Here is a 69492-nt window from a genome sequence, read left to right as displayed (position 1 = left end):
CAACGAACGAGTGCAAAAAAAAGACGGGAAGAAGGGAACGAGAAAAAGTGTGCAACGAACGAGTGCAAAAAAAGCAGTAAGAAGGGAACGAGAAAAAGAATGCAACGAACGAGTGCAGGGAAAAAGCGGGAAGAAGGGAACGAGAAAAAGAGTGCAACGAACGAGTGCAGGGAAAAAGCGGGAAGAAGGGAACGAGAAAAAGAGTGAAACGAACGAGTGCAAAAAAAGCGGGAAGAAGGGAACGAGAAAAAGAGTGCAACGAACGAGTGCAGGGAAAAAGCGGGAAGAAGGGAACGAGAAAAAGAATGCAACGAACGAGTGCAAAAAAAGCGGGAAGAAGGGAATGAGAAAAAGAGTGCAACGAACGAGTGCAGGGAAAAGGCGGGAAGAAGGGAACGAGAAAAAGTTTGCAATGAACGAGTGTAAAAAAGCGGGAAGAAGGGAACGAGAAAAAGTGCAACGAACGAGCGCAAAAAAAGCGGGAAGAAGGGAACGAGAAAAACAGTGCAACGAACGAGTGCAAAAAAAAGACGGGAAGAAGGGAACGAGAAAAAGAATGCAACGAACGAGTGCATGGAAAAAGCGGGAAGAAGGGAACGATAAAAGGAATGCAACGAACGAGTGCAAAAAAAAGACGGGAAGAAGGGAACGAGAAAAAGTGTGCAACGAACGAGTGCAAAAAAAGCGGGAAGAAGGGAACGAGAAAAAGAGTGCAACGAACGAGTGCATGGAAAAAGCGGGAAGAAGGGAACGAGAAAAAGCGTGCAACGAACGAGTGCAAAAAAAAGATGGGAAGAAGGGAACGAGAAAATGAATGCAACGAACGAGTGCAAAAAAAAGCGGGAAGAAGGGAACAAGAAAAAGATTGCAACGAACGAGTGCAAAAAAAAGTGGGAAGAAGGGAACGAGAAAAAGAGTGCAACGAACGAGTGCAGGGAAAAAGCGGGAAGAAGGGAACGAGAAAAAGAATGCAACGAACGAGTGCAAAAAAAAGCGGGAAGAAGGGAACGAGAAAAAGATTGCAACGAACGAGTGCAGGGAAAAAGCGGGAAGAAGGGAACGAGAAAAAGAATGCAACGAACGAGTGCAAAAAAAAGACGGGAAGAAGGGAACGAGAAAAAGTTTGCAACGAACGAGTGCAAAAAAAGGCGGGAGAAGGGAACGAGGAAAAGTGTGCAACGAACGAGTGCATGGAAAAAGCGGGAAGAAGGGAACGAGAAAAACAGTGCAACGAACGAGTGCAGGGAAAAAGCGGGAAGAAGGGAACGAGAAAAAGTGTGCAACGAACGAGTGCAGGGAAAAAGCGGGAAGAAGGGAACGAGAAAAAGTTTGCAATGAACGAGTGCAAAAAAGCGGGAAGAAGGGAACGAGAAAAAGTGTGCAACGAACGAGTGCAAAAAAAGCGGGAAGAAGGGAACGAGAAAAACAGTGCAACGAACGAGTGCAGGGAAAAAGCGGGAAGAAGGGAACGAGAAAAAGTTTGCAATGAACGAGTGCAAAAATGCGGGAAGAAGGGAACGAGAAAAAGTGTGCAATGAACGAGTGCAGGGAAAAAACGGGAGGAAGGGAACGAGAAAAAGTGTGCAACGAACGAGTGCAAAAAAAAGACGGGAAGAAGGGAACGAGAAAAAGAATGCAACGAACGAGTGCAAAAAAAAGCGGGAAGAAGGGAACAAGAAAAAGATTGCAACGAACGAGTGCAAAAAAAAGCGGGAAGAAGGGAACGAGAAAAAGAATGCAACGAACGAGTGCAAAAAAAAGACGGGAAGAAGGGAACGAGAAAAAGATTGCAACAAACGAGTGCAAAAAAAGGCGGGAAGAAGGGAACGAGGAAAAGTGCGCAACGAACGAGTGCAAAAAAAGGCGGGAAGAAGGGAATGAGGAAAAGTGTGCAACGAACGAGTGCAGGGAAAAAGGCGGGAAGAAGGGAACGAGAAAAAGTGTGCAACGAACGAGTGCAGGGAAAAAGCGGGAAGAAGGGAACGAGAAAAAGAGTGCAATGAACGAGTGCAGGGAAAAAGCGGGAAGAAGGGAACGAGAAAAAGTTTGCAATGAACGAGTGCAGGGAAAAAGCGGGAAGAAGGGAACGAGAAAAAGAATGCAACGAACGAGTGCAGGGAAAAAGCGGGAAGAAGGGAACGAGAAAAAGAATGCAACGAACGAGTGCAAAAAAAAGACGGGAAGAAGGGAACGAGAAAAAGAGTGCAATGAACGAGTGCAGGGAAAAAGCGGGAAGAAGGGAACGAGAAAAAGTTTGCAATGAACGAGTGCAGGGAAAAAGCGGGAAGAAGGGAACGAGAAAAAGTTTGCAACGAACGAGTGCAAAAAAATGCGGGAGAAGGGAACGAGGAAAAGTGTGCAACGAACGAGTGCAGGGAAAAAGCGGGAGGAAGGGAACGAGAAAAAGAATGCAACGAACGAGTGCAGGGAAAAAGCGGGAAGAAGGGAACGAGAAAAAGAGTGCAACGAACGAGTGCAAAAAAAGCGGGAAGAAGGGAACGAGAAAAAGAATGCAACGAACGAGTGCAGGGAAAAAGCGGGAAGAAGGGAACGAGAAAAAGTGTGCAACGAACGAGTGCAAAAAAAGCGGGAAGAAGGGAACGAGGAAAAGTGTGCAACGAACGAGTGCAGGGAAAAAGCGGGAAGAAGGGAACGAGAAAAAGTGTGCAACGAACGAGTGCAAAAAAAGCGGGAAGAAGGGAACGAGAAAAAGAGTGCAACGAACGAGTGCATGGAAAAAGCGGGAAGAAGGGAACGAGAAAAAGCGTGCAACGAACGAGTGCAAAAAAAAGATGGGAAGAAGGGAACGAGAAAAAGTGTGCAACGAACGAGTGCAAAAAAAAGACGGGAAGAAGGGAACGAGAAAAAGAATGCAACGAACGAGTGCATGGAAAAAGCGGGAAGAAGGGAACGAGAAAAAGTGTGCAACAAATGAGTGCAAAAAAAAGACGGGAAGAAGGGAACGAGAAAAAGTTTGCAACGAACGAGTGCAAAAAAAGCTGGAAGAAGGGAACGAGAAAAAGAGTGCAACGAACGAGTGCAGGGAAAAAGCGGGAAGAAGGGAACGAGAAAAAGAGTGCAACGAACGAGTGCAGGGAAAAAGCGGGAAGAAGGGAACGAAAAATGTGTGCAACGAACGAGTGCAAAAAATGCGGGAAGAAGGGAACGAGAAAAAGTGTGCAACGAACGAGTGCAAAAAAAAGATGGGAAGAAGGGAACGAGAAAAAGAATGCAACGAACGAGTGCAAAAAAAAGCGGGAAGAAGGGAACAAGAAAAAGATTGCAACGAACGAGTGCAAAAAAAAGCTAGAAGAAGGGAACGAGAAAAAGAATGCAACGAACGAGTGCAAAAAAAAGACGGGAAGAAGGGAACGAGAAAAAGTTTGCAACGAACGAGTGCAAAAAAAGGCGGGAAGAAGGGAACGAGGAAAAGTGCGCAACGAACGAGTGCAAAAAAAGCGGGAAGAAGGGAACGAGAAAAAGAGTGCAACGAACGAGTGCAGGGAAAAAGCGGGAAGAAGGGAACGAGAAAAACAATGCAACGAACGAGTGCAAAAAAAGCGGGAAGAAGGGAACGAGAAAAAGAGTGCAACGAACGAGTGCAGGGAAAAGGCGGGAAGAAGGGAACGAGAAAAAGTTTGCAATGAACGAGTGCAAAAAAGCGGGAAAAAGGGAACGAGAAAAAGTGCAACGAACGAGTGCAAAAAAAACGGGAAGAAGGGAACGAGAAAAAGTGTGCAACGAACGAGTGCAGGGGAAAAGACGGGAAGAAGGGAACGAGAAAAAGAATGCAACGAACGAGTGCATGGAAAAAGCGGGAAGAAGGGAACGATAAAAAGAATGCAACGAACGAGTGCAAAAAAAAGACGGATAGAAGGGAACGAGAAAAAGTGTGCAACGAACGAGTGCAAAAAAAGCGGGAAGAAGGGAACGAGAAAAAGAGTGCAACGAACGAGTGCATGGAAAAAGCGGGAAGAAGGGAACGAGAAAAAGCGTGCAACGAACGAGTGCAAAAAAAAGATGGGAAGAAGGGAACGAGAAAAAGTGTGCAACGAACGAGTGCAAAAAAAAGACGGGAAGAAGGGAACGAGAAAAAGAATGCAACGAACGAGTGCATGGAAAAAGCGGGAAGAAGGGAACGAGAAAAAGTGTGCAACAAATGAGTGCAAAAAAAAGACGGGAAGAAGGGAACGAGAAAAAGTTTGCAACGAACGAGTGCAAAAAAAGCTGGAAGAAGGGAACGAGAAAAAGAGTGCAACGAACGAGTGCAGGGAAAAAGCGGGAAGAAGGGAACGAGAAAAAGAGTGCAACGAACGAGTGCAGGGAAAAAGCGGGAAGAAGGGAACGAAAAATGTGTGCAACGAACGAGTGCAAAAAATGCGGGAAGAAGGGAACGAGAAAAAGTGTGCAACCAACGAGTGCAAAAAAAAGATGGGAAGAAGGGAACGAGAAAAAGAATGCAACGAACGAGTGCAAAAAAAAGCGGGAAGAAGGGAACAAGAAAAAGATTGCAACGAACGAGTGCAAAAAAAAGCTAGAAGAAGGGAACGAGAAAAAGAATGCAACGAACGAGTGCAAAAAAAAGACGGGAAGAAGGGAACGAGAAAAAGTTTGCAACGAACGAGTGCAAAAAAAGGCGGGAAGAAGGGAACGAGGAAAAGTGCGCAACGAACGAGTGCAAAAAAAGCGGGAAGAAGGGAACGAGAAAAAGAGTGCAACGAACGAGTGCAGGGAAAAAGCGGGAAGAAGGGAACGAGAAAAACAATGCAACGAACGAGTGCAAAAAAAGCGGGAAGAAGGGAACGAGAAAAAGAGTGCAACGAACGAGTGCAGGGAAAAGACGGGAAGAAGGGAACGAGAAAAAGTTTGCAATGAACGAGTGCAAAAAAGCGGGAAAAAGGGAACGAGAAAAAGTGCAACGAACGAGTGCAAAAAAAACGGGAAGAAGGGAACGAGAAAAACAGTGCAACGAACGAGTGCAAAAAAAAGACGGGAAGAAGGGAACGAGAAAAAGAATGCAACGAACGAGTGCATGGAAAAAGCGGGAAGAAGGGAACGATAAAAAGAATGCAACGAACGAGTGCAAAAAAAAGACGGGAAGAAGGGAACGAGAAAAAGAGTGCAACGAACGAGTGCAGGGAAAAAGCGGGAAGAAGGGAACGAGAAAAAGCGTGCAACGAACGAGTGCAAAAACAAGATGGGAAGAAGGGAACGAGAAAAAGAATGCAACGAACGAGTGCAAAAAAAAAGCGGGAAGAAGGGAACAAGAAAAAGATTGCAACGAACGAGTGCAAAAAAAGACGGGAAGAAGGGAACGAGAAAAAGAGTGCAACGAACGAGTGCAGGGAAAAAGCGGGAAGAAGGGAACGAGAAAAAGAATGCAACGAACGAGTGCAAAAAAAAGCGGGAAGAAGGGAACGAGAAAAAGAATGCAACGAACGAGTGCATGGAAAAAGCGGGAAGAAGGGAACGAGAAAAAGTGTGCAACAAATGAGTGCAAAAAAAAGACGGGAAGAAGGGAACGAGAAAAAGTGTGCAACGAACGAGTGCAAAAAAAAGATGGGAAGAAGGGAACGAGAAAAAGTGTGCAACGAACGAGTGCATGGAAAAAGCGGGAAGAAGGGAACGAGAAAAAGTGTGCAACGAACGAGTGCAAAAAAAGCGGGAAGAAGGGAACGAGAAAAAGAATGCAACGAACGAGTGCAGGGAAAAAGCGGGAAGAAGGGAACGAGAAAAAGTGTGCAACGAACGAGTGCAAAAAAAAGACGGGAAGAAGGGAACGAGAAAAAGTGTGCAACGAACGAGTGCAAAAAAAGCAGTAAGAAGGGAACGAGAAAAAGAATGCAACGAACGAGTGCAGGGAAAAAGCGGGAAGAAGGGAACGAGAAAAAGAGTGCAACGAACGAGTGCAGGGAAAAAGCGGGAAGAAGGGAACGAGAAAAAGAGTGAAACGAACGAGTGCAAAAAAAGCGGGAAGAAGGGAACGAGAAAAAGAGTGCAACGAACGAGTGCAGGGAAAAAGCGGGAAGAAGGGAACGAGAAAAAGAATGCAACGAACGAGTGCAAAAAAAGCGGGAAGAAGGGAATGAGAAAAAGAGTGCAACGAACGAGTGCAGGGAAAAGGCGGGAAGAAGGGAACGAGAAAAAGTTTGCAATGAACGAGTGTAAAAAAGCGGGAAGAAGGGAACGAGAAAAAGTGCAACGAACGAGCGCAAAAAAAGCGGGAAGAAGGGAACGAGAAAAACAGTGCAACGAACGAGTGCAAAAAAAAGACGGGAAGAAGGGAACGAGAAAAAGAATGCAACGAACGAGTGCATGGAAAAAGCGGGAAGAAGGGAACGATAAAAGGAATGCAACGAACGAGTGCAAAAAAAAGACGGGAAGAAGGGAACGAGAAAAAGTGTGCAACGAACGAGTGCAAAAAAAGCGGGAAGAAGGGAACGAGAAAAAGAGTGCAACGAACGAGTGCATGGAAAAAGCGGGAAGAAGGGAACGAGAAAAAGCGTGCAACGAACGAGTGCAAAAAAAAGATGGGAAGAAGGGAACGAGAAAATGAATGCAACGAACGAGTGCAAAAAAAAGCGGGAAGAAGGGAACAAGAAAAAGATTGCAACGAACGAGTGCAAAAAAAAGTGGGAAGAAGGGAACGAGAAAAAGAGTGCAACGAACGAGTGCAGGGAAAAAGCGGGAAGAAGGGAACGAGAAAAAGAATGCAACGAACGAGTGCAAAAAAAAGCGGGAAGAAGGGAACGAGAAAAAGATTGCAACGAACGAGTGCAGGGAAAAAGCGGGAAGAAGGGAACGAGAAAAAGAATGCAACGAACGAGTGCAAAAAAAAGACGGGAAGAAGGGAACGAGAAAAAGTTTGCAACGAACGAGTGCAAAAAAAGGCGGGAGAAGGGAACGAGGAAAAGTGTGAAACGAACGAGTGCAGGGAAAAAGCGGGAAGAAGGGAACGAGAAAAAGTTTGCAATGAACGAGTGCAAAAAAGCGGGAAGAAGGGAACGAGAAAAAGTGTGCAACGAACGAGTGCAAAAAAAGCGGGAAGAAGGGAACGAGAAAAACAGTGCAACGAACGAGTGCAGGGAAAAAGCGGGAAGAAGGGAACGAGAAAAAGTGTGCAACGAACGAGTGCAGGGAAAAAGCGGGAAGAAGGGAACGAGAAAAAGTTTGCAATGAACGAGTGCAAAAAAGCGGGAAGAAGGGAACGAGAAAAAGTGTGCAACGAACGAGTGCAAAAAAAGCGGGAAGAAGGGAACGAGAAAAACAGTGCAACGAACGAGTGCAGGGAAAAAGCGGGAAGAAGGGAACGAGAAAAAGTTTGCAATGAACGAGTGCAAAAATGCGGGAAGAAGGGAACGAGAAAAAGTGTGCAATGAACGAGTGCAGGGAAAAAACGGGAGGAAGGGAACGAGAAAAAGTGTGCAACGAACGAGTGCAAAAAAAAGACGGGAAGAAGGGAACGAGAAAAAGAATGCAACGAACGAGTGCAAAAAAAAGCGGGAAGAAGGGAACAAGAAAAAGATTGCAACGAACGAGTGCAAAAAAAAGCGGGAAGAAGGGAACGAGAAAAAGAATGCAACGAACGAGTGCAAAAAAAAGACGGGAAGAAGGGAACGAGAAAAAGATTGCAACAAACGAGTGCAAAAAAAGGCGGGAAGAAGGGAACGAGGAAAAGTGCGCAACGAACGAGTGCAAAAAAAGGCGGGAAGAAGGGAATGAGGAAAAGTGTGCAACGAACGAGTGCAGGGAAAAAGGCGGGAAGAAGGGAACGAGAAAAAGTGTGCAACGAACGAGTGCAGGGAAAAAGCGGGAAGAAGGGAACGAGAAAAAGAGTGCAATGAACGAGTGCAGGGAAAAAGCGGGAAGAAGGGAACGAGAAAAAGTTTGCAATGAACGAGTGCAGGGAAAAAGCGGGAAGAAGGGAACGAGAAAAAGAATGCAACGAACGAGTGCAGGGAAAAAGCGGGAAGAAGGGAACGATAAAAAGAATGCAACGAACGAGTGCAAAAAAAAGACGGGAAGAAGGGAACGAGAAAAAGAGTGCAATGAACGAGTGCAGGGAAAAAGCGGGAAGAAGGGAACGAGAAAAAGTTTGCAATGAACGAGTGCAGGGAAAAAGCGGGAAGAAGGGAACGAGAAAAAGTTTGCAACGAACGAGTGCAAAAAAATGCGGGAGAAGGGAACGAGGAAAAGTGTGCAACGAACGAGTGCAGGGAAAAAGCGGGAAGAAGGGAACGAGAAAAAGAGTGCAACGAACGAGTGCAGGGAAAAAGCGGGAAGAAGGGAACGAGAAAAACAATGCAACGAACGAGTGCAAAAAAAGCGGGAAGAAGGGAACGAGAAAAAGAGTGCAACGAACGAGTGCAGGGAAAAGACGGGAAGAAGGGAACGAGAAAAAGTTTGCAATGAACGAGTGCAAAAAAGCGGGAAAAAGGGAACGAGAAAAAGTGCAACGAACGAGTGCAAAAAAAACGGGAAGAAGGGAACGAGAAAAACAGTGCAACGAACGAGTGCAAAAAAAAGACGGGAAGAAGGGAACGAGAAAAAGAATGCAACGAACGAGTGCATGGAAAAAGCGGGAAGAAGGGAACGATAAAAAGAATGCAACGAACGAGTGCAAAAAAAAGACGGGAAGAAGGGAACGAGAAAAAGAGTGCAACGAACGAGTGCAGGGAAAAAGCGGGAAGAAGGGAACGAGAAAAAGCGTGCAACGAACGAGTGCAAAAACAAGATGGGAAGAAGGGAACGAGAAAAAGAATGCAACGAACGAGTGCAAAAAAAAAGCGGGAAGAAGGGAACAAGAAAAAGATTGCAACGAACGAGTGCAAAAAAAGACGGGAAGAAGGGAACGAGAAAAAGAGTGCAACGAACGAGTGCAGGGAAAAAGCGGGAAGAAGGGAACGAGAAAAAGAATGCAACGAACGAGTGCAAAAAAAAGCGGGAAGAAGGGAACGAGAAAAAGAATGCAACGAACGAGTGCATGGAAAAAGCGGGAAGAAGGGAACGAGAAAAAGTGTGCAACAAATGAGTGCAAAAAAAAGACGGGAAGAAGGGAACGAGAAAAAGTGTGCAACGAACGAGTGCAAAAAAAAGATGGGAAGAAGGGAACGAGAAAAAGTGTGCAACGAACGAGTGCATGGAAAAAGCGGGAAGAAGGGAACGAGAAAAAGTGTGCAACGAACGAGTGCAAAAAAAGCGGGAAGAAGGGAACGAGAAAAAGAATGCAACGAACGAGTGCAGGGAAAAAGCGGGAAGAAGGGAACGAGAAAAAGTGTGCAACGAACGAGTGCAAAAAAAAGACGGGAAGAAGGGAACGAGAAAAAGTGTGCAACGAACGAGTGCAAAAAAAGCAGTAAGAAGGGAACGAGAAAAAGAATGCAACGAACGAGTGCATGGAAAAAGGGGGAAGAAGGGAACGATAAAAAGAATGCAACGAACGAGTGCAAAAAAAAGACGGGAAGAAGGGAACGAGAAAAAGAGTGCAACGAACGAGTGCAGGGAAAAAGCGGGAAGAAGGGAACGAGAAAAAGCGTGCAACGAACGAGTGCAAAAAAAAGATGGGAAGAAGGGAACGAGAAAAAGAATGCAACGAACGAGTGCAAAAAAAAGCGGGAAGAAGGGAACAAGAAAAAGATTGCAACGAACAAGTGCAAAAAAAAGTGGGAAGAAGGGAACGAGAAAAAGAGTGCAACGAACGAGTGCAGGGAAAAAGCGGGAAGAAGGGAACGAGAAAAAGAATGCAACGAACGAGTGCAAAAAAAAGCGGGAAGAAGGGAACGAGAAAAAGATTGCAACGAACGAGTGCAGGGAAAAAGCGGGAAGAAGGGAACGAGAAAAAGAATGCAACGAACGAGTGCAAAAAAAAGACGGGAAGAAGGGAACGAGAAAAAGTTTGCAACGAACGAGTGCAAAAAAAGGCGGGAGAAGGGAACGAGGAAAAGTGTGCAACGAACGAGTGCAGGGAAAAAGCGGGAAGAAGGGAACGAGAAAAAGTGTGCAACGAAGGAGTGCAGGGAAAAAGCGGGAAGAAGGGAACGAGAAAAAGTGTGCAACGAACGAGTGCAGGGAAAAAGCGGTAAGAAGGGAACGAGAAAAAGTTTGCAATGAACGAGTGCAAAAAAGCGGGAAGAAGGGAACGAGAAAAAGTGTGCAACGAACGAGTGCAAAAAAAGCGGGAAGAAGGGAACGAGAAAAACAGTGCAACGAACGAGTGCAGGGAAAAAGCGGGAAGAAGGGAACGAGAAAAAGTTTGCAATGAACGAGTGCAAAAAAGCGGGAAGAAGGGAACGAGAAAAAGTGTGCAACGAACGAGTGCAAAAAAAAGACGGGAAGAAGGGAACGAGAAAAAGAATGCAACGAACGAGTGCATGGAAAAAGCGGGAAGAAGGGAACGAGAAAAAGTGTGCAACAAATGAGTGCAAAAAAAAGACGGGAAGAAGGGAACGAGAAAAAGTTTGCAACGAACGAGTGCAAAAAAAGCTGGAAGAAGGGAACGAGAAAAAGTGTGCAACGAACGAGTGCAGGGAAAAAGCGGGAAGAAGGGAACGAGAAAAAGAGTGCAACGAACGAGTGCAGGGAAAAAGCGGGAAGAAGGGAACGAAAAATGTGTGCAACGAACGAGTGCAAAAAATGCGGGAAGAAGGGAACGAGAAAAAGTGTGCAACCAACGAGTGCAAAAAAAAGATGGGAAGAAGGGAACGAGAAAAAGAATGCAACGAACGAGTGCAAAAAAAAGCGGGAAGAAGGGAACAAGAAAAAGATTGCAACGAACGAGTGCAAAAAAAAGCTAGAAGAAGGGAACGAGAAAAAGAATGCAACGAACGAGTGCAAAAAAAAGACGGGAAGAAGGGAACGAGAAAAAGTTTGCAACGAACGAGTGCAAAAAAAGGCGGGAAGAAGGGAACGAGGAAAAGTGCGCAACGAACGAGTGCAAAAAAAGCGGGAAGAAGGGAACGAGAAAAACAGTGCAACGAACGAGTGCAGGGAAAAAGCGGGAAGAAGGGAACGAGAAAAACAATGCAACGAACGAGTGCAAAAAAAGCGGGAAGAAGGGAACGAGAAAAAGAGTGCAACGAACGAGTGCAGGGAAAAGGCGGGAAGAAGGGAACGAGAAAAAGTTTGCAATGAACGAGTGCAAAAAAGCGGGAAAAAGGGAACGAGAAAAAGTGAAACGAACGAGTGCAAAAAAAACGGGAAGAAGGGAACGAGAAAAACAGTGCAACGAACGAGTGCAAAAAAAAGACGGGAAGAAGGGAACGAGAAAAAGAATGCAACGAACGAGTGCATGGAAAAAGCGGGAAGAAGGGAACGATAAAAAGAATGCAACGAACGAGTGCAAAAAAAAGACGGGAAGAAGGGAACGAGAAAAAGAGTGCAACGAACGAGTGCAGGGAAAAAGCGGGAAGAAGGGAACGAGAAAAAGCGTGCAACGAACGAGTGCAAAAACAAGATGGGAAGAAGGGAACGAGAAAAAGAATGCAACGAACGAGTGCAAAAAAAAGCGGGAAGAAGGGAACAAGAAAAAGATTGCAACGAACGAGTGCAAAAAAAGGCGGGAAGAAGGGAACGAGAAAAAGAGTGCAACGAACGAGTGCAGGGAAAAAGCGGGAAGAAGGGAACGAGAAAAAGAATGCAACGAACGAGTGCAAAAAAAAGCGGGAAGAAGGGAACGAGAAAAAGATTGCAACGAACGAGTGCAGGGAAAAAGCGGGAGGAAGGGAACGAGAAAAAGTGTGCAATGAACGAGTGCAAAAAAAAGACGGGAAGAAGGGAACGAGAAAAAGAATGCAACGAACGAGTGCATGGAAAAAGCGGGAAGAAGGGAACGAGAAAAAGTGTGCAACAAATGAGTGCAAAAAAAAGACGGGAAGAAGGGAACGAGAAAAAGTGTGCAACGAACGAGTGCAAAAAAAAGATGGGAAGAAGGGAACGAGAAAAAGTGTGCAACGAACGAGTGCATGGAAAAAGCGGGAAGAAGGGAACGAGAAAAAGTGTGCAACGAACGAGTGCAAAAAAAGCGGGAAGAAGGGAACGAGAAAAAGAATGCAACGAACGAGTGCAAAAAAAAGACGGGAAGAAGGGAACGAGAAAAAGTGTGCAACGAACGAGTGCAAAAAAAGCAGTAAGAAGGGAACGAGAAAAAGAATGCAACGAACGAGTGCAGGGAAAAAGCGGGAAGAAGGGAACGAGAAAAAGAGTGCAACGAACGAGTGCAGGGAAAAAGCGGGAAGAAGGGAACGAGAAAAAGAGTGAAACGAACGAGTGCAAAAAAAGCGGGAAGAAGGGAACGAGAAAAAGAGTGCAACGAACGAGTGCAGGGAAAAAGCGGGAAGAAGGGAACGAGAAAAAGAATGCAACGAACGAGTGCAAAAAAAGCGGGAAGAAGGGAATGAGAAAAAGAGTGCAACGAACGAGTGCAGGGAAAAGGCGGGAAGAAGGGAACGAGAAAAAGTTTGCAATGAACGAGTGTAAAAAAGCGGGAAGAAGGGAACGAGAAAAAGTGCAACGAACGAGCGCAAAAAAAGCGGGAAGAAGGGAACGAGAAAAACAGTGCAACGAACGAGTGCAAAAAAAAGACGGGAAGAAGGGAACGAGAAAAAGAATGCAACGAACGAGTGCATGGAAAAAGCGGGAAGAAGGGAACGATAAAAAGAATGCAACGAACGAGTGCAAAAAAAAGACGGATAGAAGGGAACGAGAAAAAGTGTGCAACGAACGAGTGCAAAAAAAGCGGGAAGAAGGGAACGAGAAAAAGAGTGCAACGAACGAGTGCATGGAAAAAGCGGGAAGAAGGGAACGAGAAAAAGCGTGCAACGAACGAGTGCAAAAAAAAGATGGGAAGAAGGGAACGAGAAAAAGTGTGCAACGAACGAGTGCAAAAAAAAGACGGGAAGAAGGGAACGAGAAAAAGAATGCAACGAACGAGTGCATGGAAAAAGCGGGAAGAAGGGAACGAGAAAAAGTGTGCAACAAATGAGTGCAAAAAAAAGACGGGAAGAAGGGAACGAGAAAAAGTTTGCAACGAACGAGTGCAAAAAAAGCTGGAAGAAGGGAACGAGAAAAAGAGTGCAACGAACGAGTGCAGGGAAAAAGCGGGAAGAAGGGAACGAGAAAAAGAGTGCAACGAACGAGTGCAGGGAAAAAGCGGGAAGAAGGGAACGAAAAATGTGTGCAACGAACGAGTGCAAAAAATGCGGGAAGAAGGGAACGAGAAAAAGTGTGCAACCAACGAGTGCAAAAAAAAGATGGGAAGAAGGGAACGAGAAAAAGAATGCAACGAACGAGTGCAAAAAAAAGCGGGAAGAAGGGAACAAGAAAAAGATTGCAACGAACGAGTGCAAAAAAAAGCTAGAAGAAGGGAACGAGAAAAAGAATGCAACGAACGAGTGCAAAAAAAAGACGGGAAGAAGGGAACGAGAAAAAGTTTGCAACGAACGAGTGCAAAAAAAGGCGGGAAGAAGGGAACGAGGAAAAGTGCGCAACGAACGAGTGCAAAAAAAGCGGGAAGAAGGGAACGAGAAAAAGAGTGCAACGAACGAGTGCAGGGAAAAAGCGGGAAGAAGGGAACGAGAAAAACAATGCAACGAACGAGTGCAAAAAAAGCGGGAAGAAGGGAACGAGAAAAAGAGTGCAACGAACGAGTGCAGGGAAAAGACGGGAAGAAGGGAACGAGAAAAAGTTTGCAATGAACGAGTGCAAAAAAGCGGGAAAAAGGGAACGAGAAAAAGTGCAACGAACGAGTGCAAAAAAAACGGGAAGAAGGGAACGAGAAAAACAGTGCAACGAACGAGTGCAAAAAAAAGACGGGAAGAAGGGAACGAGAAAAAGAATGCAACGAACGAGTGCATGGAAAAAGCGGGAAGAAGGGAACGATAAAAAGAATGCAACGAACGAGTGCAAAAAAAAGACGGGAAGAAGGGAACGAGAAAAAGAGTGCAACGAACGAGTGCAGGGAAAAAGCGGGAAGAAGGGAACGAGAAAAAGCGTGCAACGAACGAGTGCAAAAACAAGATGGGAAGAAGGGAACGAGAAAAAGAATGCAACGAACGAGTGCAAAAAAAAAGCGGGAAGAAGGGAACAAGAAAAAGATTGCAACGAACGAGTGCAAAAAAAGACGGGAAGAAGGGAACGAGAAAAAGAGTGCAACGAACGAGTGCAGGGAAAAAGCGGGAAGAAGGGAACGAGAAAAAGAATGCAACGAACGAGTGCAAAAAAAAGCGGGAAGAAGGGAACGAGAAAAAGAATGCAACGAACGAGTGCATGGAAAAAGCGGGAAGAAGGGAACGAGAAAAAGTGTGCAACAAATGAGTGCAAAAAAAAGACGGGAAGAAGGGAACGAGAAAAAGTGTGCAACGAACGAGTGCAAAAAAAAGATGGGAAGAAGGGAACGAGAAAAAGTGTGCAACGAACGAGTGCATGGAAAAAGCGGGAAGAAGGGAACGAGAAAAAGTGTGCAACGAACGAGTGCAAAAAAAGCGGGAAGAAGGGAACGAGAAAAAGAATGCAACGAACGAGTGCAGGGAAAAAGCGGGAAGAAGGGAACGAGAAAAAGTGTGCAACGAACGAGTGCAAAAAAAAGACGGGAAGAAGGGAACGAGAAAAAGTGTGCAACGAACGAGTGCAAAAAAAGCAGTAAGAAGGGAACGAGAAAAAGAATGCAACGAACGAGTGCAGGGAAAAAGCGGGAAGAAGGGAACGAGAAAAAGAGTGCAACGAACGAGTGCAGGGAAAAAGCGGGAAGAAGGGAACGAGAAAAAGAGTGAAACGAACGAGTGCAAAAAAAGCGGGAAGAAGGGAACGAGAAAAAGAGTGCAACGAACGAGTGCAGGGAAAAAGCGGGAAGAAGGGAACGAGAAAAAGAATGCAACGAACGAGTGCAAAAAAAGCGGGAAGAAGGGAATGAGAAAAAGAGTGCAACGAACGAGTGCAGGGAAAAGGCGGGAAGAAGGGAACGAGAAAAAGTTTGCAATGAACGAGTGTAAAAAAGCGGGAAGAAGGGAACGAGAAAAAGTGCAACGAACGAGCGCAAAAAAAGCGGGAAGAAGGGAACGAGAAAAACAGTGCAACGAACGAGTGCAAAAAAAAGACGGGAAGAAGGGAACGAGAAAAAGAATGCAACGAACGAGTGCATGGAAAAAGCGGGAAGAAGGGAACGATAAAAGGAATGCAACGAACGAGTGCAAAAAAAAGACGGGAAGAAGGGAACGAGAAAAAGTGTGCAACGAACGAGTGCAAAAAAAGCGGGAAGAAGGGAACGAGAAAAAGAGTGCAACGAACGAGTGCATGGAAAAAGCGGGAAGAAGGGAACGAGAAAAAGCGTGCAACGAACGAGTGCAAAAAAAAGATGGGAAGAAGGGAACGAGAAAATGAATGCAACGAACGAGTGCAAAAAAAAGCGGGAAGAAGGGAACAAGAAAAAGATTGCAACGAACGAGTGCAAAAAAAAGTGGGAAGAAGGGAACGAGAAAAAGAGTGCAACGAACGAGTGCAGGGAAAAAGCGGGAAGAAGGGAACGAGAAAAAGAATGCAACGAACGAGTGCAAAAAAAAGCGGGAAGAAGGGAACGAGAAAAAGATTGCAACGAACGAGTGCAGGGAAAAAGCGGGAAGAAGGGAACGAGAAAAAGAATGCAACGAACGAGTGCAAAAAAAAGACGGGAAGAAGGGAACGAGAAAAAGTTTGCAACGAACGAGTGCAAAAAAAGGCGGGAGAAGGGAACGAGGAAAAGTGTGCAACGAACGAGTGCATGGAAAAAGCGGGAAGAAGGGAACGAGAAAAACAGTGCAACGAACGAGTGCAGGGAAAAAGCGGGAAGAAGGGAACGAGAAAAAGTGTGCAACGAACGAGTGCAGGGAAAAAGCGGGAAGAAGGGAACGAGAAAAAGTTTGCAATGAACGAGTGCAAAAAAGCGGGAAGAAGGGAACGAGAAAAAGTGTGCAACGAACGAGTGCAAAAAAAGCGGGAAGAAGGGAACGAGAAAAACAGTGCAACGAACGAGTGCAGGGAAAAAGCGGGAAGAAGGGAACGAGAAAAAGTTTGCAATGAACGAGTGCAAAAATGCGGGAAGAAGGGAACGAGAAAAAGTGTGCAATGAACGAGTGCAGGGAAAAAACGGGAGGAAGGGAACGAGAAAAAGTGTGCAACGAACGAGTGCAAAAAAAAGACGGGAAGAAGGGAACGAGAAAAAGAATGCAACGAACGAGTGCAAAAAAAAGCGGGAAGAAGGGAACAAGAAAAAGATTGCAACGAACGAGTGCAAAAAAAAGCGGGAAGAAGGGAACGAGAAAAAGAATGCAACGAACGAGTGCAAAAAAAAGACGGGAAGAAGGGAACGAGAAAAAGATTGCAACAAACGAGTGCAAAAAAAGGCGGGAAGAAGGGAACGAGGAAAAGTGCGCAACGAACGAGTGCAAAAAAAGGCGGGAAGAAGGGAATGAGGAAAAGTGTGCAACGAACGAGTGCAGGGAAAAAGGCGGGAAGAAGGGAACGAGAAAAAGTGTGCAACGAACGAGTGCAGGGAAAAAGCGGGAAGAAGGGAACGAGAAAAAGAGTGCAATGAACGAGTGCAGGGAAAAAGCGGGAAGAAGGGAACGAGAAAAAGTTTGCAATGAACGAGTGCAGGGAAAAAGCGGGAAGAAGGGAACGAGAAAAAGAATGCAACGAACGAGTGCAGGGAAAAAGCGGGAAGAAGGGAACGAGAAAAAGAATGCAACGAACGAGTGCAAAAAAAAGACGGGAAGAAGGGAACGAGAAAAAGAGTGCAATGAACGAGTGCAGGGAAAAAGCGGGAAGAAGGGAACGAGAAAAAGTTTGCAATGAACGAGTGCAGGGAAAAAGCGGGAAGAAGGGAACGAGAAAAAGTTTGCAACGAACGAGTGCAAAAAAATGCGGGAGAAGGGAACGAGGAAAAGTGTGCAACGAACGAGTGCAGGGAAAAAGCGGGAGGAAGGGAACGAGAAAAAGAATGCAACGAACGAGTGCAGGGAAAAAGCGGGAAGAAGGGAACGAGAAAAAGTGTGCAACGAACGAGTGCAAAAAAAGCGGGAAGAAGGGAACGAGGAAAAGTGTGCAACGAACGAGTGCAGGGAAAAAGCGGGAAGAAGGGAACGAGAAAAAGTGTGCAACGAACGAGTGCAAAAAAAGCGGGAAGAAGGGAACGAGAAAAAGAGTGCAACGAACGAGTGCATGGAAAAAGCGGGAAGAAGGGAACGAGAAAAAGCGTGCAACGAACGAGTGCAAAAAAAAGATGGGAAGAAGGGAACGAGAAAAAGTGTGCAACGAACGAGTGCAAAAAAAAGACGGGAAGAAGGGAACGAGAAAAAGAATGCAACGAACGAGTGCATGGAAAAAGCGGGAAGAAGGGAACGAGAAAAAGTGTGCAACAAATGAGTGCAAAAAAAAGACGGGAAGAAGGGAACGAGAAAAAGTTTGCAACGAACGAGTGCAAAAAAAGCTGGAAGAAGGGAACGAGAAAAAGAGTGCAACGAACGAGTGCAGGGAAAAAGCGGGAAGAAGGGAACGAGAAAAAGAGTGCAACGAACGAGTGCAGGGAAAAAGCGGGAAGAAGGGAACGAAAAATGTGTGCAACGAACGAGTGCAAAAAATGCGGGAAGAAGGGAACGAGAAAAAGTGTGCAACGAACGAGTGCAAAAAAAAGATGGGAAGAAGGGAACGAGAAAAAGAATGCAACGAACGAGTGCAAAAAAAAGCGGGAAGAAGGGAACAAGAAAAAGATTGCAACGAACGAGTGCAAAAAAAAGCTAGAAGAAGGGAACGAGAAAAAGAATGCAACGAACGAGTGCAAAAAAAAGACGGGAAGAAGGGAACGAGAAAAAGTTTGCAACGAACGAGTGCAAAAAAAGGCGGGAAGAAGGGAACGAGGAAAAGTGCGCAACGAACGAGTGCAAAAAAAGCGGGAAGAAGGGAACGAGAAAAAGAGTGCAACGAACGAGTGCAGGGAAAAAGCGGGAAGAAGGGAACGAGAAAAACAATGCAACGAACGAGTGCAAAAAAAGCGGGAAGAAGGGAACGAGAAAAAGAGTGCAACGAACGAGTGCAGGGAAAAGGCGGGAAGAAGGGAACGAGAAAAAGTTTGCAATGAACGAGTGCAAAAAAGCGGGAAAAAGGGAACGAGAAAAAGTGCAACGAACGAGTGCAAAAAAAACGGGAAGAAGGGAACGAGAAAAACAGTGCAACGAACGAGTGCAAAAAAAAGACGGGAAGAAGGGAACGAGAAAAAGAATGCAACGAACGAGTGCATGGAAAAAGCGGGAAGAAGGGAACGATAAAAAGAATGCAACGAACGAGTGCAAAAAAAAGACGGGAAGAAGGGAACGAGAAAAAGAGTGCAACGAACGAGTGCAGGGAAAAAGCGGGAAGAAGGGAACGAGAAAAAGCGTGCAACGAACGAGTGCAAAAACAAGATGGGAAGAAGGGAACGAGAAAAAGAATGCAACGAACGAGTGCAAAAAAAAAGCGGGAAGAAGGGAACAAGAAAAAGATTGCAACGAACGAGTGCAAAAAAAGACGGGAAGAAGGGAACGAGAAAAAGAGTGCAACGAACGAGTGCAGGGAAAAAGCGGGAAGAAGGGAACGAGAAAAAGAATGCAACGAACGAGTGCAAAAAAAAGCGGGAAGAAGGGAACGAGAAAAAGAATGCAACGAACGAGTGCATGGAAAAAGCGGGAAGAAGGGAACGAGAAAAAGTGTGCAACAAATGAGTGCAAAAAAAAGACGGGAAGAAGGGAACGAGAAAAAGTGTGCAACGAACGAGTGCAAAAAAAAGATGGGAAGAAGGGAACGAGAAAAAGTGTGCAACGAACGAGTGCATGGAAAAAGCGGGAAGAAGGGAACGAGAAAAAGTGTGCAACGAACGAGTGCAAAAAAAGCGGGAAGAAGGGAACGAGAAAAAGAATGCAACGAACGAGTGCAGGGAAAAAGCGGGAAGAAGGGAACGAGAAAAAGTGTGCAACGAACGAGTGCAAAAAAAAGACGGGAAGAAGGGAACGAGAAAAAGTGTGCAACGAACGAGTGCAAAAAAAGCAGTAAGAAGGGAACGAGAAAAAGAATGCAACGAACGAGTGCAGGGAAAAAGCGGGAAGAAGGGAACGAGAAAAAGAGTGCAACGAACGAGTGCAGGGAAAAAGCGGGAAGAAGGGAACGAGAAAAAGAGTGAAACGAACGAGTGCAAAAAAAGCGGGAAGAAGGGAACGAGAAAAAGAGTGCAACGAACGAGTGCAGGGAAAAAGCGGGAAGAAGGGAACGAGAAAAAGAATGCAACGAACGAGTGCAAAAAAAGCGGGAAGAAGGGAATGAGAAAAAGAGTGCAACGAACGAGTGCAGGGAAAAGGCGGGAAGAAGGGAACGAGAAAAAGTTTGCAATGAACGAGTGTAAAAAAGTGGGAAGAAGGGAACGAGAAAAAGTGCAACGAACGAGCGCAAAAAAAGCGGGAAGAAGGGAACGAGAAAAACAGTGCAACGAACGAGTGCAAAAAAAAGACGGGAAGAAGGGAACGAGAAAAAGAATGCAACGAACGAGTGCATGGAAAAAGCGGGAAGAAGGGAACGATAAAAAGAATGCAACGAACGAGTGCAAAAAAAAGACGGGAAGAAGGGAACGAGAAAAAGTGTGCAACGAACGAGTGCAAAAAAAGCGGGAAGAAGGGAACGAGAAAAAGAGTGCAACGAACGAGTGCATGGAAAAAGCGGGAAGAAGGGAACGAGAAAAAGCGTGCAACGAACGAGTGCAAAAAAAAGATGGGAAGAAGGGAACGAGAAAATGAATGCAACGAACGAGTGCAAAAAAAAGCGGGAAGAAGGGAACAAGAAAAAGATTGCAACGAACGAGTGCAAAAAAAAGTGGGAAGAAGGGAACGAGAAAAAGAGTGCAACGAACGAGTGCAGGGAAAAAGCGGGAAGAAGGGAACGAGAAAAAGAATGCAACGAACGAGTGCAAAAAAAAGCGGGAAGAAGGGAACGAGAAAAAGATTGCAACGAACGAGTGCAGGGAAAAAGCGGGAAGAAGGGAACGAGAAAAAGAATGCAACGAACGAGTGCAAAAAAAAGACGGGAAGAAGGGAACGAGAAAAAGTTTGCAACGAACGAGTGCAAAAAAAGGCGGGAGAAGGGAACGAGGAAAAGTGTGCAACGAACGAGTGCAGGGAAAAAGCGGGAAGAAGGGAACGAGAAAAACAGTGCAACGAACGAGTGCAGGGAAAAAGCGGGAAGAAGGGAACGAGAAAAAGTGTGCAACGAACGAGTGCAGGGAAAAAGCGGGAAGAAGGGAACGAGAAAAAGTTTGCAATGAACGAGTGCAAAAAAGCGGGAAGAAGGGAACGAGAAAAAGTGTGCAACGAACGAGTGCAAAAAAAGCGGGAAGAAGGGAACGAGAAAAACAGTGCAACGAACGAGTGCAGGGAAAAAGCGGGAAGAAGGGAACGAGAAAAAGTTTGCAATGAACGAGTGCAAAAATGCGGGAAGAAGGGAACGAGAAAAAGTGTGCAATGAACGAGTGCAGGGAAAAAGCGGGAGGAAGGGAACGAGAAAAAGTGTGCAACGAACGAGTGCAAAAAAAAGACGGGAAGAAGGGAACGAGAAAAAGAATGCAACGAACGAGTGCAAAAAAAAGCGGGAAGAAGGGAACAAGAAAAAGATTGCAACGAACGAGTGCAAAAAAAAGCGGGAAGAAGGGAACGAGAAAAAGAATGCAACGAACGAGTGCAAAAAAAAGACGGGAAGAAGGGAACGAGAAAAAGATTGCAACAAACGAGTGCAAAAAAAGGCGGGAAGAAGGGAACGAGGAAAAGTGCGCAACGAACGAGTGCAAAAAAAGGCGGGAAGAAGGGAATGAGGAAAAGTGTGCAACGAACGAGTGCAGGGAAAAAGGCGGGAAGAAGGGAACGAGAAAAAGTGTGCAACGAACGAGTGCAGGGAAAAAGCGGGAAGAAGGGAACGAGAAAAAGAGTGCAATGAACGAGTGCAGGGAAAAAGCGGGAAGAAGGGAACGAGAAAAAGTTTGCAACGAACGAGTGCAGGGAAAAAGCGGGAAGAAGGGAACGAGAAAAAGAATGCAACGAACGAGTGCAGGGAAAAAGCGGGAAGAAGGGAACGAGAAAAAGAATGCAACGAACGAGTGCAAAAAAAAGACGGGAAGAAGGGAACGAGAAAAAGAGTGCAATGAACGAGTGCAGGGAAAAAGCGGGAAGAAGGGAACGAGAAAAAGTTTGCAATGAACGAGTGCAGGGAAAAAGCGGGAAGAAGGGAACGAGAAAAAGTTTGCAACGAACGAGTGCAAAAAAATGCGGGAGAAGGGAACGAGGAAAAGTGTGCAACGAACGAGTGCAGGGAAAAAGCGGGAGGAAGGGAACGAGAAAAAGAATGCAACGAACGAGTGCAGGGAAAAAGCGGGAAGAAGGGAACGAGAAAAAGAGTGCAACGAACGAGTGCAAAAAAAGCGGGAAGAAGGGAACGAGAAAAAGAATGCAACGAACGAGTGCAGGGAAAAAGCGGGAAGAAGGGAACGAGAAAAAGTGTGCAACGAACGAGTGCAAAAAAAGCGGGAAGAAGGGAACGAGGAAAAGTGTGCAACGAACGAGTGCAGGGAAAAAGCGGGAAGAAGGGAACGAGAAAAAGTGTGCAACGAACGAGTGCAGGGAAAAAGCGGGAAGAAGGGAACAAGAAAAAGAATGCAACGAACGAGTGCAGGGAAAAAGCGGGAAGAAGGGAACGACAAAAAGAATGCAACGAACGAGTGCAAAAAAAGGCGGGAAGAAGGGAACGAGGAAAATTGTGCAACGAACGAGTGCAGGGAAAAAGCGGGAAGAAGGGAACGAGAAAAAGAATGCAACGAACGAGTGCAGGGAAAAAGCTAGAAGAAGGGAATGAGAAAAAGTGTGCAACGAACGAGTGCAAAAAAAGACGGGAAGAAGGGAACGAGAAAAAGCGTGCAATGAACGAGTGCAAAAAAGCGGGAAGAAGGGAACGAGAAAAAGTGCAACGAACGAGTGCAAAAAAAGCGGGAAGAAGGGAACGAGAAAAACAGTGCAACGAACGAGTGCAAAAAAAAGACGGGAAGAAGGGAACGAGAAAAAGAATGCAACGAACGAGTGCATGGAAAAAGGGGGAAGAAGGGAACGATAAAAAGAATGCAACGAACGAGTGCAAAAAAAAGACGGGAAGAAGGGAACGAGAAAAAGTGTGCAACGAACGAGTGCAAAAAAAGCGGGAAGAAGGGAACGAGAAAAAGAGTGCAACGAACGAGTGCAGGGAAAAAGCAGGAAGAAGGGAACGAGAAAAAGCGTGCAACGAACGAGTGCAAAAACAAGATGGGAAGAAGGGAACGAGAAAATGAATGCAACGAACGAGTGCAAAAAAAAGCGGGAAGAAGGGAACAAGAAAAAGATTGCAACGAACGAGTGCAAAAAAAAGTGGGAAGAAGGGAACGAGAAAAAGAGTGCAACGAACGAGTGCAGGGAAAAAGCGGGAAGAAGGGAACGAGAAAAAGAATGCAACGAACGAGTGCAAAAAAAAGCGGGAAGAAGGGAACGAGAAAAAGATTGCAACGAACGAGTGCAGGGAAAAAGCGGGAAGAAGGGAACGAGAAAAAGAATGCAACGAAGGAGTGCAAAAAAAAGACGGGAAGAAGGGAACGAGAAAAAGTTTGCAACGAACGAGTGCAAAAAAAGGCGGGAAGAAGGGAACGAGAAAAAGTTTGCAATGAACGAGTGCAGGGAAAAAGCGGGAAGAAGGGAACGAGAAAAAGTTTGCAACGAACGAGTGCAAAAAAATGCGGGAGAAGGGAACGAGGAAAAGTGTGCAACGAACGAGTGCAGGGAAAAAGCGGGAGGAAGGGAACGAGAAAAAGAATGCAACGAACGAGTGCAGGGAAAAAGCGGGAAGAAGGGAACGAGAAAAAGAGTGCAACGAACGAGTGCAAAAAAAGCGGGAAGAAGGGAACGAGAAAAAGAATGCAACGAACGAGTGCAGGGAAAAAGCGGGAAGAAGGGAACGAGAAAAAGTGTGCAACGAACGAGTGCAAAAAAAGCGGGAAGAAGGGAACGAGGAAAAGTGTGCAACGAACGAGTGCAGGGAAAAAGCGGGAAGAAGGGAACGAGAAAAAGTGTGCAACGAACGAGTGCAGGGAAAAAGCGGGAAGAAGGGAACAAGAAAAAGAATGCAACGAACGAGTGCAGGGAAAAAGCGGGAAGAAGGGAACGAGAAAAAGTGTGCAACGAACGAGTGCAAAAAAAAGACGGGAAGAAGGGAACGAGAAAAAGTGTGCAACGAACGAGTGCAAAAAAAGCAGTAAGAAGGGAACGAGAAAAAGAATGCAACGAACGAGTGCAGGGAAAAAGCGGGAAGAAGGGAACGAGAAAAAGAGTGCAACGAACGAGTGCAGGGAAAAAGCGGGAAGAAGGGAACGAGAAAAAGAGTGAAACGAACGATTGCAAAAAAAGCGGGAAGAAGGGAACGAGAAAAAGAGTGCAACGAACGAGTGCAGGGAAAAAGCGGGAAGAAGGGAACGAGAAAAAGAATGCAACGAACGAGTGCAAAAAAAGCGGGAAGAAGGGAATGAGAAAAAGAGTGCAACGAACGAGTGCAGGGAAAAGGCGGGAAGAAGGGAACGAGAAAAAGTTTGCAATGAACGAGTGTAAAAAAGCGGGAAGAAGGGAACGAGAAAAAGTGCAACGAACGAGCGCAAAAAAAGCGGGAAGAAGGGAACGAGAAAAACAGTGCAACGAACGAGTGCAAAAAAAAGACGGGAAGAAGGGAACGAGAAAAAGAATGCAACGAACGAGTGCATGGAAAAAGCGGGAAGAAGGGAACGATAAAAAGAATGCAACGAACGAGTGCAAAAAAAAGACGGGAAGAAGGGAACGAGAAAAAGTGTGCAACGAACGAGTGCAAAAAAAGCGGGAAGAAGGGAACGAGAAAAAGAGTGCAACGAACGAGTGCATGGAAAAAGCGGGAAGAAGGGAACGAGAAAAAGCGTGCAACGAACGAGTGCAAAAAAAAGATGGGAAGAAGGGAACGAGAAAATGAATGCAACGAACGAGTGCAAAAAAAAGCGGGAAGAAGGGAACAAGAAAAAGATTGCAACGAACGAGTGCAAAAAAAAGTGGGAAGAAGGGAACGAGAAAAAGAGTGCAACGAACGAGTGCAGGGAAAAAGCGGGAAGAAGGGAACGAGAAAAAGAGTGCAACGAACGAGTGCAGGGAAAAAGCGGGAAGAAGGGAACGAGAAAAAGAATGCAACGAACGAGTGCAGGGAAAAAGCGGGAAGAAGGGAACGAGAAAAAGTGTGCAACGAACGAGTGCAAAAAAAGCGGGAAGAAGGGAACGAGGAAAAGTGTGCAACGAACGAGTGCAGGGAAAAAGCGGGAAGAAGGGAACGAGAAAAAGTGTGCAACGAACGAGTGCAGGGAAAAAGCGGGAAGAAGGGAACAAGAAAAAGAATGCAACGAACGAGTGCAGGGAAAAAGCGGGAAGAAGGGAACGACAAAAAGAATGCAACGAACGAGTGCAAAAAAAGGCGGGAAGAAGGGAACGAGGAAAATTGTGCAACGAACGAGTGCAGGGAAAAAGCGGGAAGAAGGGAACGAGAAAAAGAATGCAACGAACGAGTGCAGGGAAAAAGCTAGAAGAAGGGAATGAGAAAAAGTGTGCAACGAACGAGTGCAAAAAAAGACGGGAAGAAGGGAACGAGAAAAAGCGTGCAATGAACGAGTGCAAAAAAGCGGGAAGAAGGGAACGAGAAAAAGTGCAACGAACGAGTGCAAAAAAAGCGGGAAGAAGGGAACGAGAAAAACAGTGCAACGAACGAGTGCAAAAAAAAGACGGGAAGAAGGGAACGAGAAAAAGAATGCAACGAACGAGTGCATGGAAAAAGGGGGAAGAAGGGAACGATAAAAAGAATGCAACGAACGAGTGCAAAAAAAAGACGGGAAGAAGGGAACGAGAAAAAGTGTGCCACGAACGAGTGCAAAAAAAGCGGGAAGAAGGGAACGAGAAAAAGAGTGCAACGAACGAGTGCAGGGAAAAAGCGGGAAGAAGGGAACGAGAAAAAGCGTGCAACGAACGAGTGCAAAAACAAGATGGGAAGAAGGGAACGAGAAAATGAATGCAACGAACGAGTGCAAAAAAAAGCGGGAAGAAGGGAACAAGAAAAAGATTGCAACGAACGAGTGCAAAAAAAAGTGGGAAGAAGGGAACGAGAAAAAGAGTGCAACGAACGAGTGCAGGGAAAAAGCGGGAAGAAGGGAACGAGAAAAAGAATGCAACGAACGAGTGCAAAAAAAAGCGGGAAGAAGGGAACGAGAAAAAGATTGCAACGAACGAGTGCAGGGAAAAAGCGGGAAGAAGGGAACGAGAAAAAGAATGCAACGAACGAGTGCAAAAAAAAGATGGGAAGAAGGGAACGAGAAAAAGAATGCAACGAACGAGTGCAAAAAAAAAGCGGGAAGAAGGGAACAAGAAAAAGATTGCAACGAACGAGTGCAAAAAAAGACGGGAAGAAGGGAACGAGAAAAAGAGTGCAACGAACGAGTGCAGGGAAAAAGCGGGAAGAAGGGAACGAGAAAAAGAATGCAACGAACGAGTGCAAAAAAAAGCGGGAAGAAGGGAACGAGAAAAAGAATGCAACGAACGAGTGCATGGAAAAAGCGGGAAGAAGGGAACGAGAAAAAGTGTGCAACAAATGAGTGCAAAAAAAAGACGGGAAGAAGGGAACGAGAAAAAGTGTGCAACGAACGAGTGCAAAAAAAAGATGGGAAGAAGGGAACGAGAAAAAGTGTGCAACGAACGAGTGCATGGAAAAAGCGGGAAGAAGGGAACGAGAAAAAGTGTGCAACGAACGAGTGCAAAAAAAGCGGGAAGAAGGGAACGAGAAAAAGAATGCAACGAACGAGTGCAGGGAAAAAGCGGGAAGAAGGGAACGAGAAAAAGTGTGCAACGAACGAGTGCAAAAAAAAGACGGGAAGAAGGGAACGAGAAAAAGTGTGCAACGAACGAGTGCAAAAAAAGCAGTAAGAAGGGAACGAGAAAAAGAATGCAACGAACGAGTGCAGGGAAAAAGCGGGAAGAAGGGAACGAGAAAAAGAGTGCAACGAACGAGTGCAGGGAAAAAGCGGGAAGAAGGGAACGAGAAAAAGAGTGAAACGAACGAGTGCAAAAAAAGCGGGAAGAAGGGAACGAGAAAAAGAGTGCAACGAACGAGTGCAGGGAAAAAGCGGGAAGAAGGGAACGAGAAAAAGAATGCAACGAACGAGTGCAAAAAAAGCGGGAAGAAGGGAATGAGAAAAAGAGTGCAACGAACGAGTGCAGGGAAAAGGCGGGAAGAAGGGAACGAGAAAAAGTTTGCAATGAACGAGTGTAAAAAAGCGGGAAGAAGGGAACGAGAAAAAGTGCAACGAACGAGCGCAAAAAAAGCGGGAAGAAGGGAACGAGAAAAACAGTGCAACGAACGAGTGCAAAAAAAAGACGGGAAGAAGGGAACGAGAAAAAGAATGCAACGAACGAGTGCATGGAAAAAGCGGGAAGAAGGGAACGATAAAAAGAATGCAACGAACGAGTGCAAAAAAAAGACGGGAAGAAGGGAACGAGAAAAAGTGTGCAACGAACGAGTGCAAAAAAAGCGGGAAGAAGGGAACGAGAAAAAGAGTGCAACGAACGAGTGCATGGAAAAAGCGGGAAGAAGGGAACGAGAAAAAGCGTGCAACGAACGAGTGCAAAAAAAAGATGGGAAGAAGGGAACGAGAAAATGAATGCAACGAACGAGTGCAAAAAAAAGCGGGAAGAAGGGAACGATAAAAAGATTGCAACGAACGAGTGCAAAAAAAAGTGGGAAGAAGGGAACGAGAAAAAGAGTGCAACGAACGAGTGCAGGGAAAAAGCGGGAAGAAGGGAACGAGAAAAAGAATGCAACGAACGAGTGCAAAAAAAAGCGGGAAGAAGGGAACGAGAAAAAGATTGCAACGAACGAGTGCAGGGAAAAAGCGGGAAGAAGGGAACGAGAAAAAGAATGCAACGAACGAGTGCAAAAAAAAGACGGGAAGAAGGGAACGAGAAAAAGTTTGCAACGAACGAGTGCAAAAAAAGGCGGGAGAAGGGAACGAGGAAAAGTGTGCAACGAACGAGTGCAGGGAAAAAGCGGGAAGAAGGGAACGAGAAAAACAGTGCAACGAACGAGTGCAGGGAAAAAGCGGGAAGAAGGGAACGAGAAAAAGTGTGCAACGAACGAGTGCAGGGAAAAAGCGGGAAGAAGGGAACGAGAAAAAGTTTGCAATGAACGAGTGCAAAAAAGCGGGAAGAAGGGAACGAGAAAAAGTGTGCAACGAACGAGTGCAAAAAAAGCGGGAAGAAGGGAACGAGAAAAACAGTGCAACGAACGAGTGCAGGGAAAAAGCGGGAAGAAGGGAACGAGAAAAAGTTTGCAATGAACGAGTGCAAAAATGCGGGAAGAAGGGAACGAGAAAAAGTGTGCAATGAACGAGTGCAGGGAAAAAGCGGGAGGAAGGGAACGAGAAAAAGTGTGCAACGAACGAGTGCAAAAAAAAGACGGGAAGAAGGGAACGAGAAAAAGAATGCAACGAACGAGTGCAAAAAAAAGCGGGAAGAAGGGAACAAGAAAAAGATTGCAACGAACGAGTGCAAAAAAAAGCGGGAAGAAGGGAACGAGAAAAAGAATGCAACGAACGAGTGCAAAAAAAAGACGGGAAGAAGGGAACGAGAAAAAGATTGCAACAAACGAGTGCAAAAAAAGGCGGGAAGAAGGGAACGAGGAAAAGTGCGCAACGAACGAGTGCAAAAAAAGGCGGGAAGAAGGGAATGAGGAAAAGTGTGCAACGAACGAGTGCAGGGAAAAAGGCGGGAAGAAGGGAACGAGAAAAAGTGTGCAACGAACGAGTGCAGGGAAAAAGCGGGAAGAAGGGAACGAGAAAAAGAGTGCAATGAACGAGTGCAGGGAAAAAGCGGGAAGAAGGGAACGAGAAAAAGTTTGCAACGAACGAGTGCAGGGAAAAAGCGGGAAGAAGGGAACGAGAAAAAGAATGCAACGAACGAGTGCAGGGAAAAAGCGGGAAGAAGGGAACGAGAAAAAGAATGCAACGAACGAGTGCAAAAAAAAGACGGGAAGAAGGGAACGAGAAAAAGAGTGCAATGAACGAGTGCAGGGAAAAAGCGGGAAGAAGGGAACGAGAAAAAGTTTGCAATGAACGAGTGCAGGGAAAAAGCGGGAAGAAGGGAACGAGAAAAAGTTTGCAACGAACGAGTGCAAAAAAATGCGGGAGAAGGGAACGAGGAAAAGTGTGCAACGAACGAGTGCAGGGAAAAAGCGGGAGGAAGGGAACGAGAAAAAGAATGCAACGAACGAGTGCAGGGAAAAAGCGGGAAGAAGGGAACGAGAAAAAGAGTGCAACGAACGAGTGCAAAAAAAGCGGGAAGAAGGGAACGAGAAAAAGAATGCAACGAACGAGTGCAGGGAAAAAGCGGGAAGAAGGGAACGAGAAAAAGTGTGCAACGAACGAGTGCAAAAAAAGCGGGAAGAAGGGAACGAGGAAAAGTGTGCAACGAACGAGTGCAGGGAAAAAGCGGGAAGAAGGGAACGAGAAAAAGTGTGCAACGAACGAGTGCAGGGAAAAAGCGGGAAGAAGGGAACAAGAAAAAGAATGCAACGAACGAGTGCAGGGAAAAAGCGGGAAGAAGGGAACGACAAAAAGAATGCAACGAACGAGTGCAAAAAAAGGCGGGAAGAAGGGAACGAGGAAAATTGTGCAACGAACGAGTGCAGGGAAAAAGCGGGAAGAAGGGAACGAGAAAAAGAATGCAACGAACGAGTGCAGGGAAAAAGCTAGAAGAAGGGAATGAGAAAAAGTGTGCAACGAACGAGTGCAAAAAAAGACGGGAAGAAGGGAACGAGAAAAAGCGTGCAATGAACGAGTGCAAAAAAGCGGGAAGAAGGGAACGAGAAAAAGTGCAACGAACGAGTGCAAAAAAAGCGGGAAGAAGGGAACGAGAAAAACAGTGCAACGAACGAGTGCAAAAAAAAGACGGGAAGAAGGGAACGAGAAAAAGAATGCAACGAACGAGTGCATGGAAAAAGGGGGAAGAAGGGAACGATAAAAAGAATGCAACGAACGAGTGCAAAAAAAAGACGGGAAGAAGGGAACGAGAAAAAGTGTGCAACGAACGAGTGCAAAAAAAGCGGGAAGAAGGGAACGAGAAAAAGAGTGCAACGAACGAGTGCAGGGAAAAAGCGGGAAGAAGGGAACGAGAAAAAGCGTGCAACGAACGAGTGCAAAAACAAGATGGGAAGAAGGGAACGAGAAAATGAATGCAACGAACGAGTGCAAAAAAAAGCGGGAAGAAGGGAACAAGAAAAAGATTGCAACGAACGAGTGCAAAAAAAAGTGGGAAGAAGGGAACGAGAAAAAGAGTGCAACGAACGAGTGCAGGGAAAAAGCGGGAAGAAGGGAACGAGAAAAAGAATGCAACGAACGAGTGCAAAAAAAAGCGGGAAGAAGGGAACGAGAAAAAGATTGCAACGAACGAGTGCAGGGAAAAAGCGGGAAGAAGGGAACGAGAAAAAGAATGCAACGAACGAGTGCAAAAAAAAGACGGGAAGAAGGGAACGAGAAAAAGTTTGCAACGAACGAGTGCAAAAAAAGGCGGGAAGAAGGGAACGAGAAAAAGTTTGCAATGAACGAGTGCAGGGAAAAAGCGGGAAGAAGGGAACGAGAAAAAGTTTGCAACGAACGAGTGCAAAAAAATGCGGGAGAAGGGAACGAGGAAAAGTGTGCAACGAACGAGTGCAGGGAAAAAGCGGGAGGAAGGGAACGAGAAAAAGAATGCAACGAACGAGTGCAGGGAAAAAGCGGGAAGAAGGGAACGAGAAAAAGAGTGCAACGAACGAGTGCAAAAAAAGCGGGAAGAAGGGAACGAGAAAAAGAATGCAACGAACGAGTGCAGGGAAAAAGCGGGAAGAAGGGAACGAGAAAAAGTGTGCAACGAACGAGTGCAAAAAAAGCGGGAAGAAGGGAACGAGGAAAAGTGTGCAACGAACGAGTGCAGGGAAAAAGCGGGAAGAAGGGAACGAGAAAAAGTGTGCAACGAACGAGTGCAGGGAAAAAGCGGGAAGAAGGGAACAAGAAAAAGAATGCAACGAACGAGTGCAGGGAAAAAGCGGGAAGAAGGGAACGAGAAAAAGTGTGCAACGAACGAGTGCAAAAAAAAGACGGGAAGAAGGGAACGAGAAAAAGTGTGCAACGAACGAGTGCAAAAAAAGCAGTAAGAAGGGAACGAGAAAAAGAATGCAACGAACGAGTGCAGGGAAAAAGCGGGAAGAAGGGAACGAGAAAAAGAGTGCAACGAACGAGTGCAGGGAAAAAGCGGGAAGAAGGGAACGAGAAAAAGAGTGAAACGAACGATTGCAAAAAAAGCGGGAAGAAGGGAACGAGAAAAAGAGTGCAACGAACGAGTGCAGGGAAAAAGCGGGAAGAAGGGAACGAGAAAAAGAATGCAACGAACGAGTGCAAAAAAAGCGGGAAGAAGGGAATGAGAAAAAGAGTGCAACGAACGAGTGCAGGGAAAAGGCGGGAAGAAGGGAACGAGAAAAAGTTTGCAATGAACGAGTGTAAAAAAGCGGGAAGAAGGGAACGAGAAAAAGTGCAACGAACGAGCGCAAAAAAAGCGGGAAGAAGGGAACGAGAAAAACAGTGCAACGAACGAGTGCAAAAAAAAGACGGGAAGAAGGGAACGAGAAAAAGAATGCAACGAACGAGTGCATGGAAAAAGCGGGAAGAAGGGAACGATAAAAAGAATGCAACGAACGAGTGCAAAAAAAAGACGGGAAGAAGGGAACGAGAAAAAGTGTGCAACGAACGAGTGCAAAAAAAGCGGGAAGAAGGGAACGAGAAAAAGAGTGCAACGAACGAGTGCATGGAAAAAGCGGGAAGAAGGGAACGAGAAAAAGCGTGCAACGAACGAGTGCAAAAAAAAGATGGGAAGAAGGGAACGAGAAAATGAATGCAACGAACGAGTGCAAAAAAAAGCGGGAAGAAGGGAACAAGAAAAAGATTGCAACGAACGAGTGCAAAAAAAAGTGGGAAGAAGGGAACGAGAAAAAGAGTGCAACGAACGAGTGCAGGGAAAAAGCGGGAAGAAGGGAACGAGAAAAAGAGTGCAACGAACGAGTGCAGGGAAAAAGCGGGAAGAAGGGAACGAGAAAAAGAATGCAACGAACGAGTGCAGGGAAAAAGCGGGAAGAAGGGAACGAGAAAAAGTGTGCAACGAACGAGTGCAAAAAAAGCGGGAAGAAGGGAACGAGGAAAAGTGTGCAACGAACGAGTGCAGGGAAAAAGCGGGAAGAAGGGAACGAGAAAAAGTGTGCAACGAACGAGTGCAGGGAAAAAGCGGGAAGAAGGGAACAAGAAAAAGAATGCAACGAACGAGTGCAGGGAAAAAGCGGGAAGAAGGGAACGACAAAAAGAATGCAACGAACGAGTGCAAAAAAAGGCGGGAAGAAGGGAACGAGGAAAATTGTGCAACGAACGAGTGCAGGGAAAAAGCGGGAAGAAGGGAACGAGAAAAAGAATGCAACGAACGAGTGCAGGGAAAAAGCTAGAAGAAGGGAATGAGAAAAAGTGTGCAACGAACGAGTGCAAAAAAAGACGGGAAGAAGGGAACGAGAAAAAGCGTGCAATGAACGAGTGCAAAAAAGCGGGAAGAAGGGAACGAGAAAAAGTGCAACGAACGAGTGCAAAAAAAGCGGGAAGAAGGGAACGAGAAAAACAGTGCAACGAACGAGTGCAAAAAAAAGACGGGAAGAAGGGAACGAGAAAAAGAATGCAACGAACGAGTGCATGGAAAAAGGGGGAAGAAGGGAACGATAAAAAGAATGCAACGAACGAGTGCAAAAAAAAGACGGGAAGAAGGGAACGAGAAAAAGTGTGCAACGAACGAGTGCAAAAAAAGCGGGAAGAAGGGAACGAGAAAAAGAGTGCAACGAACGAGTGCAGGGAAAAAGCGGGAAGAAGGGAACGAGAAAAAGCGTGCAACGAACGAGTGCAAAAACAAGATGGGAAGAAGGGAACGAGAAAATGAATGCAACGAACGAGTGCAAAAAAAAGCGGGAAGAAGGGAACAAGAAAAAGATTGCAACGAACGAGTGCAAAAAAAAGTGGGAAGAAGGGAACGAGAAAAAGAGTGCAACGAACGAGTGCAGGGAAAAAGCGGGAAGAAGGGAACGAGAAAAAGAATGCAACGAACGAGTGCAAAAAAAAGCGGGAAGAAGGGAACGAGAAAAAGATTGCAACGAACGAGTGCAGGGAAAAAGCGGGAAGAAGGGAACGAGAAAAAGAATGCAACGAACGAGTGCAAAAAAAAGACGGGAAGAAGGGAACGAGAAAAAGTTTGCAACGAACGAGTGCAAAAAAAGGCGGGAGAAGGGAACGAGGAAAAGTGTGCAACGAACGAGTGCAGGGAAAAAGCGGGAAGAAGGGAACGAGAAAAAGTGTGCAACGAACGAGTGCAGGGAAAAAGCGGGAAGAAGGGAACGAGAAAAAGTGTGCAACGAACGAGTGCAGGGAAAAAGCGGGAAGAAGGGAACGAGAAAAAGTTTGCAATGAACGAGTGCAAAAAAGCGGGAAGAAGGGAACGAGAAAAAGTGTGCAACGAACGAGTGCAAAAAAAGCGGGAAGAAGGGAACGAGAAAAACAGTGCAACGAACGAGTGCAGGGAAAAAGCGGGAAGAAGGGAACGAGAAAAAGTTTGCAATGAACGAGTGCAAAAAAGCGGGAAGAAGGGAACGAGAAAAAGTGTGCAATGAACGAGTGCAGGGAAAAAGCGGGAGGAAGGGAACGAGAAAAAGTGTGCAACGAACGAGTGCAAAAAAAGCGGGAAGAAGGGGACAAGAAAAAGATTGCAACGAACGAGTGCAAAAAAAAGCGGGAAGAAGGGAACGAGAAAAAGAATGCAACGAACGAGTGCAAAAAAAAGACGGGAAGAAGGGAACGAGAAAAAGTTTGCAACGAACGAGTGCAAAAAAAGGCGGGAAGAAGGGAACGAGGAAAAGTGCGCAACGAACGAGTGCAAAAAAAGGCGGGAAGAAGGGAACGAGGAAAAGTGTGCAACGAACGAGTGCAGGGAAAAAGGCGGGAAGAAGGGAACGAGAAAAAGTGTGCAACGAACGAGTGCAGGGAAAAAGCGGGAAGAAGGGAACGAGAAAAAGAGTGCAATGAACGAGTGCAGGGAAAAAGCGGGAAGAAGGGAACGAGAAAAAGTTTGCAATGAACGAGTGCAGGGAAAAAGCGGGAAGAAGGGAACGAGAAAAAGTTTGCAACGAACGAGTGCAAAAAAATGCGGGAGAAGGGAACGAGGAAAAGTGTGCAACGAACGAGTGCAGGGAAAAAGCGGGAGGAAGGGAACGAGAAAAAGAATGCAACGAACGAGTGCAGGGAAAAAGCGGGAAGAAGGGAACGAGAAAAAGAGTGCAACGAACGAGTGCAAAAAAAGCGGGAAGAAGGGAACGAGAAAAAGAATGCAACGAACGAGTGCAGGGAAAAAGCGGGAAGAAGGGAACGAGAAAAAGTGTGCAACGAACGAGTGCAAAAAAAGCGGGAAGAAGGGAACGAGGAAAAGTGTGCAACGAACGAGTGCAGGGAAAAAGCGGGAAGAAGGGAACGAGAAAAAGTGTGCAACGAACGAGTGCAGGGAAAAAGCGGGAAGAAGGGAACAAGAAAAAGAATGCAACAAACGAGTGCAGGGAAAAAGCGGGAAGAAGGGAACGAGAAAAAGTGTGCAACGAACGAGTGCAAAAAAAAGACGGGAAGAAGGGAACGAGAAAAAGTGTGCAACGAACGAGTGCAAAAAAAGCAGTAAGAAGGGAACGAGAAAAAGAATGCAACGAACGAGTGCAGGGAAAAAGCGGGAAGAAGGGAACGAGAAAAAGAGTGCAACGAACGAGTGCAGGGAAAAAGCGGGAAGAAGGGAACGAGAAAAAGAGTGAAACGAACGATTGCAAAAAAAGCGGGAAGAAGGGAACGAGAAAAAGAGTGCAACGAACGAGTGCAGGGAAAAAGCGGGAAGAAGGGAACGAGAAAAAGAATGCAACGAACGAGTGCAAAAAAAGCGGGAAGAAGGGAATGAGAAAAAGAGTGCAACGAACGAGTGCAGGGAAAAGGCGGGAAGAAGGGAACGAGAAAAAGTTTGCAATGAACGAGTGTAAAAAAGCGGGAAGAAGGGAACGAGAAAAAGTGCAACGAACGAGCGCAAAAAAAGCGGGAAGAAGGGAACGAGAAAAACAGTGCAACGAACGAGTGCAAAAAAAAGACGGGAAGAAGGGAACGAGAAAAAGAATGCAACGAACGAGTGCATAGAAAAAGCGGGAAGAAGGGAACGATAAAAAGAATGCAACGAACGAGTGCAAAAAAAAGACGGGAAGAAGGGAACGAGAAAAAGTTTGCAACGAACGAGTGCAAAAAAAGGCGGGAGAAGGGAACGAGGAAAAGTGTGCAACGAACGAGTGCAGGGAAAAAGCGGGAAGAAGGGAACGAGAAAAAGTGTGCAACGAACGAGTGCAGGGAAAAAGCGGTAAGAAGGGAACGAGAAAAAGTTTGCAATGAACGAGTGCAAAAAAGCGGGAAGAAGGGAACGAGAAAAAGTGTGCAACGAACGAGTGCAAAAAAAGCGGGAAGAAGGGAACGAGAAAAACAGTGCAACGAACGAGTGCAGGGAAAAAGCGGGAAGAAGGGAACGAGAAAAAGTTTGCAATGAACGAGTGCAAAAAAGCGGGAAGAAGGGAACGAGAAAAAGTGCAACGAACGAGTGCAAAAAAAGCGGGAAGAAGGGAACGAGAAAAACAGTGCAACGACCGAGTGCAAAAAAAAGACGGGAAGAAGGGAACGAGAAAAAGAATGCAACGAACGAGTGCAGGGAAAAAGCGGGAAGAAGGGAACGATAAAAAGAATGCAACGAACGAGTGCAAAAAAAAGACGGGAAGAAGGGAACGAGAAAAATTGTGCAACGAACCAGTGCAAAAAAAGCGGGAAGAAGGGAACGAGAAAAAGAGTGCAACGAACGAGTGCAGGGAAAAAGCGGGAAGAAGGGAACGAGAAAAAGAATGCAACGAACGAGTGCAAAAAAAGGCGGGAAGAAGGGAACGAGGAAAATTGTGCAACGAACGAGTGCAGGGAAAAAGCGGGAAGAAGGGAACGAGAAAAAGAATGCAACGAACGAGTGCAAAAAAAGGCGGGAAGAAGGGAACGAGGAAAATTGTGCAACGAACGAGTGCAGGGAAAAAGCGGGAAGAAGGGAACGAGAAAAAGAATGCAACGAACGAGTGCAGGGAAAAAGCTAGAAGAAGGGAATGAGAAAAAGTGTGCAACGAACGAGTGCAAAAAAAAGACGGGAAGAAGGGAACGAGAAAAAGTGTGCAACGAACGAGTGCAAAAAAAGCGGGAAGAAGGGAACGAGAAAAAGAGTGCAACGAACGAGTGCAGGGAAAAAGCGGGAAGAAGGGAACGAGAAAAAGCGTGCAACAAACGAGTGCAAAAAAAGATGGGAAGAAGGGAACGAGAAAAAGAATGCAACGAACGAGTGCAAAAAAAAGCGGGAAGAAGGGAACAAGAAAAAGATTGCAACGAACGAGTGTAAAAAAAAGTGGGAAGAAGGGAACGAGAAAAAGAGTGCAATGAACGAGTGCAGGGAAAAAGCGGGAAGAAGGGAACGAGAAAAAGAATGCAACGAACGAGTGCAAAAAAAAGCGGGAAGAAGGGAACGAGAAAAAGATTGCAACGAACGAGTGCAGGGAAAAAGCGGGAAGAAGGGAACGAGAAAAAGTGTGCAACGAACGAGTGCAAAAAAAAAGACGGGAAGAAGGGAACGAGAAAAAGTTTGCAACGAACGAGTGCAAAAAAAGGCGGGAGAAGGGAACGAGGAAAAGTGTGCAACGAACGAGTGCAGGGAAAAAGCGGGAAGAAGGGAACGAGAAAAAGTGTGCAACGAACGAGTGCAGGGAAAAAGCGGGAAGAAGGGAACGAGAAAAAGTGTGCAACGAACGAGTGCAGGGAAAAAGCGGTAAGAAGGGAACGAGAAAAAGTTTGCAATGAACGAGTGCAAAAAAGCGGGAAGAAGGGAACGAGAAAAAGTGTGCAACGAACGAGTGCAAAAAAAGCGGGAAGAAGGGAACGAGAAAAACAGTGCAACGAACGAGTGCAGGGAAAAAGCGGGAAGAAGGGAACGAGAAAAACAATGCAATGAACGAGTGCAAAAAAGCGGGAAGAAGGGAACGAGAAAAAGTTTGCAATGAACGAGTGCAGGGAAAAAGCGGGAGGAAGGGAACGAGAAAAAGTGTGCAACGAACGAGTGCAAAAAAAAGACGGGAAGAAGGGAACGAGAAAAAGAATGCAACGAACGAGTGCATGGAAAAAGCGGGAAGAAGGGAACGAGAAAAAGTGTGCAACAAATGAGTGCAAAAAAAAGATGGGAAGAAGGGAACGAGAAAAAGTGTGCAACGAACGAGTGCAAAAAAAGCGGGAAGAAGGGAACGAGAAAAAGAGTGCAACGAACGAGTGCAGGGAAAAAGCGGGAAGAAGGGAACGAGAAAAAGAGTGCAACGAACGAGTGCAGGGAAAAAGCGGGAAGAAGGGAACGAGAAAAAGTGTGCAACGAACGAGTGCAAAAAAAGCGGGAAGAAGGGAACGAGAAAAAGTGTGCAACCAACGAGTGCAAAAAAAAGATGGGAAGAAGGGAACGAGAAAAAGAATGCAACGAACGAGTGCAAAAAAAAGCGGGAAGAAGGGAACAAGAAAAAGATTGCAACGAACGAGTGCAAAAAAAAGCGGGAAGAAGGGAACGAGAAAAAGAATGCAACGAACGAGTGCAAAAAAAAGACGGGAAGAAGGGAACGAGAAAAAGTTTGCAACGAACGAGTGCAAAAAAAGGCGGGAAGAAGGGAACGAGGAAAAGTGCGCAACGAACGAGTGCAAAAAAAGGCGGGAAGAAGGGAACGACGAAAAGTGTGCAACGAACGAGTGCAGGGAAAAAGGCGGGAAGAAGGGAACGAGAAAAAGTGTGCAACGAACGAGTGCAGGGAAAAAGCAGGAAGAAGGGAACGAGAAAAAGAGTGCAATGAACGAGTGCAGGGAAAAAGCGGGAAGAAGGGAACGAGGAAAAGTTTGCAATGAACGAGTGCAGGGAAAAAGCGGGAAGAAGGGAACGAGAAAAAGTTTGCAATGAACGAGTGCAGGGAAAAAGCGGGAAGAAGGGAACGAGAAAAAGTTTGCAACGAACGAGTGCAAAAAAATGCGGGAGAAGGGAACGAGGAAAAGTGTGCAACGAACGAGTGCAGGGAAAAAGCGGGAAGAAGGGAACGAGAAAAAGTGTGCAACGAACGAGTGCAGGGAAAAAGCGGGAAGAAGGGAACGAGAAAAAGTGTGCAACGAACGAGTGCAGGGAAAAAGCGGTAAGAAGGGAACGAGAAAAAGTGTGCAACGAACGAGTGCAAAAAAAAGATGGGAAGAAGGGAACGAGAAAAAGAATGCAACGAATGAGTGCAAAAAAAAGCGGGAAGAAGGGAACAAGAAAAAGTTTGCAATGAACGAGTGCAGGGAAAAAGCGGGAAGAAGGGAACGAGAAAAAGTTTGCAACGAACGAGTGCAAAAAAATGCGGGAGAAGGGAACGAGGAAAAGTGTGCAACGAACGAGTGCAGGGAAAAAGCGGGAAGAAGGGAACGAGAAAAAGTGTGCAACGAACGAGTGCAGGGAAAAAGCGGGAAGAAGGGAACGAGAAAAAGAATGCAACGAACGAGTGCAGGGAAAAAGCGGGAAGAAGGGAACGAGAAAAAGAATGCAACGAACGAGTGCAGGGAAAAAGCGGGAAGAAGGGAACGAGAAAAAGTGTGCAACGAAGGAGTGCAGGGAAAAGGCGGGAAGAAGGAAACGAGAAAAAGTGTGCAACGAACGAGTGCAAAAAAAGGCGGGAAGAAGGGAACGAGGAAAATTGTGCAACGAACGAGTGCAGGGAAAAAGCGGGAAGAAGGGAACGAGAAAAAGTGTGCAACGAACGAGTGCAGGGAAAAAGCGGGAAGAAGGGAACGAGAAAAAGAATGCAACGAACGAGTGCAGGGAAAAAGCTAGAAGAAGGGAATGAGAAAAAGTGTGCAACGAACGAGTGCAAAAAAAGACGGGAAGAAGGGAACGAGAAAAATTTTGCAACGAACGAGTGCAAAAAAGCGGGAAGAAGGGAACGAGAAAAAGTGTGAAATGAACGAGTGCAGGGAAAAAGCGGGAAGAAGGGAACGAGAAAAAGTGTGCAACGAACGAGTGCAGGGAAAAAGCGGGAAGAAGGGAACGAGAAAAAGAGTGCAACGAACGAGTGCAGGGAAAAGGCGGGAAGAAGGGAACGAGAAAAAGAATGCAACGAACGAGTGCAAAAGAAGCGGGAAGAAGGGAACGAGAAAAAGAGTGCAACGAACGAGTGCAGGGAAAAGGCGGGAAGAAGGGAACGAGAAAAAGTTTGCAATGAACGAGTGCAAAAAAGCGGGAAGAAGGGAACGAGAAAAAGTGCAACGAACGAGTGCAAAAAAAGCGGGAAGAAGGGAATGAGAAAAACAGTGCAACGAACGAGTGCAGGGAAAAAGCGGGAAGAAGGGAACGAGAAAAAGTTTGCAATGAACGAGTGCAAAAAAGCGGGAAGAAGGGAACGAGAAAAAGTGTGCAACGAACGAGTGCAGGGAAAAAGCGGGAAGAAGGGAACGAGAAAAAGAATGCAACGAACGAGTGCAAAAAAAGCGGAAAGAAGGGAACGAGAAAAAGATTGCAACGAACGAGTGCAGGGAAAAGGCGGGAAGAAGGCAACGAGAAAAAGTTTGCAATGAACGAGTGCAAAAAAGCGGGAAGAAGGGAACGAGAAAAAGTGTGCAACGAACGAGTGCAGGGAAAAAGAGGGAGGAAGGGAACGAGAAAAACTGTGCAATGAACGAGTGCAGGGAAAAAGCGGGAGGAAGGGAACGAGAAAAAGTGTGCAACGAACGAGTGCAAAAAAAGCGGGAAGAAGGGAACGAGAAAAAGTGTGTAATGAACGAGTGCAGGGAAAAAGCGGGAGGAAGGGAACGAGAAAAAGTGTGCAACAAATGAGTGCAAAAAAAAGACGGGAAGAAGGGAACGAGAAAAAGAATGCAACGAACGAGTGCATGGAAAAAGCGGGAAGAAGGGAACGAGAAAAAGTGTGCAACAAATGAGTGCAAAAAAAAGACGGGAAGAAGGGAACGAGAAAAAGAGTGCAACGAACGAGTGCAGGGAAAAAGCGGGAAGAAGGGAACGAGAAAAAGTGTGCAACGAACGAGTGCAAAAAAAGCGGGAAGAAGGGAACGAGAAAAAGTGTGCAACGAACGAGTGCAAAAAAAAGATGGGAAGAAGGGAACGAGAAAAAGAATGAAACGAACGAGTGCAAAAAAAAGACGGGAAGAAGGGAACGAGAAAAAGGTTGCAACGAACGAGTGCAAAAAAAGGCGGGAAGAAGGGAAAGAGGAAAAGTGTGCAACGAACGAGTGCAAAAAAAGGCAGGAAGAAGGGAACGAGGAAAAGTCTGCAACGAACGAGTGCAGGGAAAAAGGCGGGAAGAAGGGAACAAGAAAAAGTGTGAAACAAACAAGTGCAGGGAAAAAGCGGGAAGAAGGGAACGAGAAAAAGTGTGCAACGAACGAGTGCAGGGAAAAAGCGGGAAGAAGGGAACGAGAAAAAGAATGCAACGAACGAGTGCAGGGAAAAAGCGGGAAGAAGGGAACGAGAAAAAGAGTGCAACGAACGAGTGCAAAAAAAGCGGGAAGAAGGGAACGAGGAAAAGTGTGCAACGAACGAGTGCAGGGAAAAAGCGGGAAGAAGGGAACGAGAAAAAGTGTGCAACGAACGAGTGCAAAAAAGCGGGAAGAAGGGAACGAGAAAAAGTGTGCAATGAACGAGTGCAGGGAAAAAGCGGGAAGAAGGGAACGAGAAAAACAATGCAATGAACGAGTGCAAAAAAGCGGGAAGAAGGGAACGAGAAAAAGTTTGCAATGAACGAGTGCAGGGAAAAAGCGGGAGGAAGGGAACGAGAAAAAGTGTGCAACGAACGAGTGCAAAAAAAAGACTGGAAGAAGGGAACGAGAAAAAGAATGCAACGAACGAGTGCATGGAAAAAGCGGGAAGAAGGGAACGAGAAAAAGTGTGCAACAAATGAGTGCAAAAAAAAGATGGGAAGAAGGGAACGAGAAAAAGTGTGCAACGAACGAGTGCAAAAAAAGCGGGAAGAAGGGAACGAGAAAAAGAGTGCAACGAACGAGTGCAGGGAAAAAGCGGGAAGAAGGGAACGAGAAAAAGAGTGCAACGAACGAGTGCAGGGAAAAAGCGGGAAGAAGGGAACGAGAAAAAGTGTGCAACGAACGAGTGCAAAAAAAGCGGGAAGAAGGGAACGAGAAAAAGTGTGCAACCAACGAGTGCAAAAAAAAGATGGGAAGAAGGGAACGAGAAAAAGAATGCAACGAACGAGTGCAAAAAAAAGCGGGAAGAAGGGAACAAGAAAAAGATTGCAACGAACGAGTGCAAAAAAAAGCGGGAAGAAGGGAACGAGAAAAAGAATGCAACGAACGAGTGCAAAAAAAAGATGGGAAGAAGGGAACGAGAAAAAGTTTGCAACGAACGAGTGCAAAAAAAGGCGGGAAGAAGGGAACGAGGAAAAGTGCGCAACGAACGAGTGCAAAAAAAGGCGGGAAGAAGGGAACGACGAAAAGTGTGCAACGAACGAGTGCAGGGAAAAAGGCGGGAAGAAGGGAACGAGAAAAAGTGTGCAACGAACGAGTGCAGGGAAAAAGCAGGAAGAAGGGAACGAGAAAAAGAGTGCAATGAACGAGTGCAGGGAAAAAGCGGGAAGAAGGGAACGAGGAAAAGTTTGCAATGAACGAGTGCAGGGAAAAAGCGGGAAGAAGGGAACGAGAAAAAGAATGCAACGAACGAGTGCAGGGAAAAAGCGGGAAGAAGGGAACGAGAAAAAGTTTGCAACGAACGAGTGCAAAAAAATGCGGGAGAAGGGAACGAGGAAAAGTGTGCAACGAACGAGTGCAGGGAAAAAGCGGGAAGAAGGGAACGAGAAAAAGTGTGCAACGAACGAGTGCAGGGAAAAAGCGGTAAGAAGGGAACGAGAAAAAGTGTGCAACGAACGAGTGCAAAAAAAAGATGGGAAGAAGGGAAAGAGAAAAAGAATGCAACGAATGAGTGCAAAAAAAAGCGGGAAGAAGGGAACAAGAAAAAGTTTGCAATGAACGAGTGCAGGGAAAAAGCGGGAAGAAGGGAACGAGAAAAAGTTTGCAACGAACGAGTGCAAAAAAATGCGGGAGAAGGGAACGAGGAAAAGTGTGCAACGAACGAGTGCAAAAAAAGGCGGGAAGAAGGGAACGAGGAAAATTGTGCAACGAACGAGTGCAGGGAAAAAGCGGGAAGAAGGGAACGAGAAAAAGTGTGCAACGAACGAGTGCAGGGAAAAAGCGGGAAGAAGGGAACGAGAAAAAGAATGCAACGAACGAGTGCAGGGAAAAAGCGGGAAGAAGGGAACGAGAAAAAGTGTGCAACGAAGGAGTGCAGGGAAAAGGCGGGAAGAAGGAAACGAGAAAAAGTGTGCAACGAACGAGTGCAGGGAAAAAGGCGGGAAGAAGGGAACGAGGAAAATTGTGCAACGAACGAGTGCAGGGAAAAAGCGGGAAGAAGGGAACGAGAAAAAGTGTGCAACGAACGAGTGCAGGGAAAAAGCGGGAAGAAGGGAACGAGAAAAAGAATGCAACGAACGAGTGCAGGGAAAAAGCTAGAAGAAGGGAATGAGAAAAAGTGTGCAACGAACGAGTGCAAAAAAAGACGGGAAGAAGGGAACGAGAAAAATTTTGCAACGAACGAGTGCAAAAAAGCGGGAAGAAGGGAACGAGAAAAAGTGTGAAATGAACGAGTGCAGGGAAAAAGCGGGAAGAAGGGAACGAGAAAAAGTGTGCAACGAACGAGTGCAGGGAAAAAGCGGGAAGAAGGGAACGAGAAAAAGAGTGCAACGAACGAGTGCAGGGAAAAGGCGGGAAGAAGGGAACGAGAAAAAGAATGCAACGAACGAGTGCAAAAGAAGCGGGAAGAAGGGAACGAGAAAAAGAGTGCAACGAACGAGTGCAGGGAAAAGGCGGGAAGAAGGGAACGAGAAAAAGTTTGCAATGAACGAGTGCAAAAAAGCGGGAAGAAGGGAACGAGAAAAAGTGCAACGAACGAGTGCAAAAAAAGCGGGAAGAAGGGAATGAGAAAAACAGTGCAACGAACGAGTGCAGGGAAAAAGCGGGAAGAAGGGAATGAGAAAAAGTTTGCAATGAACGAGTGCAAAAAAGCGGGAAGAAGGGAACGAGAAAAAGTGTGCAACGAACGAGTGCAGGGAAAAAGCGGGAAGAAGGGAACGAGAAAAAGAATGCAACGAACGAGTGCAAAAAAAGCGGGAAGAAGGGAACGAGAAAAAGAGTGCAACGAACGAGTGCAGGGAAAAGGCGGGAAGAAGGCAACGAGAAAAAGTTTGCAATGAACGAGTGCAAAAAAGCGGGAAGAAGGGAACGAGAAAAAGTGTGCAACGAACGAGTGCAGGGAAAAAGAGGGAAGAAGGGAACGAGAAAAACTGTGCAATGAACGAGTGCAGGGAAAAAGCGGGAGGAAGGGAACGAGAAAAAGTGTGCAACAAATGAGTGCAAAAAAAAGACGGGAAGAAGGGAACGAGAAAAAGAATGCAACGAACGAGTGCATGGAAAAAGCGGGAAGAAGGGAACGAGAAAAAGTGTGCAACAAATGAGTGCAAAAAAAAGACGGGAAGAAGGGAACGAGAAAAAGAGTGCAACGAACGAGTGCAGGGAAAAAGCGGGAAGAAGGGAACGAGAAAAAGTGTGCAACGAACGAGTGCAAAAAAAGCGGGAAGAAGGGAACGAGAAAAAGTGTGCAACGAACGAGTGCAAAAAAAAGATGGGAAGAAGGGAACGAGAAAAAGAATGAAACGAACGAGTGCAAAAAAAAGACGGGAAGAAGGGAACGAGAAAAAGGTTGCAACGAACGAGTGCAAAAAAAGGCGGGAAGAAGGGAAAGAGGAAAAGTGTGCAACGAACGAGTCCAAAAAAAGGCAGGAAGAAGGGAACGAGGAAAAGTCTGCAACGAACGAGTGCAGGGAAAAAGGCGGGAAGAAGGGAACAAGAAAAAGTGTGAAACAAACAAGTGCAGGGAAAAAGCGGGAAGAAGGGAACGAGAAAAAGTGTGCAACGAACGAGTGCAGGGAAAAAGCGGGAAGAAGGGAACGAGAAAAAGAATGCAACGAACGAGTGCAGGGAAAAAGCGGGAAGAAGGGAACGAGAAAAAGAGTGCAACGAACGAGTGCAAAAAAAGCGGGAAGAAGGGAACGAGAAAAAGAATGCAACGAACGAGTGCAGGGAAAAAGCGGGAAGAAGGGAACGAGAAAAAGTTTGCAACGAACGAGTGCAAAAAAAGCGGGAAGAAGGGAACGAGGAAAAGTGTGCAACGAACGAGTGCAGGGAAAAAGCGGGAAGAAGGGAACGAGAAAAAGTGTGCAACGAACGAGTGCAAAAAAGCGGGAAGAAGGGAACGAGAAAAAGTGTGCAATGAACGAGTGCAGGGAAAAAGCGGGAAGAAGGGAACGAGAAAAAGAGTGCAACGAACGAGTGCAGGGAAAAAGCGGGAAGAAGGGAACGAGAAAAAGTGTGCAACGAAAGAGTGCAAAAAAAGCGGGAAGAAGGGAACGAGAAAAAGAGTGCAACGAACGAGTGCAGGGAAAAGGCGGGAAGAAGGGAACGAGAAAAAGTTTGCAATGAACGAGTGCAAAAAAGCGGGAAGAAGGGAACGAGAAAAAGTGCAACGAACGAGTGCAAAAAAAGCGGGAAGAAGGGAACGAGAAAAACAGTGCAACGAACGAGTGCAAAAAAAAGACGGGAAGAAGGGAACGAGAAAAAGAATGCAACGAACGAGTGCATGGAAAAAGCGGGAAGAAGGGAACGATAAAAAGAATGCAACGAACGAGTGCAAAAAAAAGACGGGAAGAAGGGAACGAGAAAAAGAATGCAACGAACGAGTGCAGGGAAAAAGCGGGAAGAAGGGAACGAGAAAAAGCGTGCAACGAACGAGTGCAAAAAAAAGATGGGAAGAAGGGAACGAGAAAAAGAATGCAACGAACGAGTGCAAAAAAAAGCGGGAAGAAGGGAACAAGAAAAAGATTGCAACGAACGAGTGCAAAAAAAGACGGGAAGAAGGGAACGAGAAAAAGAGTGCAACGAACGAGTGCAGGGAAAAAGCGGGAAGAAGGGAACGAGAAAAAGAATGCAACGAACGAGTGCAAAAAAGCGGGAAGAAGGGAACGAGAAAAAGATTGCAACGAACGAGTGCAGGGAAAAAGCGGGAAGAAGGGAACGAGAAAAAGAATGCAACGAACGAGTGCAAAAAAAAGACGGGAAGAAGGGAACGAGAAAAAGTTTGCAACGAACGAGTGCAAAAAAAGGCGGGAGAAGGGAACGAGGAAAAGTGTGCAACGAACGAGTGCAGGGAAAAAGCGGGAAGAAGGGAACGAGAAAAACAGTGCAACGAACGAGTGCAGGGAAAAAGCGGGAAGAAGGGAACGAGAAAAAGTTTGCAATGAACGAGTGCAAAAAAGCGGGAAGAAGGGAACGAGAAAAAGTGTGCAATGAACGAGTGCAGGGAAAAAGCGGGAGGAAGGGAACGAGAAAAAGTGTGCAACGAACGAGTGCAAAAAAAAGACGGGAAGAAGGGAACGAGAAAAAGAATGCAACGAACGAGTGCATGGAAAAAGCGGGAAGAAGGGAACGAGAAAAAGTGTGCAACAAATGAGTGCAAAAAAAAGACGGGAAGAAGGGAACGAGAAAAAGTGTGCAACGAACGAGTGCAAAAAAAAGATGGGAAGAAGGGAACGAGAAAAAGTGTGCAACGAACGAGTGCATGGAAAAAGCGGGAAGAAGGGAACGAGAAAAAGTGTGCAACGAACGAGTGCAAAAAAAGCGGGAAGAAGGGAACGAGAAAAAGAATGCAACGAACGAGTGCAGGGAAAAAGCGGGAAGAAGGGAACGAGAAAAAGTGTGCAACGAACGAGTGCAAAAAAAAGACGGGAAGAAGGGAACGAGAAAAAGTGTGCAACGAACGAGTGCAAAAAAAGCAGTAAGAAGGGAACGAGAAAAAGAATGCAACGAACGAGTGCAGGGAAAAAGCGGGAAGAAGGGAACGAGAAAAAGAGTGCAACGAACGAGTGCAGGGAAAAAGCGGGAAGAAGGGAACGAGAAAAAGAGTGAAACGAACGAGTGCAAAAAAAGCGGGAAGAAGGGAACGAGAAAAAGAGTGCAACGAACGAGTGCAGGGAAAAAGCGGGAAGAAGGGAACGAGAAAAAGAATGCAACGAACGAGTGCAAAAAAAGCGGGAAGAAGGGAATGAGAAAAAGAGTGCAACGAACGAGTGCAGGGAAAAGGCGGGAAGAAGGGAACGAGAAAAAGATTGCAATGAACGAGTGTAAAAAAGCGGGAAGAAGGGAACGAGAAAAAGTGCAACGAACGAGCGCAAAAAAAGCGGGAAGAAGGGAACGAGAAAAACAGTGCAACGAACGAGTGCAAAAAAAAGACGGGAAGAAGGGAACGAGAAAAAGAATGCAACGAACGAGTGCATGGAAAAAGCGGGAAGAAGGGAACGATAAAAAGAATGCAACGAACGAGTGCAAAAAAAAGACGGGAAGAAGGGAACGAGAAAAAGTGTGCAACGAACGAGTGCAAAAAAAGCGGGAAGAAGGGAACGAGAAAAAGAGTGCAACGAACGAGTGCATGGAAAAAGCGGGAAGAAGGGAACGAGAAAAAGCGTGCAACGAACGAGTGCAAAAAAAAGATGGGAAGAAGGGAACGAGAAAAAGAATGCAACGAACGAGTGCAAAAAAAAGCGGGAAGAAGGGAACAAGAAAAAGATTGCAACGAACGAGTGCAAAAAAAAGTGGGAAGAAGGGAACGAGAAAAAGAGTGCAACGAACGAGTGCAGGGAAAAAGCGGGAAGAAGGGAACGAGAAAAAGAATGCAACGAACGAGTGCAAAAAAAAGCGGGAAGAAGGGAACGAGAAAAAGATTGCAACGAACGAGTGCAGGGAAAAAGCGGGAAGAAGGGAACGAGAAAAAGAATGCAACGAACGAGTGCAAAAAAAAGACGGGAAGAAGGGAACGAGAAAAAGTTTGCAACGAACGAGTGCAAAAAAAGGCGGGAGAAGGGAACGAGGAAAAGTGTGCAACGAACGAGTGCAGGGAAAAAGCGGGAAGAAGGGAACGAGAAAAAGTGTGCAACGAACGAGTGCAGGGAAAAAGCGGGAAGAAGGGAACGAGAAAAAGTGTGCAACGAACGAGTGCAGGGAAAAAGCGGGAAGAAGGGAACGAGAAAAAGTTTGCAATGAACGAGTGCAAAAAAGCGGGAAGAAGGGAACGAGAAAAAGTGTGCAACGAACGAGTGCAAAAAAAGCGGGAAGAAGGGAACGAGAAAAACAGTGCAACGAACGAGTGCAGGGAAAAAGCGGGAAGAAGGGAACGAGAAAAAGTTTGCAATGAACGAGTGCAAAAAAGCGGGAAGAAGGGAACGAGAAAAAGTGTGCAATGAACGAGTGCAGGGAAAAAGCGGGAGGAAGGGAACGAGAAAAAGTGTGCAACGAACGAGTGCAAAAAAAAGACGGGAAGAAGGGAACGAGAAAAAGAATGCAACGAACGAGTGCATGGAAAAAGCGGGAAGAAGGGAACGAGAAAAAGTGTGCAACAAATGAGTGCAAAAAAAAGACGGGAAGAAGGGAACGAGAAAAAGTGTGCAACGAACGAGTGCAAAAAAAGCGGGAAGAAGGGAACGAGAAAAAGAGTGCAACGAACGAGTGCAGGGAAAAAGCGGGAAGAAGGGAACGAGAAAAAGTGTGCAACGAACGAGTGCAAAAAAAGCGGGAAGAAGGGAACGAGAAAAAGAATGCAACGAACGAGTGCAGGGAAAAAGCGGGAAGAAGGGAACGAGAAAAAGTGTGCAACGAACGAGTGCAAAAAAAGACGGGAAGAAGGGAACGAGAAAAAGTGTGCAACGAACGAGTGCAAAAAAAGCAGTAAGAAGGGAACGAGAAAAAGAATGCAACGAACGAGTGCAAAAAAAAGACGGGAAGAAGGGAACGAGAAAAAGTTTGCAATGAACGAGTGCAAAAAAAGGCGGGAAGAAGGGAACGAGGAAAAGTGCGCAACGAACGAGTGCAAAAAAAGGCGGGAAGAAGGGAACGAGGAAAAGTGTGCAACGAACGAGTGCAGGGAAAAAGGCGGGAAGAAGGGAACGAGAAAAAGTGTGCAACGAATGAGTGCAAAAAAAGCGGGAAGAAGGGAACGAGAAAAAGAATGCAACGAACGAGTGCAAAAAAAAGATGGGAAGAAGGGAACGAGAAAAAGAATGCAACGAACGAGTGCAGGGAAAAAGCGGGAAGAAGGGAACGAGAAAAAGAATGCAACGAACGAGTGCAAAAAAAAGACTGGAAGAAGGGAACGAGAAAAAGTTTGCAACGAACGAGTGAAAAAAAAGGCGGGAAGAAGGGAACGAGAAAAAGTTTGCAATGAACGAGTGCAGGGAAAAAGCGGGAAGAAGGGAACGAGAAAAAGTTTGCAACGAACGAGTGCAAAAAAATGCGGGAGAAGGGAACGAGGAAAAGTGTGCAACGAACGAGTGCAGGGAAAAAGCGGGAGGAAGGGAACGAGAAAAAGAATGCAACGAACGAGTGCAGGGAAAAAGCGGGAAGAAGGGAACGAGAAAAAGAGTGCAACGAACGAGTGCAAAAAAAGCGGGAAGAAGGGAACGAGAAAAAGAATGCAACGAACGAGTGCAGGGAAAAAGCGGGAAGAAGGGAACGAGAAAAAGTGCAACGAACGAGTGCAAAAAAAGCGGGAAGAAGGGAACGAGGAAAAGTGTGCAACGAACGAGTGCAGGGAAAAAGCGGGAAGAAGGGAACGAGAAAAAGTGTGCAACGAACGAGTGCAGGGAAAAAGCGGGAAGAAGGGAACAAGAAAAAGAATGCAACGAACGAGTGCAGGGAAAAAGCGGGAAGAAGGGAACGACAAAAAGAATGCAACGAACGAGTGCAAAAAAAGGCGGGAAGAAGGGAACGAGGAAAATTGTGCAACGAACGAGTGCAGGGAAAAAGCGGGAAGAAGGGAATGAGAAAAAGAATGCAACGAACGAGTGCAGGGAAAAAGCTAGAAGAAGGGAATGAGAAAAAGTGTGCAACGAACGAGTGCAAAAAAAGACGGGAAGAAGGGAACGAGAAAAAGTTTGCAATGAATGAGTGCAAAAAAGCGGGAAGAAGGGAACGAGAAAAAGTGCAACGAACGAGTGCAAAAAAAGCGGGAAGAAGGGAACGAGAAAAACAGTGCAACGAACGAGTGCAAAAAAAAGACGGGAAGAAGGGAACGAGAAAAAGAATGCAACGAACGAGTGCATGGAAAAAGGGGGAAGAAGGGAACGATAAAAAGAATGCAACGAACGAGTGCAAAAAAAAGACGGGAAGAAGGGAACGAGAAAAAGAGTGCAACGAACGAGTGCAGGGAAAAAGCGGGAAGAAGGGAACGAGAAAAAGCGTGCAACGAACGAGTGCAAAAAAAAGATGGGAAGAAGGGAACGAGAAAAAGAATGCAACGAACGAGTGCAAAAAAAAGCGGGAAGAAGGGAACAAGAAAAAGATTGCAACGAACGAGTGCAAAAAAAAGTGGGAAGAAGGGAACGAGAAAAAGAGTGCAACGAACGAGTGCAGGGAAAAAGCGGGAAGAAGGGAACGAGAAAAAGAATGCAACGAACGAGTGCAAAAAAAAGCGGGAAGAAGGGAACGAGAAAAAGATTGCAACGAACGAGTGCAGGGAAAAAGCGGGAAGAAGGGAACGAGAAAAAGAATGCAACGAACGAGTGCAAAAAAAAGACGGGAAGAAGGGAACGAGAAAAAGTTTGCAACGAACGAGTGCAAAAAAAGGCGGGAGAAGGGAACGAGGAAAAGTGTGCAACGAACGAGTGCAGGGAAAAAGCGGGAAGAAGGGAACGAGAAAAAGTGTGCAACGAACGAGTGCAGGGAAAAAGCGGGAAGAAGGGAACGAGAAAAAGTGTGCAACGAACGAGTGCAGGGAAAAAGCGGTAAGAAGGGAACGAGAAAAAGTTTGCAATGAACGAGTGCAAAAAAGCGGGAAGAAGGGAACGAGAAAAAGTGTGCAACGAACGAGTGCAAAAAAAGCGGGAAGAAGGGAACGAGAAAAACAGTGCAACGAACGAGTGCAGGGAAAAAGCGGGAAGAAGGGAACGAGAAAAAGTTTGCAATGAACGAGTGCAAAAAAGCGGGAAGAAGGGAACGAGAAAAAGTGTGCAACGAACGAGTGCAAAAAAAAGACGGGAAGAAGGGAACGAGAAAAAGAATGCAACGAACGAGTGCATGGAAAAAGCGGGAAGAAGGGAACGAGAAAAAGTGTGCAACAAATGAGTGCAAAAAAAAGACGGGAAGAAGGGAACGAGAAAAAGTTTGCAACGAACGAGTGCAAAAAAAGCTGGAAGAAGGGAACGAGAAAAAGAGTGCAACGAACGAGTGCAGGGAAAAAGCGGGAAGAAGGGAACGAGAAAAAGAGTGCAACGAACGAGTGCAGGGAAAAAGCGGGAAGAAGGGAACGAAAAATGTGTGCAACGAACGAGTGCAAAAAATGCGGGAAGAAGGGAACGAGAAAAAGTGTGCAACCAACGAGTGCAAAAAAAAGATGGGAAGAAGGGAACGAGAAAAAGAATGCAACGAACGAGTGCAAAAAAAAGCGGGAAGAAGGGAACAAGAAAAAGATTGCAACGAACGAGTGCAAAAAAAAGCTAGAAGAAGGGAACGAGAAAAAGAATGCAACGAACGAGTGCAAAAAAAAGACGGGAAGAAGGGAACGAGAAAAAGTTTGCAACGAACGAGTGCAAAAAAAGGCGGGAAGAAGGGAACGAGGAAAAGTGCGCAACGAACGAGTGCAAAAAAAGCGGGAAGAAGGGAACGAGAAAAACAGTGCAACGAACGAGTGCAGGGAAAAAGCGGGAAGAAGGGAACGAGAAAAACAATGCAACGAACGAGTGCAAAAAAAGCGGGAAGAAGGGAACGAGAAAAAGAGTGCAACGAACGAGTGCAGGGAAAAGGCGGGAAGAAGGGAACGAGAAAAAGTTTGCAATGAACGAGTGCAAAAAAGCGGGAAAAAGGGAACGAGAAAAAGTGCAACGAACGAGTGCAAAAAAAACGGGAAGAAGGGAACGAGAAAAACAGTGCAACGAACGAGTGCAAAAAAAAGACGGGAAGAAGGGAACGAGAAAAAGAATGCAACGAACGAGTGCATGGAAAAAGCGGGAAGAAGGGAACGATAAAAAGAATGCAATGAACGAGTGCAAAAAAAAGACGGGAAGAAGGGAACGAGAAAAAGAGTGCAACGAACGAGTGCAGGGAAAAAGCGGGAAGAAGGGAACGAGAAAAAGCGTGCAACGAACGAGTGCAAAAACAAGATGGGAAGAAGGGAACGAGAAAAAGAATGCAACGAACGAGTGCAAAAAAAAGCGGGAAGAAGGGAACAAGAAAAAGATTGCAACGAACGAGTGCAAAAAAAGACGGGAAGAAGGGAACGAGAAAAAGAGTGCAACCAACGAGTGCAAAAAAAGCGGGAAGAAGGGAACGAGAAAAAGAATGCAACGAACGAGTGCAGGGAAAAAGCGGGAAGAAGGGAACGAGAAAAAGTGTGCAACGAACGAGTGCAAAAAAAAGACGGGAAGAAGGGAACGAGAAAAAGTGTGCAACGAACGAGTGCAAAAAAAGCAGTAAGAAGGGAACGAGAAAAAGAATGCAACGAACGAGTGCAGGGAAAAAGCGGGAAGAAGGGAACGAGAAAAAGAGTGCAACGAACGAGTGCAGGGAAAAAGCGGGAAGAAGGGAACGAGAAAAAGAGTGAAACGAACGAGTGCAAAAAAAGCGGGAAGAAGGGAACGAGAAAAAGAGTGCAACGAACGAGTGCAGGGAAAAAGCGGGAAGAAGGGAACGAGAAAAAGAATGCAACGAACGAGTGCAAAAAAAGCGGGAAGAAGGGAATGAGAAAAAGAGTGCAACGAACGAGTGCAGGGAAAAGGCGGGAAGAAGGGAACGAGAAAAAGTTTGCAATGAACGAGTGTAAAAAAGCGGGAAGAAGGGAACGAGAAAAAGTGCAACGAACGAGCGCAAAAAAAGCGGGAAGAAGGGAACGAGAAAAACAGTGCAACGAACGAGTGCAAAAAAAAGACGGGAAGAAGGGAACGAGAAAAAGAATGCAACGAACGAGTGCATGGAAAAAGCGGGAAGAAGGGAACGATAAAAAGAATGCAACGAACGAGTGCAAAAAAAAGACGGGAAGAAGGGAACGAGAAAAAGTGTGCAACGAACGAGTGCAAAAAAAGCGGGAAGAAGGGAACGAGAAAAAGAGTGCAACGAACGAGTGCATGGAAAAAGCGGGAAGAAGGGAACGAGAAAAAGCGTGCAACGAACGAGTGCAAAAAAAAGATGGGAAGAAGGGAACGAGAAAATGAATGCAACGAACGAGTGCAAAAAAAAGCGGGAAGAAGGGAACAAGAAAAAGATTGCAACGAACGAGTGCAAAAAAAAGTGGGAAGAAGGGAACGAGAAAAAGAGTGCAACGAACGAGTGCAGGGAAAAAGCGGGAAGAAGGGAACGAGAAAAAGAATGCAACGAACGAGTGCAAAAAAAAGCGGGAAGAAGGGAACGAGAAAAAGATTGCAACGAACGAGTGCAGGGAAAAAGCGGGAAGAAGGGAACGAGAAAAAGAATGCAACGAACGAGTGCAAAAAAAAGACGGGAAGAAGGGAACGAGAAAAAGTTTGCAACGAACGAGTGCAAAAAAAGGCGGGAGAAGGGAACGAGGAAAAGTGTGCAACGAACGAGTGCAGGGAAAAAGCGGGAAGAAGGGAACGAGAAAAACAGTGCAACGAACGAGTGCAGGGAAAAAGCGGGAAGAAGGGAACGAGAAAAAGTGTGCAACGAACGAGTGCAGGGAAAAAGCGGTAAGAAGGGAACGAGAAAAAGTTTGCAATGAACGAGTGCAAAAAAGCGGGAAGAAGGGAACGAGAAAAAGTGTGCAACGAACGAGTGCAAAAAAAGCGGGAAGAAGGGAACGAGAAAAACAGTGCAACGAACGAGTGCAGGGAAAAAGCGGGAAGAAGGGAACGAGAAAAAGTTTGCAATGAACGAGTGCAAAAAAGCGGGAAGAAGGGAACGAGAAAAAGTGTGCAATGAACGAGTGCAGGGAAAAAGCGGGAGGAAGGGAACGAGAAAAAGTGTGCAACGAACGAGTGCAAAAAAAAGACGGGAAGAAGGGAACGAGAAAAAGAATGCAACGAACGAGTGCAAAAAAAAGCGGGAAGAAGGGAACAAGAAAAAGATTGCAACGAACGAGTGCAAAAAAAAGCGGGAAGAAGGGAACGAGAAAAAGAATGCAACGAACGAGTGCAAAAAAAAGACGGGAAGAAGGGAACGAGAAAAAGTTTGCAACGAACGAGTGCAAAAAAAGGCGGGAAGAAGGGAACGAGGAAAAGTGCGCAACGAACGAGTGCAAAAAAAGGCGGGAAGAAGGGAACGAGGAAAAGTGTGCAACGAACGAGTGCAGGGAAAAAGGCGGGAAGAAGGGAACGAGAAAAAGTGTGCAACGAACGAGTGCAGGGAAAAAGCGGGAAGAAGGGAACGAGAAAAAGAGTGCAATGAACGAGTGCAGGGAAAAAGCGGGAAGAAGGGAACGAGAAAAAGTTTGCAATGAACGAGTGCAGGGAAAAAGCGGGAAGAAGGGAACGAGAAAAAGAATGCAACGAACGAGTGCAGGGAAAAAGCGGGAAGAAGGGAACGAGAAAAAGTGTGCAACGAACGAGTGCAAAAAAAAGACGGGAAGAAGGGAACGAGAAAAAGTGTGCAACGAACGAGTGCAAAAAAAGCAGTAAGAAGGGAACGAGAAAAAGAATGCAACGAACGAGTGCAGGGAAAAAGCGGGAAGAAGGGAACGAGAAAAAGAGTGCAACGAACGAGTGCAGGGAAAAAGCGGGAAGAAGGGAACGAGAAAAAGAGTGAAACGAACGAGTGCAAAAAAAGCGGGAAGAAGGGAACGAGAAAAAGAGTGCAACGAACGAGTGCAGGGAAAAAGCGGGAAGAAGGGAACGAGAAAAAGAATGCAACGAACGAGTGCAAAAAAAGCGGGAAGAAGGGAATGAGAAAAAGAGTGCAACGAACGAGTGCAGGGAAAAGGCGGGAAGAAGGGAACGAGAAAAAGTTTGCAATGAACGAGTGTAAAAAAGCGGGAAGAAGGGAACGAGAAAAAGTGCAACGAACGAGCGCAAAAAAAGCGGGAAGAAGGGAACGAGAAAAACAGTGCAACGAACGAGTGCAAAAAAAAGACGGGAAGAAGGGAACGAGAAAAAGAATGCAACGAACGAGTGCATGGAAAAAGCGGGAAGAAGGGAACGATAAAAAGAATGCAACGAACGAGTGCAAAAAAAAGACGGGAAGAAGGGAACGAGAAAAAGTGTGCAACGAACGAGTGCAAAAAAAGCGGGAAGAAGGGAACGAGAAAAAGAGTGCAACGAACGAGTGCATGGAAAAAGCGGGAAGAAGGGAACGAGAAAAAGCGTGCAACGAACGAGTGCAAAAAAAAGATGGGAAGAAGGGAACGAGAAAATGAATGCAACGAACGAGTGCAAAAAAAAGCGGGAAGAAGGGAACAAGAAAAAGATTGCAACGAACGAGTGCAAAAAAAAGTGGGAAGAAGGGAACGAGAAAAAGAGTGCAACGAACGAGTGCAAAAAAAAGCGGGAAGAAGGGAACGAGAAAAAGAATGCAACGAACGAGTGCAAAAAAAAGCGGGAAGAAGGGAACGAGAAAAAGATTGCAACGAACGAGTGCAGGGAAAAAGCGGGAAGAAGGGAACGATAAAAAGAATGCAACGAACGAGTGCAAAAAAAAGACGGGAAGAAGGGAACGAGAAAAAGTTTGCAACGAACGAGTGCAAAAAAAGGCGGGAGAAGGGAACGAGGAAAAGTGTGCAACGAACGAGTGCAGGGAAAAAGCGGGAAGAAGGGAACGAGAAAAACAGTGCAACGAACGAGTGCAGGGAAAAAGCGGGAAGAAGGGAACGAGAAAAAGTGTGCAACGAACGAGTGCAGGGAAAAAGCGGGAAGAAGGGAACGAGAAAAAGTTTGCAATGAACGAGTGCAAAAAAGCGGGAAGAAGGGAACGAGAAAAAGTGTGCAACGAACGAGTGCAAAAAAAGCGGGAAGAAGGGAACGAGAAAAACAGTGCAACGAACGAGTGCAGGGAAAAAGCGGGAAGAAGGGAACGAGAAAAAGTTTGCAATGAACGAGTGCAAAAAAGCGGGAAGAAGGGAACGAGAAAAAGTGTGCAATGAACGAGTGCAGGGAAAAAGCGGGAGGAAGGGAACGAGAAAAAGTGTGCAACGAACGAGTGCAAAAAAAAGACGGGAAGAAGGGAACGAGAAAAAGAATGCAACGAACGAGTGCAAAAAAAAGCGGGAAGAAGGGAACAAGAAAAAGATTGCAACGAACGAGTGCAAAGAAAAGCAGGAAGAAGGGAACGAGAAAAAGAATGCAACGAACGAGTGCAAAAAAAAGACGGGAAGAAGGGAACGAGAAAAAGTTTGCAACGAACGAGTGCAAAAAAAGGCGGGAAGAAGGGAACGAGGAAAAGTGCGCAACGAACGAGTGCAAAAAAAGGCGGGAAGAAGGGAACGAGGAAAAGTGTGCAACGAACGAGTGCAGGGAAAAAGGCGGGAAGAAGGGAACGAGAAAAAGTGTGCAACGAACGAGTGCAGGGAAAAAGCGGGAAGAAGGGAATGAGAAAAAGAGTGCAATGAACGAGTGCAGGGAAAAAGCGGGAAGAAGGGAACGAGAAAAAGAATGCAACGAACGAGTGCAAAAAAAGCGGGAAGAAGGGAATGAGAAAAAGAGTGCAACGAACGAGTGCAGGGAAAAGGCGGGAAGAAGGGAACGAGAAAAAGTTTGCAATGAACGAGTGTAAAAAAGCGGGAAGAAGGGAACGAGAAAAAGTGCAACGAACGAGTGCAAAAAAAGCGGGAAGAAGGGAACGAGAAAAACAGTGCAACGAACGAGTGCAAAAAAAAGACGGGAAGAAGGGAACGAGAAAAAGAATGCAACGAACGAGTGCATGGAAAAAGGGGGAAGAAGGGAACGATAAAAAGAATGCAACGAACGAGTGCAAAAAAAAGACGGGAAGAAGGGAACGAGAAAAAGAGTGCAACGAACGAGTGCAGGGAAAAAGCGGGAAGAAGGGAACGAGAAAAAGCGTGCAACGAACGAGTGCAAAAAAAAGATGGGAAGAAGGGAACGAGAAAAAGAATGCAACGAACGAGTGCAAAAAAAAGCGGGAAGAAGGGAACAAGAAAAAGATTGCAACGAACAAGTGCAAAAAAAAGTGGGAAGAAGGGAACGAGAAAAAGAGTGCAACGAACGAGTGCAGGGAAAAAGCGGGAAGAAGGGAACGAGAAAAAGAATGCAACGAACGAGTGCAAAAAAAAGCGGGAAGAAGGGAACGAGAAAAAGATTGCAACGAACGAGTGCAGGGAAAAAGCGGGAAGAAGGGAACGAGAAAAAGAATGCAACGAACGAGTGCAAAAAAAAGACGGGAAGAAGGGAACGAGAAAAAGTTTGCAACGAACGAGTGCAAAAAAAGGCGGGAGAAGGGAACGAGGAAAAGTGTGCAACGAACGAGTGCAGGGAAAAAGCGGGAAGAAGGGAACGAGAAAAAGTGTGCAACGAATGAGTGCAGGGAAAAAGCGGGAAGAAGGGAACGAGAAAAAGTGTGCAACGAACGAGTGCAGGGAAAAAGCGGTAAGAAGGGAACGAGAAAAAGTTTGCAATGAACGAGTGCAAAAAAGCGGGAAGAAGGGAACGAGAAAAAGTGTGCAACGAACGAGTGCAAAAAAAGCGGGAAGAAGGGAACGAGAAAAACAGTGCAACGAACGAGTGCAGGGAAAAAGCGGGAAGAAGGGAACGAGAAAAAGTTTGCAATGAACGAGTGCAAAAAAGCGGGAAGAAGGGAACGAGAAAAAGTGTGCAACGAACGAGTGCAAAAAAAAGACGGGAAGAAGGGAACGAGAAAAAGAATGCAACGAACGAGTGCATGGAAAAAGCGGGAAGAAGGGAACGAGAAAAAGTGTGCAACAAATGAGTGCAAAAAAAAGACGGGAAGAAGGGAACGAGAAAAAGTTTGCAACGAACGAGTGCAAAAAAAGCTGGAAGAAGGGAACGAGAAAAAGAGTGCAACGAACGAGTGCAGGGAAAAAGCGGGAAGAAGGGAACGAGAAAAAGAGTGCAACGAACGAGTGCAGGGAAAAAGCGGGAAGAAGGGAACGAAAAATGTGTGCAACGAACGAGTGCAAAAAATGCGGGAAGAAGGGAACGAGAAAAAGTGTGCAACCAACGAGTGCAAAAAAAAGATGGGAAGAAGGGAACGAGAAAAAGAATGCAACGAACGAGTGCAAAAAAAAGCGGGAAGAAGGGAACAAGAAAAAGATTGCAACGAACGAGTGCAAAAAAAAGCTAGAAGAAGGGAACGAGAAAAAGAATGCAACGAACGAGTGCAAAAAAAAGACGGGAAGAAGGGAACGAGAAAAAGTTTGCAACGAACGAGTGCAAAAAAAGGCGGGAAGAAGGGAACGAGGAAAAGTGCGCAACGAACGAGTGCAAAAAAAGCGGGAAGAAGGGAACGAGGAAAAGTGCGCAACGAACGAGTGCAAAAAAAGCGGGAAGAAGGGAACGAGAAAAACAGTGCAACGAACGAGTGCAGGGAAAAAGCGGGAAGAAGGGAACGAGAAAAACAATGCAACGAACGAGTGCAAAAAAAGCGGGAAGAAGGGAACGAGAAAAAGAGTGCAACGAACGAGTGCAGGGAAAAGGCGGGAAGAAGGGAACGAGAAAAAGTTTGCAATGAACGAGTGCAAAAAAGCGGGAAAAAGGGAACGAGAAAAAGTGAAACGAACGAGTGCAAAAAAAACGGGAAGAAGGGAACGAGAAAAACAGTGCAACGAACGAGTGCAAAAAAAAGACGGGAAGAAGGGAACGAGAAAAAGAATGCAACGAACGAGTGCATGGAAAAAGCGGGAAGAAGGGAACGATAAAAAGAATGCAACGAACGAGTGCAAAAAAAAGACGGGAAGAAGGGAACGAGAAAAAGAGTGCAACGAACGAGTGCAGGGAAAAAGCGGGAAGAAGGGAACGAGAAAAAGCGTGCAACGAACGAGTGCAAAAACAAGATGGGAAGAAGGGAACGAGAAAAAGAATGCAACGAACGAGTGCAAAAAAAAGCGGGAAGAAGGGAACAAGAAAAAGATTGCAACGAACGAGTGCAAAAAAAGACGGGAAGAAGGGAACGAGAAAAAGAGTGCAACGAACGAGTGCAGGGAAAAAGCGGGAAGAAGGGAACGAGAAAAAGAATGCAACGAACGAGTGCAAAAAAAAGCGGGAAGAAGGGAACGAGAAAAAGATTGCAACGAACGAGTGCAGGGAAAAAGCGGGAGGAAGGGAACGAGAAAAAGTGTGCAATGAACGAGTGCAAAAAAAAGACGGGAAGAAGGGAACGAGAAAAAGAATGCAACGAACGAGTGCATGGAAAAAGCGGGAAGAAGGGAACGAGAAAAAGTGTGCAACAAATGAGTGCAAAAAAAAGACGGGAAGAAGGGAACGAGAAAAAGTGTGCAACGAACGAGTGCAAAAAAAAGATGGGAAGAAGGGAACGAGAAAAAGTGTGCAACGAACGAGTGCATGGAAAAAGCGGGAAGAAGGGAACGAGAAAAAGTGTGCAACGAACGAGTGCAAAAAAAGCGGGAAGAAGGGAACGAGAAAAAGAATGCAACGAACGAGTGCAGGGAAAAAGCGGGAAGAAGGGAACGAGAAAAAGTGTGCAACGAACGAGTGCAAAAAAAAGACGGGAAGAAGGGAACGAGAAAAAGTGTGCAACGAACGAGTGCAAAAAAAGCAGTAAGAAGGGAACGAGAAAAAGAATGCAACGAACGAGTGCAGGGAAAAAGCGGGAAGAAGGGAACGAGAAAAAGAGTGCAACGAACGAGTGCAGGGAAAAAGCGGGAAGAAGGGAACGAGAAAAAGAGTGAAACGAACGAGTGCAAAAAAAGCGGGAAGAAGGGAACGAGAAAAAGAGTGCAACGAACGAGTGCAGGGAAAAAGCGGGAAGAAGGGAACGAGAAAAAGAATGCAACGAACGAGTGCAAAAAAAGCGGGAAGAAGGGAATGAGAAAAAGAGTGCAACGAACGAGTGCAGGGAAAAGGCGGGAAGAAGGGAACGAGAAAAAGTTTGCAATGAACGAGTGTAAAAAAGCGGGAAGAAGGGAACGAGAAAAAGTGCAACGAACGAGCGCAAAAAAAGCGGGAAGAAGGGAACGAGAAAAACAGTGCAACGAACGAGTGCAAAAAAAAGACGGGAAGAAGGGAACGAGAAAAAGAATGCAACGAACGAGTGCATGGAAAAAGCGGGAAGAAGGGAACGATAAAAAGAATGCAACGAACGAGTGCAAAAAAAAGACGGATAGAAGGGAACGAGAAAAAGTGTGCAACGAACGAGTGCAAAAAAAGCGGGAAGAAGGGAACGAGAAAAAGAGTGCAACGAACGAGTGCATGGAAAAAGCGGGAAGAAGGGAACGAGAAAAAGCGTGCAACGAACGAGTGCAAAAAAAAGATGGGAAGAAGGGAACGAGAAAAAGTGTGCAACGAACGAGTGCAAAAAAAAGACGAGAAGAAGGGAACGAGAAAAAGAATGCAACGAACGAGTGCATGGAAAAAGCGGGAAGAAGGGAACGAGAAAAAGTGTGCAACAAATGAGTGCAAAAAAAAGACGGGAAGAAGGGAACGAGAAAAAGTTTGCAACGAACGAGTGCAAAAAAAGCTGGAAGAAGGGAACGAGAAAAAGAGTGCAACGAACGAGTGCAAAAAATGCGGGAAGAAGGGAACGAGAAAAAGTGTGCAACCAACGAGTGCAAAAAAAAGATGGGAAGAAGGGAACGAGAAAAAGAATGCAACGAACGAGTGCAAAAAAAAGCGGGAAGAAGGGAACAAGAAAAAGATTGCAACGAACGAGTGCAAAAAAAAGCTAGAAGAAGGGAACGAGAAAAAGAATGCAACGAACGAGTGCAAAAAAAAGACGGGAAGAAGGGAACGAGAAAAAGTTTGCAACGAACGAGTGCAAAAAAAGGCGGGAAGAAGGGAACGAGGAAAAGTGCGCAACGAACGAGTGCAAAAAAAGCGGGAAGAAGGGAACGAGAAAAAGAGTGCAACGAACGAGTGCAGGGAAAAAGCGGGAAGAAGGGAACGAGAAAAACAATGCAACGAACGAGTGCAAAAAAAGCGGGAAGAAGGGAACGAGAAAAAGAGTGCAACGAACGAGTGCAGGGAAAAGACGGGAAGAAGGGAACGAGAAAAAGTTTGCAATGAACGAGTGCAAAAAAGCGGGAAAAAGGGAACGAGAAAAAGTGCAACGAACGAGTGCAAAAAAAACGGGAAGAAGGGAACGAGAAAAACAGTGCAACGAACGAGTGCAAAAAAAAGACGGGAAGAAGGGAACGAGAAAAAGAATGCAACGAACGAGTGCATGGAAAAAGCGGGAAGAAGGGAACGATAAAAAGAATGCAACGAACGAGTGCAAAAAAAAGACGGGAAGAAGGGAACGAGAAAAAGAGTGCAACGAACGAGTGCAGGGAAAAAGCGGGAAGAAGGGAACGAGAAAAAGCGTGCAACGAACGAGTGCAAAAACAAGATGGGAAGAAGGGAACGAGAAAAAGAATGCAACGAACGAGTGCAAAAAAAAAGCGGGAAGAAGGGAACAAGAAAAAGATTGCAACGAACGAGTGCAAAAAAAGACGGGAAGAAGGGAACGAGAAAAAGAGTGCAACGAACGAGTGCAGGGAAAAAGCGGGAAGAAGGGAACGAGAAAAAGAATGCAACGAACGAGTGCAAAAAAAAGCGGGAAGAAGGGAACGAGAAAAAGAATGCAACGAACGAGTGCATGGAAAAAGCGGGAAGAAGGGAACGAGAAAAAGTGTGCAACAAATGAGTGCAAAAAAAAGACGGGAAGAAGGGAACGAGAAAAAGTGTGCAACGAACGAGTGCAAAAAAAAGATGGGAAGAAGGGAACGAGAAAAAGTGTGCAACGAACGAGTGCATGGAAAAAGCGGGAAGAAGGGAACGAGAAAAAGTGTGCAACGAACGAGTGCAAAAAAAGCGGGAAGAAGGGAACGAGAAAAAGAATGCAACGAACGAGTGCAGGGAAAAAGCGGGAAGAAGGGAACGAGAAAAAGTGTGCAACGAACGAGTGCAAAAAAAAGACGGGAAGAAGGGAACGAGAAAAAGTGTGCAACGAACGAGTGCAAAAAAAGCAGTAAGAAGGGAACGAGAAAAAGAATGCAACGAACGAGTGCAGGGAAAAAGCGGGAAGAAGGGAACGAGAAAAAGCGTGCAACGAACGAGTGCAGGGAAAAAGCGGGAAGAAGGGAACGAGAAAAAGAGTGAAACGAACGAGTGCAAAAAAAGCGGGAAGAAGGGAACGAGAAAAAGTGTGCAACGAACGAGTGCAGGGAAAAAGCGGGAAGAAGGGAACGAGAAAAAGAATGCAACGAACGAGTGCAAAAAAAGCGGGAAGAAGGGAATGAGAAAAAGAGTGCAACGAACGAGTGCAGGGAAAAGGCGGGAAGAAGGGAACGAGAAAAAGTTTGCAATGAACGAGTGTAAAAAAGCGGGAAGAAGGGAACGAGAAAAAGTGCAACGAACGAGCGCAAAAAAAGCGGGAAGAAGGGAACGAGAAAAACAGTGCAACGAACGAGTGCAAAAAAAAGACGGGAAGAAGGGAACGAGAAAAAGAATGCAACGAACGAGTGCATGGAAAAAGCGGGAAGAAGGGAACGATAAAAAGAATGCAACGAACGAGTGCAAAAAAAAGACGGGAAGAAGGGAACGAGAAAAAGTGTGCAACGAACGAGTGCAAAAAAAGCGGGAAGAAGGGAACGAGAAAAAGAGTGCAACGAACGAGTGCATGGAAAAAGCGGGAAGAAGGGAACGAGAAAAAGCGTGCAACGAACGAGTGCAAAAAAAAGATGGGAAGAAGGGAACGAGAAAATGAATGCAACGAACGAGTGCAAAAAAAAGCGGGAAGAAGGGAACAAGAAAAAGATTGCAACGAACGAGTGCAAAAAAAAGCGGGAAGAAGGGAACGAGAAAAAGAATGCAACGAACGAGTGCAAAAAAAAGACGGGAAGAAGGGAACGAGAAAAAGTTTGCAACGAACGAGTGCAAAAAAAGGCGGGAAGAAGGGAACGAGGAAAAGTGCGCAACGAACGAGTGCAAAAAAAGGCGGGAAGAAGGGAACGAGGAAAAGTGTGCAACGAACGAGTGCAGGGAAAAAGGCGGGAAGAAGGGAACGAGAAAAAGTGTGCAACGAACGAGTGCAGGGAAAAAGCGGGAAGAAGGGAACGAGAAAAAGAGTGCAATGAACGAGTGCAGGGAAAAAGCGGGAAGAAGGGAACGAGAAAAAGTTTGCAATGAACGAGTGCAGGGAAAAAGCGGGAAGAAGGGAACGAGAAAAAGAATGCAACGAACGAGTGCAGGGAAAAAGCGGGAAGAAGGGAACGAGAAAAAGTGTGCAACGAACGAGTGCAAAAAAAAGACGGGAAGAAGGGAACGAGAAAAAGTGTGCAACGAACGAGTGCAAAAAAAGCAGTAAGAAGGGAACGAGAAAAAGAATGCAACGAACGAGTGCAGGGAAAAAGCGGGAAGAAGGGAACGAGAAAAAGAGTGCAACGAACGAGTGCAGGGAAAAAGCGGGAAGAAGGGAACGAGAAAAAGAGTGAAACGAACGAGTGCAAAAAAAGCGGGAAGAAGGGAACGAGAAAAAGAGTGCAACGAACGAGTGCAGGGAAAAAGCGGGAAGAAGGGAACGAGAAAAAGAATGCAACGAACGAGTGCAAAAAAAGCGGGAAGAAGGGAATGAGAAAAAGAGTGCAACGAACGAGTGCAGGGAAAAGGCGGGAAGAAGGGAACGAGAAAAAGTTTGCAATGAACGAGTGTAAAAAAGCGGGAAGAAGGGAACGAGAAAAAGTGCAACGAACGAGCGCAAAAAAAGCGGGAAGAAGGGAACGAGAAAAACAGTGCAACGAACGAGTGCAAAAAAAAGACGGGAAGAAGGGAACGAGAAAAAGAATGCAACGAACGAGTGCATGGAAAAAGCGGGAAGAAGGGAACGATAAAAAGAATGCAACGAACGAGTGCAAAAAAAAGACGGGAAGAAGGGAACGAGAAAAAGTGTGCAACGAACGAGTGCAAAAAAAGCGGGAAGAAGGGAACGAGAAAAAGAGTGCAACGAACGAGTGCATGGAAAAAGCGGGAAGAAGGGAACGAGAAAAAGCGTGCAACGAACGAGTGCAAAAAAAAGATGGGAAGAAGGGAACGAGAAAATGAATGCAACGAACGAGTGCAAAAAAAAGCGGGAAGAAGGGAACAAGAAAAAGATTGCAACGAACGAGTGCAAAAAAAAGTGGGAAGAAGGGAACGAGAAAAAGAGTGCAACGAACGAGTGCAAAAAAAAGCGGGAAGAAGGGAACGAGAAAAAGAATGCAACGAACGAGTGCAAAAAAAAGCGGGAAGAAGGGAACGAGAAAAAGATTGCAACGAACGAGTGCAGGGAAAAAGCGGGAAGAAGGGAACGAGAAAAAGAATGCAACGAACGAGTGCAAAAAAAAGACGGGAAGAAGGGAACGAGAAAAAGTTTGCAACGAACGAGTGCAAAAAAAGGCGGGAGAAGGGAACGAGGAAAAGTGTGCAACGAACGAGTGCAGGGAAAAAGCGGGAAGAAGGGAACGAGAAAAACAGTGCAACGAACGAGTGCAGGGAAAAAGCGGGAAGAAGGGAACGAGAAAAAGTGTGCAACGAACGAGTGCAGGGAAAAAGCGGGAAGAAGGGAACGAGAAAAAGTTTGCAATGAACGAGTGCAAAAAAGCGGGAAGAAGGGAACGAGAAAAAGTGTGCAACGAACGAGTGCAAAAAAAGCGGGAAGAAGGGAACGAGAAAAACAGTGCAACGAACGAGTGCAGGGAAAAAGCGGGAAGAAGGGAACGAGAAAAAGTTTGCAATGAACGAGTGCAAAAAAGCGGGAAGAAGGGAACGAGAAAAAGTGTGCAATGAACGAGTGCAGGGAAAAAGCGGGAGGAAGGGAACGAGAAAAAGTGTGCAACGAACGAGTGCAAAAAAAAGACGGGAAGAAGGGAACGAGAAAAAGAATGCAACGAACGAGTGCAAAAAAAAGCGGGAAGAAGGGAACAAGAAAAAGATTGCAACGAACGAGTGCAAAGAAAAGCAGGAAGAAGGGAACGAGAAAAAGAATGCAACGAACGAGTGCAAAAAAAAGACGGGAAGAAGGGAACGAGAAAAAGTTTGCAACGAACGAGTGCAAAAAAAGGCGGGAAGAAGGGAACGAGGAAAAGTGCGCAACGAACGAGTGCAAAAAAAGGCGGGAAGAAGGGAACGAGGAAAAGTGTGCAACGAACGAGTGCAGGGAAAAAGGCGGGAAGAAGGGAACGAGAAAAAGTGTGCAACGAACGAGTGCAGGGAAAAAGCGGGAAGAAGGGAATGAGAAAAAGAGTGCAATGAACGAGTGCAGGGAAAAAGCGGGAAGAAGGGAACGAGAAAAAGTTTGCAATGAACGAGTGCAGGGAAAAAGCGGGAAGAAGGGAACGAGAAAAAGAGTGCAACGAACGAGTGCAGGGAAAAAGCGGGAAGAAGGGAACGAGAAAAAGAATGCAACGAACGAGTGCAAAAAAAAGACGGGAAGAAGGGAACGAGAAAAAGAGTGCAATGAACGAGTGCAGGGAAAAAGCGGGAAGAAGGGAACGAGAAAAAGTTTGCAATGAACGAGTGCAGGGAAAAAGCGGGAAGAAGGGAACGAGAAAAAGTTTGCAACGAACGAGTGCAAAAAAATGCGGGAGAAGGGAACGAGGAAAAGTGTGCAACGAACGAGTGCAGGGAAAAAGCGGGAGGAAGGGAACGAGAAAAAGAATGCAACGAACGAGTGCAGGGAAAAAGCGGGAAGAAGGGAACGAGAAAAAGAGTGCAACGAACGAGTGCAAAAAAAGCGGGAAGAAGGGAACGAGAAAAAGAATGCAACGAACGAGTGCAGGGAAAAAGCGGGAAGAAGGGAACGAGAAAAAGTTTGCAACGAACGAGTGCAAAAAAAGCGGGAAGAAGGGAACGAGGAAAAGTGTGCAACGAACGAGTGCAGGGAAAACGCGGGAAGAAGGGAACGAGAAAAAGTGTGCAACGAACGAGTGCAGGGAAAAAGCGGGAAGAAGGGAACAAGAAAAAGAATGCAACGAACGAGTGCAGGGAAAAAGCGGGAAGAAGGGAACGACAAAAAGAATGCAACGAACGAGTGCAAAAAAAGGCGGGAAGAAGGGAACGAGGAAAATTGTGCAACGAACGAGTGCAGGGAAAAAGCGGGAAGAAGGGAACGAGAAAAAGAATGCAACGAACGAGTGCAGGGAAAAAGCTAGAAGAAGGGAATGAGAAAAAGTGTGCAACGAACGAGTGCAAAAAAAGACGGGAAGAAGGGAACGAGAAAAAGCGTGCAATGAACGAGTGCAAAAAAGCGGGAAGAAGGGAACGAGAAAAAGTGCAACGAACGAGTGCAAAAAAAGCGGGAAGAAGGGAACGAGAAAAACAGTGCAACGAACGAGTGCAAAAAAAAGACGGGAAGAAGGGAACGAGAAAAAGAATGCAACGAACGAGTGCATGGAAAAAGGGGGAAGAAGGGAACGATAAAAAGAATGCAACGAACGAGTGCAAAAAAAAGACGGGAAGAAGGGAACGAGGAAAAGTGTGCAACGAACGAGTGCAGGGAAAAAGCGGGAAGAAGGGAACGAGAAAAAGCGTGCAACGAACGAGTGCAAAAAAAGATGGGAAGAAGGGAACGAGAAAAAGAATGCAACGAACGAGTGCAAAAAAAAGCGGGAAGAAGGGAACAAGAAAAAGATTGCAACGAACAAGTGCAAAAAAAAGTGGGAAGAAGGGAACGAGAAAAAGAGTGCAACGAACGAGTGCAGGGAAAAAGCGGGAAGAAGGGAACGAGAAAAAGAATGCAACGAACGAGTGCAAAAAAAAGCGGGAAGAAGGGAACGAGAAAAAGATTGCAACGAACGAGTGCAGGGAAAAAGCGGGAAGAAGGGAACGAGAAAAAGAATGCAACGAACGAGTGCAAAAAAAAGACGGGAAGAAGGGAACGAGAAAAAGTTTGCAACGAACGAGTGCAAAAAAAGGCGGGAGAAGGGAACGAGGAAAAGTGTGCAACGAACGAGTGCAGGGAAAAAGCGGGAAGAAGGGAACGAGAAAAAGTGTGCAACGAATGAGTGCAGGGAAAAAGCGGGAAGAAGGGAACGAGAAAAAGTGTGCAACGAACGAGTGCAGGGAAAAAGCGGTAAGAAGGGAACGAGAAAAAGTTTGCAATGAACGAGTGCAAAAAAGCGGGAAGAAGGGAACGAGAAAAAGTGTGCAACGAACGAGTGCAAAAAAAGCGGGAAGAAGGGAACGAGAAAAACAGTGCAACGAACGAGTGCAGGGAAAAAGCGGGAAGAAGGGAACGAGAAAAAGTTTGCAATGAACGAGTGCAAAAAAGCGGGAAGAAGGGAACGAGAAAAAGTGTGCAACGAACGAGTGCAAAAAAAAGACGGGAAGAAGGGAACGAGAAAAAGAATGCAACGAACGAGTGCATGGAAAAAGCGGGAAGAAGGGAACGAGAAAAAGTGTGCAACAAATGAGTGCAAAAAAAAGACGGGAAGAAGGGAACGAGAAAAAGTTTGCAACGAACGAGTGCAAAAAAAGCTGGAAGAAGGGAACGAGAAAAAGAGTGCAACGAACGAGTGCAGGGAAAAAGCGGGAAGAAGGGAACGAGAAAAAGAGTGCAACGAACGAGTGCAGGGAAAAAGCGGGAAGAAGGGAACGAAAAATGTGTGCAACGAACGAGTGCAAAAAATGCGGGAAGAAGGGAACGAGAAAAAGTGTGCAACCAACGAGTGCAAAAAAAAGATGGGAAGAAGGGAACGAGAAAAAGAATGCAACGAACGAGTGCAAAAAAAAGCGGGAAGAAGGGAACAAGAAAAAGATTGCAACGAACGAGTGCAAAAAAAAGCTAGAAGAAGGGAACGAGAAAAAGAATGCAACGAACGAGTGCAAAAAAAAGACGGGAAGAAGGGAACGAGAAAAAGTTTGCAACGAACGAGTGCAAAAAAAGGCGGGAAGAAGGGAACGAGGAAAAGTGCGCAACGAACGAGTGCAAAAAAAGCGGGAAGAAGGGAACGAGGAAAAGTGCGCAACGAACGAGTGCAAAAAAAGCGGGAAGAAGGGAACGAGAAAAACAGTGCAACGAACGAGTGCAGGGAAAAAGCGGGAAGAAGGGAACGAGAAAAACAATGCAACGAACGAGTGCAAAAAAAGCGGGAAGAAGGGAACGAGAAAAAGAGTGCAACGAACGAGTGCAGGGAAAAGGCGGGAAGAAGGGAACGAGAAAAAGTTTGCAATGAACGAGTGCAAAAAAGCGGGAAAAAGGGAACGAGAAAAAGTGAAACGAACGAGTGCAAAAAAAACGGGAAGAAGGGAACGAGAAAAACAGTGCAACGAACGAGTGCAAAAAAAAGACGGGAAGAAGGGAACGAGAAAAAGAATGCAACGAACGAGTGCATGGAAAAAGCGGGAAGAAGGGAACGATAAAAAGAATGCAACGAACGAGTGCAATAAAAAGACGGGAAGAAGGGAACGAGAAAAAGAGTGCAACGAACGAGTGCAGGGAAAAAGCGGGAAGAAGGGAACGAGAAAAAGCGTGCAACGAACGAGTGCAAAAACAAGATGGGAAGAAGGGAACGAGAAAAAGAATGCAACGAACGAGTGCAAAAAAAAGCGGGAAGAAGGGAACAAGAAAAAGATTGCAACGAACGAGTGCAAAAAAAGACGGGAAGAAGGGAACGAGAAAAAGAGTGCAACGAACGAGTGCAGGGAAAAAGCGGGAAGAAGGGAACGAGAAAAAGAATGCAACGAACGAGTGCAAAAAAAAGCGGGAAGAAGGGAACGAGAAAAAGATTGCAACGAACGAGTGCAGGGAAAAAGCGGGAGGAAGGGAACGAGAAAAAGTGTGCAATGAACGAGTGCAAAAAAAAGACGGGAAGAAGGGAACGAGAAAAAGAATGCAACGAACGAGTGCATGGAAAAAGCGGGAAGAAGGGAACGAGAAAAAGTGTGCAACAAATGAGTGCAAAAAAAAGACGGGAAGAAGGGAACGAGAAAAAGTGTGCAACGAACGAGTGCAAAAAAAAGATGGGAAGAAGGGAACGAGAAAAAGTGTGCAACGAACGAGTGCATGGAAAAAGCGGGAAGAAGGGAACGAGAAAAAGTGTGCAACGAACGAGTGCAAAAAAAGCGGGAAGAAGGGAACGAGAAAAAGAATGCAACGAACGAGTGCAGGGAAAAAGCGGGAAGAAGGGAACGAGAAAAAGTGTGCAACGAACGAGTGCAAAAAAAAGACGGGAAGAAGGGAACGAGAAAAAGTGTGCAACGAACGAGTGCAAAAAAAGCAGTAAGAAGGGAACGAGAAAAAGAATGCAACGAACGAGTGCAGGGAAAAAGCGGGAAGAAGGGAACGAGAAAAAGAGTGCAACGAACGAGTGCAGGGAAAAAGCGGGAAGAAGGGAACGAGAAAAAGAGTGAAACGAACGAGTGCAAAAAAAGCGGGAAGAAGGGAACGAGAAAAAGAGTGCAACGAACGAGTGCAGGGAAAAAGCGGGAAGAAGGGAACGAGAAAAAGAATGCAACGAACGAGTGCAAAAAAAGCGGGAAGAAGGGAATGAGAAAAAGAGTGCAACGAACGAGTGCAGGGAAAAGGCGGGAAGAAGGGAACGAGAAAAAGTTTGCAATGAACGAGTGTAAAAAAGCGGGAAGAAGGGAACGAGAAAAAGTGCAACGAACGAGCGCAAAAAAAGCGGGAAGAAGGGAACGAGAAAAACAGTGCAACGAACGAGTGCAAAAAAAAGACGGGAAGAAGGGAACGAGAAAAAGAATGCAACGAACGAGTGCATGGAAAAAGCGGGAAGAAGGGAACGATAAAAAGAATGCAACGAACGAGTGCAAAAAAAAGACGGATAGAAGGGAACGAGAAAAAGTGTGCAACGAACGAGTGCAAAAAAAGCGGGAAGAAGGGAACGAGAAAAAGAGTGCAACGAACGAGTGCATGGAAAAAGCGGGAAGAAGGGAACGAGAAAAAGCGTGCAACGAACGAGTGCAAAAAAAAGATGGGAAGAAGGGAACGAGAAAAAGTGTGCAACGAACGAGTGCAAAAAAAAGACGAGAAGAAGGGAACGAGAAAAAGAATGCAACGAACGAGTGCATGGAAAAAGCGGGAAGAAGGGAACGAGAAAAAGTGTGCAACAAATGAGTGCAAAAAAAAGACGGGAAGAAGGGAACGAGAAAAAGTTTGCAACGAACGAGTGCAAAAAAAGCTGGAAGAAGGGAACGAGAAAAAGAGTGCAACGAACGAGTGCAGGGAAAAAGCGGGAAGAAGGGAACGAGAAAAAGAGTGCAACGAACGAGTGCAAAAAATGCGGGAAGAAGGGAACGAGAAAAAGTGTGCAACCAACGAGTGCAAAAAAAAGATGGGAAGAAGGGAACGAGAAAAAGAATGCAACGAACGAGTGCAAAAAAAAGCGGGAAGAAGGGAACAAGAAAAAGATTGCAACGAACGAGTGCAAAAAAAAGCGGGAAGAAGGGAACGAGAAAAAGAATGCAACGAACGAGTGCAAAAAAAAGACGGGAAGAAGGGAACGAGAAAAAGTTTGCAACGAACGAGTGCAAAAAAAGGCGGGAAGAAGGGAACGAGGAAAAGTGCGCAACGAACGAGTGCAAAAAAAGCGGGAAGAAGGGAACGAGAAAAAGAGTGCAACGAACGAGTGCAGGGAAAAAGCGGGAAGAAGGGAACGAGAAAAACAATGCAACGAACGAGTGCAAAAAAAGCGGGAAGAAGGGAACGAGAAAAAGAGTGCAACGAACGAGTGCAGGGAAAAGACGGGAAGAAGGGAACGAGAAAAAGTTTGCAATGAACGAGTGCAAAAAAGCGGGAAAAAGGGAACGAGAAAAAGTGCAACGAACGAGTGCAAAAAAAACGGGAAGAAGGGAACGAGAAAAACAGTGCAACGAACGAGTGCAAAAAAAAGACGGGAAGAAGGGAACGAGAAAAAGAATGCAACGAACGAGTGCATGGAAAAAGCGGGAAGAAGGGAACGATAAAAAGAATGCAACGAACGAGTGCAAAAAAAAGACGGGAAGAAGGGAACGAGA

This window comes from Aphelocoma coerulescens, chromosome 2, assembly GCF_041296385.1.
Source record: "Aphelocoma coerulescens isolate FSJ_1873_10779 chromosome 2, UR_Acoe_1.0, whole genome shotgun sequence".
NCBI classification, from domain to species: domain Eukaryota; kingdom Metazoa; phylum Chordata; class Aves; order Passeriformes; family Corvidae; genus Aphelocoma; species Aphelocoma coerulescens.
This window is presented reverse-complemented; position numbering follows the sequence as displayed.